Below are 72,089 nucleotides of genomic sequence, written 5' to 3'. Positions count from 1 at the left end.
AGGCACTTGTCTCACAGGCCCAGTGATATCAGTGGATAAAAGCTTACAAATTCTGCGTTATGATTGGTCTGCTCACAAAGTGACGTAGTTTTCAGCTATAAATGTACCAGCTATACTGTACTGCGATCGTCTGCTGACGCATGTGTTCATAGTGGTTTGTATGTGCAGTACATTGTGAAGTGGGATGCGAGGTCAAATGTACATCTGTTAGGATACCGTCAGGTGCTCAATCCTGGTATCTGGCGTTAGTCTCACGAGCATCGTGACGTCAGATGTTCCTTTTCCGCTTGTGCTCCTAAACTTTGGAACGCTTTACCTAATAACATCAGGCGCTGTAGTTCTCTTCCATTGTTTAAAAACTTGCTTAAAACTCATTTATTTAAATCCTCTTACACTTAGCTCGTTACATGTCTTGACAGTAGATTATTCATTGTATAATGTTGTATTATGTTCTACATTTCTTTTTTGTTGTATGTATTGTTTTTTGTTCTGCGCCTCGGAATAGGGTCTTGTACACTAGATAGATGGCGCATTATAAATGCATTATTATTATTATTATTATTATTATTATTATTATTATTATTATTATTAATATTATTATTATTATTATGTTCAGGCTACCCTCACACTCTTGTCTCTAATGTTTCTCCAGAGGTTTGTGAATGGCTTCAACCAACACAAGGACTATTTTTTACTTCCACCTGTCAAATCTTCGAAGTTCCCTGGCCAGGTTTTGTTACCTTTGGAACTTTCCGCCTCCTTCAAAGCTACCCTTTATTTCAACTGGCACAGCTATGTCAATTAGTCATGTCATTATTAATCTGAATGTTAAAATCCCATGAGGGGTCTTGACCTGGTCGGTCTATGCAACCTTCCCAGGAACATGGTCGTACCATTTCTTTGCACATTATAAACGTCTTAAACAACAAATTAAAAAAAATCCCCGTTAGACTGGAGAGAAAATTAGTTTCTGAAGAATGCCAAGTTAATTTGTAATTCCGCCCACATACCTCATTAGAATGTGAAATTGAACAAAAAGATGGCGTACCGAACTGGCAAGCTGTCTCATGAACAAAAAGCCGGTTATCTATTACCTGATTAAATGAATGATAGATGATGAATGTATTTTGTTGCCAAGTGGGAAGAAGTCTACAGGGGGGGGGGGGGGCAGAAGGCACACAAACAAAGCAAGGGAAAGAATTAGAAAGAGACAAGGGTTTGAGGCAAATGGGCTTGTTTTGGAAGCGCTATAAAGACAAAATACATAACCCCAAAACTATGTAATTAATATTTATTTTTTATAATAAGTGTTTCGTTATTTGGTCTTTAAAGACACAGGACATGTTTGGTATTTAATATTGTCAGAGAGAGTTGTGTATCCCCAACATGCATAACATTGTGCTCAATTGGTCATCAAAACTGGAGAGAATATAGAAAAAAACACCCTTCTTGCACAAATATTGTTGTGCTTTCAGATGCCCAATAAAATATTAAATATCTCAGGCCTGCAGTCTTTTAATATGTTTAATTAGTGAGAAATTACCTTTTTTTCAAAAAAAAAAACCCCGTTAACTTCAGAGGGAGCCGTTCCTCACAAAGCTTATAATGTCAACAGCTCTCCATTGCTCGTTACCAAGTAGGTTTTTATGCTAACATTATTTTGAGTAACTACCACTGGTGTCCAGTGCCAACATCCAATAAGTCGAACCGAACTCGCTCTCTCTGTTAGTCATATACACACCGCTGGCTTGTTGTTTGTACCCAATGCCTTGATTAAAAAAAGAGTACGCATTGTTGCTGTAAAGGTCTCTTGTATTGGTCGTCATCGAAAGTAGTGCTCTTCAATTACTCTATTTAATCAGAGATACCACATACGATAGCCTTATACTGTTTGGCAAACTAGACATCACAGACTACGGGCTTTGATAGATATATACAATTCCACAGCTTTGTTTATTCCTCCCAGAAACTTAATGCAGATAATAATATTGGTTTGGTTGGATGACGTCATCATTCACCCCAATAATCTAGTTTTCGAGACAAGAATGTCATTAATTAACCTGCCTTTGAAACGTGTGTTGACGTCATTTCTGATGACATGCGATCTCAGTTTTTCAGACGCAGTGTATGGTTCTATATTTAAAACGAGAACTCAGTATTCAGGAAAGATACCAAATCCAGGTATCCTCGGGCCTCCCCCTTACCCGCAGGTCCAGTGTAGACCTTAACGCAAATACTAGGTATACGCGCGCTCTCGGCGTGAAGTGAGGTGCATGCTGGTCTAGCTAGCTATCAAGTTTGACCACTAGCTAGACTATCTGCCCCTGGTTCGTATAGCTTTGACGTCGTTCCAGGGGGTCACCCGGGTCTGCCCAAAGTTCCCTGCTTGTGGAACGGGTCACTTGGGGGTGACCTGAGGTGCATGACGTCACCACGAGAGGGCGAGTGTGATCGTTCGATTAGCTCCTGTCTGGGGCTCACCCGAATGAACACCACGGGGTCGACCTGGGGAAGCCAATCGAACGAACCCATAACTAGACTTTTGAGACGCTGGGGGCAGCAGACAAAACGGTCTTTATGCGGCTGTGCGCAGGCGCGCGCATGCTCAGTTTTGCAAGCGTAGGTCTGAGCATGCGCAATATAGTTAAAACGACCATCTAAAGTCTCTCATTGCCCAATACACTTCCAGTGATTGTTTCCACAGAACTCGGGATAGTAGACCTACCGAATATATAGTGCTAACGCACATCAGATTGGTGTACGGGTATAAAATTAATGTCATTGTCCTGCTGCATCATTGGTAGAGACAGGATGTTTTTCATAGAGTTCATCAAATCTAAGTTTAAAAACTGTCATCTTAAAGATGTTTCTTCCAAAAGCCCCTGGTCATAAAAACAATTACTACAAAATAGTTTGATAAAATTCATTATCAAACAAACAACGTAAATCTGTTGCTTCCCCAGGAATAATCAACGGCAACCCCCCTAAAAAAAAACCCACAAAAAACACACGTATAAATACAACTAAACGCGAGGGGCACTAAACACTAAACACGAGGGGCTACATGGCATCAATTTTCCCATAAATTAATAATGTCAAACGGAAGACCCACTCAGGATGTATGTTAACCATTTAATGAGTTGAATCGATCGAAAACGCCTAACAGACGTCGCTAGTTATTTCCGCTGATGCTTAAATATATGTCGAAGAGCTGTGGCATAATTTGATTTGAGAGGAACCAGAAAACCTCAAGTGTGGCGCTGCCATGTTGTATTTCTCCTGTTAAAGACAGTGGACACTATTGGTAATTGCCAACGTCGTCTCACTTGCTGTATCTCAACATATGCATAAAAGAACAAACCTGTGAAAATTTGAGCTCAATCGGTCATCGAAGTTGCGAGATAATAATGGAAGAAAAAACACCCTTGTCACACGAAGTTGTGTGCTTTCTGATGCTTGGTTTCGAGACCTCAAATTCTAAATCTGATGTCTCGAAATCAAATTCGTGGAAAATAACTTCGTTCTCGAAAACTACTCCACTTCAGAGGGAGTCTTTTCTCAGTATGTTTTATACTATCAACTTCTCCCCATTACTCTTCACCAAGTAAGGTTTCATGCTAATAATTATTTTGAGTAATTACCAATAGTGTCCACTGCCTTTAAAGTCAATGTTACCAAAGAGTGGCTGGAAGGAAACATATTCTCGTACTTTAATTCTAAGTTTATAACCTATATTGCACAAACATCAACATACATAATTTGATTTGAGAGGACCTAACAAAACCTCGATCGCGGGGCGGCCATGTTGCATTTCTTTCAAATCAATATAACCAAAGAGAGGCTTGGATGAAAAATAGTACTGTCATATAGGAACTGTTAGTCTAAGTTTATTACCTATATTGCACAAACATAAAAATACAACTTGGTGAAAAAGGGAAACCTCGAACAGGCACGCTGGCCTACTAAATTGGGGCACTTGATCACACATCGGCAAAATAAAACAAAGCAACAAAGACAGCAGCAAAAATGCAAAAACAACATGAAGTATTTATGTATAGTAAAGAAGGTTAAACGGTTAATTAAAATTAAAACTTTAGTTTTAATATTGATGTCTCTAAAACAATTCCCCTTTGTCAGCTACTTTACTATGTCGCTTAATATCTTGCACAAGATAATCTAACGGGAGTATAAAAAAGAAAACATTGTCTTCGTGCAACTGGAAAAATGGCTCTAAATACGACGACCAAAATTAAAGCAGTACAATGTCTAGTTTAACAAATCGAAATTTCAAATACACCGCGTTACACTTGATCCTCCTGTAAGGATCCAAGGAGGACCATATCCCAAAAGCGAGATCAAGCATTTCTGTGCCGCGTTCACACTAGTGTGTGATCTCGCATTGATCTCGCATAGTTACCCGTTCAGCTGACGGCAAATGTTACTCTGCGAGGTCATTGATTGTGCTTGAATTGAAGGATCTGATCTCGATCTGCGTTCACATTTGTTTTTTAACCCCCTTTGCGGGGTCTGATCTCCCTTTGATCTCGCAATAGAGGGAGATAAAAAAAGGAGGATCTGATCTTGATCCTGATCGCGTTCACACTAGCCGGTGATCTCCCTTTGATCGCCCTTTCGAGATCAGATCCTCCTTTAGTCCTCCTAGCAAGATCCCGGTGTGAACGCGATGATAGGGGCACTAGGGGGGGGGGGGGTATCTCATTGTGTCCCCTTTTGTTATGCCACTGCGCACCGCTCTTGCCTTGTTGAAGATCCGCACCTTGAATATAAATGAAGTTCATTAGGAACATTCTTTACCTGACAACTGGTAATGAACGAAAATTCCACAAATCATCCCTACTATATCAACCCGGATTTTGTTTGTTCTTAAGAATTGCCATCCTCAAAAATGTTCCTGACGGTTTTTCTAAGGATCCTCTTTTTTGAACCGATTTCGAAGAAAAACAAATTCCCCATCGAAAAGAACTACGACAGTGGAACTGTTGATGTTCAGAAAACAACATTGCACCCGGATCTACCATACAGTAATGCTATGCTAAAGCAGCTACAACATACGAAGAACGACAGAAGTACTTTAAGACGAAGACCCATATTAACCTAATTCGTCGTGATATATGAGACAAAAAGTTTAAGAAAAGAGGACACGAAACGCCAGGGTGATATCACTACGTCAAACCGTATGGTTAGCAGAATCTAATTTGTGATATACTCTCAAATATCACATGTCGTGAACTGGTTTGAAATGGGTGTACGATTCCACCATCCCGTGTGTACCACTTGATTTCTCTGTGGGACCTTGAGCATGTATAGAGCATTATTCTCTCTCTCCTTCTCTCGACCGAGTCCATGTTGAGATTTGTCCATTCTTGTCTAGCCCTCATTAGGTTGGGAGGATCAGCTGGAAGCGCCCCGATGACAATATTGAATTTTAGAAATATACACACTATTTAGTATTAAAGGCAGTGGACACTATTATATTGGTAATTACTCAAAATAATTATTAGCATAAAAACCTACTTGGTTACGAGGAATGGTGAGCTGTTGATAGTATAAAACATTGTGAGAAACGGCTCCCTCTGAAAGGAAGTAGTTTTCGAGAAGGAAGTAATCATTTCCACGAGTTTGGTTTCGAGACCATGGATGTAGAATTTGAGGTCTCGAAATCAAGCATCTACTAAACAATCGTGTGGCAAGGGTGTTTTTTCTTTCATTATTATCTCGCAACTTTGATGACCGATTGAGCTCAAATTTTCACAGGTTTGTTATTTTATGCATATGTGGAGATACAGCAAGTGAGGAGACTAGTGTTTGACAATTATCAATAGTGTCCAGTGTCTTTAATAACGACATAGAACTACTGGACACCTAATAATTTGTCAAATACCATTTATTTTTTCTCACTGTGTGTATGCCAACATGTATGAAATAACAAATCTGATTTTGTTTTGACTCATTGGTCTTCGAAGTTGCAAGATAATAATATACCCTTTAAAAGACACAGAATAAAAGATACCCTTGTTGAACAGCTTTCAAATGTCTAAAAAAGGCTTCAGGCCTCACCTGAAGTCTATTAATATTTGAATAAGAAATTATACAACCTTCTCAAAAACTATACGTTTACTTCAGAGTCGTTTCTCTCCTCTCACGATGTCTTATACAATCAACAGCTCGTTGTTGCTCGTTGTCATCAGTTAGTGTTTATGCTATTTATACATGTTGAGTAATTACCAAACGTGTCCAGGCCTTTGTTCCGATGTGAACTCAGGTTTCATGTTAATTGAGAATATTTTAAATGAATTTTAGCAAAGATTACTTGTTGCCGTTTCCGTTCAAGTAACGGCAAGAGTAGGCATATCATAGACGAAACAGCACCAGCATTACAGTTCAGCCGCTGCATTAGTATGTAACAACATCAGCAACTATTTTGTAACAACAGCAGCAACTAGTGTTGTAACAAAATCAGCAACTGCACTGTAACAACATCAGTTAAACACTGAGTGGTGTAACAACATCAGCAACACTAGTACAGCAGCAACATTAGTGTTTTAACACACTAGTTGTGTAACAACAGCAGCAACACTGTAACAACAGTAGTAACACTAGTGCTGTAACGACATCAGCAACACTAGTACTTAAACAACATCAGCAACACTAGTACAGCAGCAACATTAGTATTGTAACACACTAGTTGTGTAACAACAGCAGCAACACTGTAACAACAGCAGTAACACTAGTACTGTAACGACATCAGCAACAATGTAACAAAAGCAGTAACACTAGTACTGTAACGACATCAGCAACACTGTAACAACAGCAGTAACACTAGTACTGTAACGACATCAGCAACACTGTAACAACAGCAGTAACACTAGTACTGTAACGACATCAGCAACACTGTAACAACAGCAGTAACACTAGTACTGTAACGACATCAGCAACACTGTAACAACAGCAGTAACACTAGTACTGTAACAACAGCAGCAACACTGTAACAACAGCAGTAACACTAGTACTGTAACGACATCAGCAACACTGTAACAACAGCAGTAACACTAGTACTGTAACGACATCAGCAACACTGTAACAACAGCAGTAACACTAGTACTGTAACGACATCAGCAACACTGTAACAACAGCAGTAACACTAGTACTGTAACGACATCAGCAACACTGTAACAACAGCAGTAACACTAGTACTGTAACGACATCAGCAACACTGTAACAACAGCAGTAACACTAGTACTGTAACGACATCAGCAACACTGTAACAACAGCAGTAACACTAGTACTGTAACGACATCAGCAACACTGTAACAACAGCAGTAACACTAGTACTGTAACGACATCAGCAACACTAGTACTTAAACAACATCAGCAACACTAGTACAGCAGCAACATTAGTATTGTAACACACTAGTTGTGTAACAACAGCAGCAACACTGTAACAACAGCAGTAACACTAGTACTGTAACGACATCAGCAACACTGTAACAACAGCAGTAACATTAGTACTGTAACGACATCAACAACACTAGTACTTAAACAACAACAGCAACACTAGTTTTGTGACAACATCATTCAGCAACACTAGCATTGTAACGTCAGCAGCAACACTCGAAGTGTAACAACAGCAGCAGCTCTAGCTGTAACAACAGCAGCAACACTGTATAACAGCAGTAACACTGTGAGAACAGCATTAACATTATTATTGTAACAAAAGTTTGTAATTACAATGTATTATCAAAATAGCACCAGCACAGATTTAGCATCTGCTGTATGTTTCAACAGCAACAACACTATAACAACGGCATCATAACAACAGCAACTGTGTCAATAACCAAAGCAACAGTAACTGCAGCAGCCTTCAGCAACAATACCAACAACAACAACATGATGTACAAACACACACTCAAGGTTTGTGGGGTACAGTTTGAATACTAAACGCCAATTGGAGCCAGGAGAAGCTTACAGATACTATCAATGAAATAATAGCTTCATGCAGGCAACAGGATGGTACTACCAAATTGTACATTTTATCAATGAACTGGATTCATGATTGGATTAGGGCAACCCGTACGTCTTATAATCCACGCCTGGAAAAAATTGTGAATAACAAATCTAGGTTTGCGACTCTGCAAGGTGGCAAACCCTGTACAAATACACACCTTATTATATGCTTGACCGTAACATTTCTGCATGCAAACGAATTACGGGGCACGTGCGTGTTGCGGCGTGCACCGTCTCCAGGGACCCGGTGTTTGCTTACAACAGACGGTCAACTTGGCTGACTGAACACGCTAAGAAAACACACTCTGGACACAAAATCACCGAGGTAATGTTTGACTAGGATTTCCCCAAGACTGTTTGATACACATCTAGAAGGACTCTGTGGAGAGATAATCCATAATTGAGCACACCCTCGCCGCGTTATCGTTTGCATTTAAAAGAGACCCTCGAAGGAAAAGTCTAAGTAATTTATAAACAAAGAAAGGTAGAAAGAAAAAAGTAACAAATAATGAGTACAAAAAAGTAAATAAATAAATAAATAAATTAATTAAATCCCCCAAATTAATTGAACAATATAGTTGAGAAGAAAAAAAAAGTGAGTGAAAAATAAATAAACAACTTTACATAAAATGTAATAAATTTAAAGTTCATATAGATAAATATTCCACAAATGAAATTATATAAATAAACAATAATTCAGTAAAAAGGACCAAAATATTTGAAAAGCCTATGACTCGTACACCTGTATATATTTACATTTAAACAACAAATAAATTATAGAAAATTAGAGCAGAAAACCATACACATCAGGTCTAAAAACAGATAAAGTAAAGACAAACATGCAAAAACAGAACTAACTATAACAAGGAAACACATATATAGCGTAAAAATAAATGTCTCAAAACAAAATAAATAACTATTAATATAAAAAAAAAAACACAGGGATCATTTCAAAAATCAAAATTAAACAAATGTGAAACTAAATATATTTATTTAGTTTCACTTTTTCTAATTTTAAACAGGAAAAAAACAAAACTAAAAACAGCACATGATGTTCAGCAGGAAGTCTAGTGTATTTGATGATTTAGAATAAAATTCAAGTTTATAAAAGACCAAGCTAGGGCAAGGAACTCCCTGTGGGTGCTTGTATCTGTGAGGCGCTCAGAGATTAACCAGCTTTATAAAAAAGAGTGACTAAAATTCATTAAATATGACAAGATAAAATTACCAGAGTGGGAAAAAACAAAGCAGGTTCAAAAGTCCTCTGTTCGAACCATTAATTTTCATCTACTTGTAGCCGCAGGGTGTACACGTAGTACACTGGAACGCATTAAAGGGACACGTTGCCTTGGATTGGGCGAGTTAGTCTATTAAAAGATTTTGAAACTGTTTATTATGAAAAGCTTATGGTTAGAAAGATGTTTTAAAAGTAGAATATAGCGATCCACACAAATGTGCCTCGAAATTGCGTGGTTTTCCTTTTACTTTGCGAACAAACACGGTCGGCCATTTTGTGGGGTCAAAAACTTGACTCCACAAATAGCATGCCGTGTTAGTTCAATACGTATAAGAAATGCCTTGTAATTTCGAGGCAAATTTGTATGGATCATTATATTCTACTTTTAAAACATCTTTTTAACCGTATGCATTTTATAACAAACGTTCTTCATAGACCAACTCGCCCGATCCAGGGCAACAAGCCCCTTTAAGTATGAAAAGAGCAGTTGTGATATCAGCTTGTGTCGCCGTTAAATCGAGGTATTGTCAGGGGACATGTAGCGGTGTGAGCGGTGCGGGGATCGAGGTTGAGGCGTTGTCGAAATCATTCAGTGTGAAATGGACGGCAAGCCCGTGAAAAAGCCACTTGTTGATTGCGACGCCTTTACCTCTTCGCTCCCCCTCACTTACTCCATCTTACTTGTTTTGTTATGCCTTCAGAAACCCTGTATATAGTGATGAACATTTTGGGCGCGAAAACAAGAATTGTAATCATGCGTTGTCTGTTAATGGGTTCCAGAGAATTAATCTGTGTAGATGTTTCTCAGTATTTGTTCTTGCTTTTCATTCACATTGACTCGATGGTACCTAGGTGTAGGTGCTTGGTGCTTTGGGAAATAACTCCTTCTAACTATCTTTATTGGAATAACAAACCACACTAGAATCAAAACGTAGTTTCACCAATGCGTAGTGAAATTAAAGATACGATACTGTAAAACATATGCTTTTAGGGTTCGAAGAAAACCTTAAACCAGTGCACACTATCTTAAAATAATTAAAATGTCCACATCACTCCTTTATGAATTCATGTGGTGATGCCCTTGACGTAAGCAAACTTCCTGCATCCGTTACAGCGCAAATTCTTTGCTCTCCGTAAGCAGAGCCATGGAACTGGGCCTTGCAGATCAATCTTGCCATTGTAGACGCAGTTTTTGGTATCTCATGTGAATCGAGGTTTATTTTACGCTGCAAATCTTTATGTTGAACTCACAGCCATAAACCAATGAGGAATAGCACCTTTAAACCAATCTCGTACTAATGAAAGAAAATATTTGTATTCACACTTAATATAAGTCTGGGATTAAGTGGGCGTACGGGGGCTTAGGGAAACTAACACCATACACATGAACGTCAGGCAATGACAAATAAAAAACTCCTGCATATAGACACCTTTATCCTATATTTTCGCTGAAATTTCCCACAATTTCATGTGTATACTTTGTACAATTTCCTTTATAAAGTCAAGTCTTGATCAGCCATGAACAATTGAGGAACCTTTCACACACGGTACCGGAAGGCAGTTGTAAATATGAAGCTTTTAAGTACACAACGAGAAAAGCAACTGTCCATTGACATTTTCACATGATTTAACTTGCACCTCCTCTCATCTGAAGCATAATTTCCGTAGCCACTTCTACTCGAATATCTGTTATAGGACTGTCTTATCTTTGAGCCTGGATTTTAAAGGGACAAGCTCCTTAGAGACAAGGTAATGTACTTTTTTCCATCTTCTTCTTTGTGTTTTCTATGAGCAGATAGAGAGCTTTGAGAGTTTTTACGGACTAAGATCATGGGAGCTTCTTCCAGTACACGCGTGCGACGGGCCAGTAGTGACCTGACGCAGGGACGCCGTCGGCCGCCATTGCGTTCCTCTTCGGGGACTTTCTTAAAGACAGGTAGGCATTTCCCCTAACGAGTAATCTCTTGGGGAACACTAAGGCTGCAAATGTTAAAGACAGTGCCTGCCCCTTGTAGTGGATAATTTGTGTACTTTAAGGAATATGTGTACTTCTAAAGGCATTGGACACCGTTGGTAAGAAAACCACTCTTGCTGCACAATTTCTGTGTGCTTCAGATGCCTTATAAAACGATTCAGGCCTGAAGTTTAATTGTCTGAGTGAGAAATGACTTCTTTCTCAGAAACTACATGGAGCCGTTTCTCACAAAGTGCTCTATCACCGTGGCCCAATTTCATAACGCCTGTAAGCATAACACTTTGCTAAGCATTATTTTCTGCTTAACAGCTTTACGAAACTGTGCCCTGAAGGGGAAAGAAATTATGATAAAACATTGTTTCTCAAGGATGCAAGTGCCGTGACCGAAAGTCGAACCCCACACTCAGCTGATCAAAAACACAAGAGCTTGAGCCCGGTGCTCTTAACCTCTTGGCATACACGCCACATGCGCACAACTGTCATTATTTTTTTTGGGAAAGATGTAGTTATAAAAAGAACAAAACTTTTCAAGAAAAAAGTCGATAACTTAAAGGAACACGTTGCCTGGGATCGGACGAGTTGGTCTTGGAAAAGCGTTTGAAACCGTTTGTTATGTATTCGTATGGTCACAGAAAGATCCTCACAAGTATCACTCGAAATTGCACGGTTTTCCTTTTACATCGCGAACTAACACGGTCGGCCATTTTATGGAGTCAAAACTTTGACTCCTCAAAATATCCGACCGTGTTTCTTCCCGACGTAACAGGAAAACCCTGCAATTTCGAGGCATGTTTGCATGGATCATTATATTCTACTTTTAAATTATCTATCTAACCATTTGCATTCATAACAAACGGCTTCAAACGCTTTTCAAAGACCAACTCGTCCGATCCATGGCAACGTGCTCCTTTAATCTTTTTTAGGCAGCCATAAACCATCTCCCAGCTGATATTCATGTTTTCAGTTTTCCTCTTTCCAATGATGACTGTCATAATATTGTTTTGACTTTTCTAAGTGCCTGCTGGCACACTGCAGGTGAACCCCGTAGGCTGCCTACGTGTAGACCGTTCATTTCAAGCTAAATACGCCAGCACTCCACTGAACATCCCGAACCTAATAATGCTATACGTTAATTAGAAACGACACTTAGATATTGTGTCACGACCGCCCAAGCCGTCGGGAACGGGTTTCCAATTTTCCAGAGCAAAAACAAAGGCTTTGAAACCGAGTGATTCAATTAATTTGGTGGCCGATATAATGGCACAGATAAAGAGATAGTGCACCGCTGGTTTTGCAGAATTTAAGTAAATATTGTTTATGATAAAAGCATGCATTTACGAAATTAGCAAGTGCAAACTGGACTGACAGAGACGTTTCGGGAAGGTATACGTTTGATAATCACACTTAAATTAGTGGCAAAACAAACTTTTGTTTTGAAGCATACAACATCTTTTGATAGTAAAACGCCTTTTGAGAAACATTTCACTTTGAAGTAATTTGGTTGTGTAAAAAGATATCAGTTTTTGAACCCAACAATTGAATCTGAGAAGCGCTACTGTCAGCGACGCTTCTCATGTAAATAAATATCACTATCGACCACTATCGTTGAAAGTCATTAAATCATTGATTTGGGAATATAAATTTCATTCCCTATGCCTTAGTTTTCAACAAAATACTCCACTCCAAACAAACCTTTGAACATCAAGAAATCAGGTCACCCCGTTTCAGTGAAACAACGAAAGCAGTTTGTGTTTTGTCAGGATTTGTGCACGTTCTATATACGTGCCCGAAGGAATACGCAATGCTTACTATGTCAATGGGTTTTTAAATGCCATTAGCTCTATTTAGACAGCATTTAAAAGCACTGGACACTTTTGGAAATTACTCAAAATAATTGTTAGCATAAAAACTTACTTGGTAACGAGCGATGGAGAAATGTTGGTTAGTATGAAACGGCTATGAGAAACGGCTCCCTCTGAAGTAACGCAACTTTTGAGAAAGAAGTAGTTTCTCACTAAAACATTTGAATTGAGTTCGAGACCTCAGCTGAGGTATCAAATTCAATCATCTGAAAGCACACAACTTGTGCGACTAGGGTGTTTTTCCTTCAATTATGATCTCTCGCAACTTCGACGACCAATTAAGCTCAAATTTTCACAGGTTTGTTATTTCATGTATATGTTGAGATACACCAAGTGAAAAGGCTGGTCTTTGACAATTACCATAAGGTGTCCAGTGCCTTTAAGATGGAAAGGATTCTCTTGAGGATTATCAATGAAATGAACTATAAATTGCAATGATGTTACATGCCAAAACGATGTTTTTGTGGTTTTGGTTGATACTATAGCTATCATTTATTTTACAGGATAAAAATATCAAGATAAAAATATCAGTGAACTTTCAGAATGAAACCAATGTTAGGTTTTCTTTCTAGATAATTACCACTCCTGTGGTAGCCCAACTGGACTATTCCCTGTGAATACAGTACGGTCCCTATACAAACAAACATGGCCAGCTGAGGTTGATGACATAGAATATCATGATGATACAATGTAGTCAGCCCTGAAATCTTGAGTGGCATCGAGATTCGTGAGGAAATCCCGAGCTTTGGAAAAACAGCTGGCCTGTCACTACACTTGACAATAAACTCTAAGACTACATCAGGGTAACAATGTCTGTACATGTGAAACTGACATTTTGCATACTGAATACGAATCAACTATAACAAAAACCAAACTGGGAACCTTATAGTGTCGTAGCATTGTGTCCGTGTCCGCCATATATTTAAAAAGTCTTGTGTTGTTTTCGACAAGGCACAGCAGTGGCTCAAAAAGTCATGTTTTCTACCATTGTGTACTAAATTCATAATCCAGTTGCTTTATTTTGTGTTCTTCACAAAATTAAATCACTATCAAAAGTTGACAAGAAGCTGCAGGTATTAGGTCAACAAGTTCGAATAACTATTTGGCCCACAGAAATGGGCACAGCCGTTAAAAGTGAACACACTTATCTTATACCCGAGGAAGACACAAACATGTCATTTCATTATAGGCCTTTACTCTTGAAAGTCAGCAAGAGAAAAACAAGCTTAGGTAAGTGAAAATAGTCAGTGGCGTGTACGTTGCACAATGTACATAACCCAGTGTAAACATGGAGTATACAAAATGACTCGAGACCTTACTCATTTAAAAGAGTAAACAGTATAATAGGCCCTAATATATTACAAAGGAATCTAAAACTGCAGTGAAAAGAAAAACAAAAGATGGCAAGTCAAAGAAATAATTGGTTGTTGCGTCGTCAAACAACGCAAGACGACGCACGGAATCCAGTCGTAGCCGCACCGTAGCCGCTCATTCGAGCTGCTTGTGATTACAGCCACTGACTCTTGTGCACAAGAAAAACAAGTCAATTGTGTAGGTCCAGCCTCGTTCCCGTGCATGAAATTCCCAAACAGCTGCGTGAGGTCTCAACCGTTCCTTCAACCAAAATAACGATTATATCAGATTCCATATGCCTTAAGATCCTTAATTAAGATCCTTAATTAGTATTAACAACATGTCTGTGTCCAATTTCATAGCGCTGCTAAGCGGCCGGTTTTGTGCTTACTGTGCAATTTCTATTTCATAGCGCTGCTAACCGTAAGCACACGAAAAGGCATGCTAACCTTCCGGTGCTTACCGCACGAAAATAAATGACGTCAAAATGCAAATCCACGGTAAACACGCAACATTGCCGCCCAATTTTTCTGCTAACCTGTGAAATACGCTTGCACCTTAGCAAATTTTTCTGCGACAGTTAGCACGAAAATTTGCTTACCGTTAAGCAGCGCTATGAAATTGGGCCCTGGTGGCAAAGTTACGATATGATTCGAAAATGGCGGCTATCGTGGAAGCCATCTTGGCTTTCGGAAAGAGCTAAAGTGGGATTTGTTGAGACTTTTATGTCATTCACGGCACACAGACCTATCCTGACCAAATCAGCTTGCTCTGAGCCTTATTCGACGAGGTAAAGTTAATTCTCTCGGCCCATATACAATCTTGTAGTGAAATGAGCCTTAATTTGTTTCCCCATTTACTCTTTGGTATAGAGAGTGCGATGCTGACACCATGGCACACGGCTCCAAACTCCCCGACCAGTCACCGAGGCTCCCCTCGGTCGGTCCGCTCCTCCTTCGGCAAGATCCCGGAGAATGACTACATCATCGTCGGCAACAACACAGAAGGAGGGAGACACCAGCGATCGGGTAGCTGGACCTTACTGGGGAAGCTAGGGCGTCGAAAGAGGGCCAGTACGATGTCCTCTCTCGGAAGCAACTCAACAACAGAAGGCTTAGGCATAGACTCGGACATCTGTGGAGATAGAAAACAGGATCGATCTGGTCTTACGCTTGAACAAAATGGCGGCGAACTTGAAGACGTCGTTTTGCAGGTACCGGTAAAACAGAAGTTAGAGAATGGTTACCACGGAGACAATAACTCAGATGACGTTTTCTTGGACGTCGAAGTACCAGGGAAGAACGATTCTGTTGAAGATACACGTAATGGTTCAACCGATGCCGTTTTACACAACAGTCAGAAAAAGCATAATGATCGGAATGGTGTAATGGTTGAAAAAGCAGTACAGACCGAACAGGTGGAGATAAGGGAACAGATTGACTTCAGAGATCGCCGTGGAAGCATCGTGCAATGTGACCATTGTAAACGGCGCTGTTTCTGCTACAGGAACGACCCGTATGATTCCAACTCCTCAACCCAGTCCCTGAGGCTGAGTGCCGACGAGAAGAGCAAGAGACGGCGCAGGAGATGGTCCCCACTCATTAAGAAACGACAGTTGATGTTGAATCAACCAGCTTCGATGAGCCAGTCGGCAACTAATGTTTGCCACTATGAGAGAGCCAATCCATCCCTCCCGATGCATCCTCATCCAGACAGCGCGCATTGTGATTCATCAGTCTGGATGCAGCCCTCCTCATCGTCCTCACCGAAGCGGTGGCACATCAAGTACCGTCAAAACAGACGTCGACGCCGTACGTTCTCCGAGGATAAGGTCGACGAACACGAGTCTCCAACCAGCTCGCAGTGCGGTAACACAAACAGCGACCCCAGTCTCTGCTCGCAGAGGTCCTTATGTAATATCGAGGACCACAGAACGTCAGATAATCTAAGACGTGCCGGGCTGTACAACCTTTGCCTCCAGAAAACCCAAAGTCCTCTGGTGAAGAGTTCGTCTTGTAGCCCTACCGTCCCTCTCAGAAGACAGACCTGGTCGGAAAAGAGTCGCCACTCACGGCCCCTGCAATATGAGGGACATAAGAAGAACAAAGGCTTCCTACACATGCTGCGAAATTTACGCAGTTCTTGCAGCGAAACTGATATCTCAATGGAGCATCGAAGATCTGTGGATAGCGAAGGGTACGTGGACCCGTTCTACATTACCAGAAACTTTAGCCGTCTGAACTTGAAACGACTCTCGCTGTCCCATCCGAATCTCAACTGTACCGTGAAGGGGAATACCACGCCACCTAGCGGCATAAAGGGCAAAGTCTCGGCAGCTGTAGGGCGCCTGGAGAGAGCTCTGACAGGGAAGGTGTACATCGGTCGGACGTACTCTCTCGAATCCCAGCAATCTACCAGCAACGGATGGAATAGTGATCTACCAGGCAGCCCTACAGACTCGGACGCCGTGGGCTATTCATACAGCAGAGACATGGATGCCGAGAATGGTTACATGACTTTTGACCCGGAACTGAACCCTCCTATAGGACCTCGACGGATCCTCTCCAGCTCCTGTTCTTCAGCGCCTTCGAGTCCTGGGTTTCATGAAGGCCCGGTGGCGTGTTTTGATGACGTTACGAACAGCAATGCCTGTGAAAACGACAGCATCTACGAGAGCCTTGAAAACTATCTACCGAAAACGAAGAGGAACGTGAGAGCCCTCAAGAGCTTGCCATCCTCAGATTGTGAGACGCCACCCGAGGTAAGACGGTGATGTTTTCGTTGAGTTTTTAATGAAAGTAGTTTAACCACGTTTAGTTACCGTTGCTAATTAAAGTCACCTGGAAATAGATTTTTTTTCCCCCTTTAAACATAAGAGTATATGCTTACGAACAATAAAACAATTTTTTTAGTAATTGTTTGTCACGATTTATATGTTGAAAAAATATATAAAGTTGTTTGGGGGGCTGACTCCGCCTACCCCTTTTGTGACGTCAATCGAGGCAGACTTTGCCTGCAATGCGTATAGTAAACACACGTGCATAGTACATGTACGTCCAAGTCGTGAGTTGGTACGTTTCAAGAAGTGTTTTTCTGCATTCAGCAGCAATACACCTGGTCGGCATTGCCGGAAAAACCCCCCAAAAATCTTTTTTTGAAACGTACAAACTCACGACTTGGTCCGTACATGTACTTTGCAATTGTGTTTACTCTACGCATTACAGGCAAAGTCTGCCTCGATTGACGTCACGAACAGCGCCCTCTCGGGTCGGGGTCTACTCTTAAATTTGTAAATAACATAAAAACCGATTTTTTAAAACCTTAGTTAACTGTTTATTCACATTCCACTCATCAAAACACATATATAAGTGACAAAAGCTTTATTTTGAAAAAATACCACTTCCAGTTACATTCTGTCAATAGTTTGGGGTGATGCGAAATTTTTGAACGCTAGGGGGCAGCAGACTTACCAGGTTAACTTCCATTGTTCACGTAGTGTTGAGCATGCGCACATTACCGAGTACAATGGATTTTAATATCCGGTAAGTCTGCTGCCACCCAGCGTCCAAAAAGTCATCCATTTCACTCCACCCATAAGCAACCATACAAAACTTGAAAACTTTGATTGAACCTCTTTGGTACAAAAACAGCCAAGACGATGGCATCTAGTCGGCGTTGTAGGGAAATCTGTTCCCGGGGCTTCTGTCCCATACATTTGGCACACTTACTTTGAAGGAGGTTGATTCAAAAGAGCGCGCTATCAAAAACAAGTGTGTACACAGTTAGCCACATGGGGAAAGAATCTCCGGGGGACAGAATCTCCTGCCACACCAGCCTCATTACGAGATGGTGTCCCTTAAGCAAACCACGGCTTTGGCTCCAACCGGCTCATCTGGTTCCGTCCGCCTGTTTCCGGTTCCAGCTTTGAACCAAAACCACACGTCAATAACTTACTAAGCTAAAGCTAGATCTGCAGCCGTGGATTCGAAACGGACTTCTTTTGGTATTTCAAAACTTTGATCTACTTTGGTTCGTTCTTCGTTGTCAGGTACCTCCAAGGCCTGCATTACACCGACTGAGATACAGAGAACGTATGCTACGGAGAAAGATTCCTTTACCGCCCATCCCAATAGCAAACAGTTCCAGCAACTTCGACAACAGTCTTGCCTTATCTGATATCACCTGTGCCAGTTCAGCGGGGAACTTAAACAGCGCACTTCATTTATACAAGACAACTTGCCGTCGGAACAATTTTATCTTTGGGCACAGTTCCTCTTGCGGCACCCTCCCGTCTTTCCAAAGGGATTCCTCGGAAGAAGACTCTGTGTTTGAAGGACAGTTGGAACAAAGTCAGACACAGACGGAACATACAAATCGGAACACGGGAATGTTTAAGGCGGGAACAGCTAGAGGTATGAATGATGGAAATGGTAATCATCATGAAAACTGCAATGAACAACATGGCGCATCCTCGAACATTAGCAATGGTATTTAATCATGTATATTTTAAGGAACGTGGTTGCCTCTCTGTCTATAGTTTCTGTAATAATACCTACGTGCTTTCTGCGCAGTTTCAAGCAGTCTTTGCGCATTCATTTGTTTCTTTGTAATTCAATTGCCCTTTTGTGGTCGGTCGTTCAGCTCAGAAAATGTTTCCGGTTCAGTCACGATTGAAAAAAAAAATCGCTGGCAATGCATAATATCGTCAGTGAGTGTTGTCTGATGTTTCGCTAAGCGCGACTTGTTCACTGGAAACAATTTCCGAATGGGAAAAGCTACGTGACGAAATGCAGTCTTTTTAACTAAAAGGGTGGGGGAGGTGGCATGGAAACAGCGGGGAGAACGAGTTGAGGTTTGATAAAATAAACCGAAGACATGAGAATGAATTCCTGTCGTTGTTATGCTTCCATCACAATGTTCTTGAACATAGCGTAAAATAATGGGCGTATTCATAAAAAGTATAGTAGCAACTGCTTTTTCTAGGCTTTTGCTTTAATACATCTTCATACACAAAAATAAGCAGTCGCTGCGAGCATGCAGAAGCTTCTAGTTTTAAGAAAAAGCAAATGCTTGTTTCTTGCCAGCAAATGCCACCTTGCTTCTGCTGATGAGCTTTTGCTTGTGCTCGGTGCCTGTGCTTATAAGCAATTGCTAGTTTGTATGATGGCGGCCCTATGTAAGTATAAGCACTCCCTCTTTCCCTCTCGCTGATGATTTGTTTTTGTTCACAAAGGGGTCAAATTATCTCGGTCATATTCCGAACTAATACCCCAACCAGCTCTTCCAAGAAGTCTGCACTTCCGTTTCTTGTTCATAAACACCGTGGATATCTTTTTTTTTATCAACTCAAGTTTGTGAACCTTGTCTGAAATAGCCATGGCATCTAAATTTTGGAATTTTATCAGCTGTAAAAAGATACCCTTTGGATCAAGTTTTCATCATACAGAGTGAAACGGCCCTGCGTTGGTCGAGAGAAAATGTTGCACGAATGACGTTGATTAATTCGAATTTTGTCTTTTTTTCTTGCTGATAAAATAATGTTGACTAAAGGATTCTGCACGATTTTTTTGTTCGAGTGGAATGTTGTATGCAGCGTCACTGATTCGGAATCTGAGTTTGCAAACTGCATATAATAAAGCTGCACTGAGTCACTGATTAAGACACTGAACCATAACTTGCTTCTCTTCATCCAGGTGTACAAATGAGAGACCCGCGAATATTGAGGTATTGAATTTGATCAATCGGTAAGGGCGCATTAGGTTGTATACTCCCCAGGGATGTGAAACAGCTTACTGGATTGTGAAATCAATACATGGTTTGGGACCGAACGACCTGGCCCACTTATGAGCAAACAAGGACAATGCAGTAATATGCTGCGTTATAAGAGACGTCGGTATCAGCGTAATATATAGATTGTTATATTACAAGAGAACGCTGAACTGTTATGGGGGCGTGACTCGGTGTTGGAAACTTGGGGGTTGGGGTTGGAAAGGATGAATAGATTGAGTCTTTGTGAAGTTCTCAAGAAATGATAATGTATCTTTGATGCCTGTTTTACACATCTGGTGGTCAATTCATACGAGTCGGGTTCGTTCCTGTTTAACAAAACGCTCGCACCCCTGTAATATAATATAGGTTTTCCCGGCCAATTAGAGCAAAAACTCACTCAATTTCATTACCACGAATTCAAAGTCACACATTGTCCACTCAGACTAGGGTTTTTTTTTGCTGTGTATGCATATGGATTATTCACAAAGCACATCAAACAGTGTGATGATTTATTTTACAAAAATTGGGACAGGAAACTGTTGAGAGTTGAAGGGTGAAGAATGAGTTGTATCTCAAAATATGAGCGTGTGAGAGCATTGCGGTAACGCCATGTGAAAAAATGTGTGATGTCACTGCGTGATTTGTATTTCATATTGAAAGTGTATTTGAGTAATAAAATATGTGAGTAAGATTCGCTTAACTATAAAAGCAAAAACCCTATCTGGGTCTTTCAAGTTTGGTCCATCGACGACTCAACCAAGTTACGATTAACGTCTTGAAAAACGACATACGATACACAATGCAAGCCTTTGAGCATTTTCGAAACTATGGCTTATAACAGCTACCTGTAACTGTTTGAAATCCAACACAGAACGTGTACGTTCTCAAAATTAGTGACGGAGCCCCAAGACGGAGCTGAGACCCAAACATGGTAGTTACGTTTGGGACTTTGGGGGACATGGTGCAGAATCAGCTTAATATTTCTTCAATCAAACACGGCTGTTAATAATTTACTGTCATCCCACGTATACTTTCTTCCTCAATGATCTACCTATTTTATGCAAATTCTCATCAAAGCCTGTTCGGCATCTGGACGAGGGTTTGTTTGGTACTTCATTAATGGTCGTTGCGAAAGCACAAAATGACATAACCGCTGCGTCGTCCGATGCAAAAACACACACCCTCCCACGCACACCTTTGAAAGTCTCACCTAAACATTGGGTTTGGTTTAGACAATAATGGTCGCTAAAGAAAAACATAAATTGATAAATTATTCATTGTATGATGTGTTTCTTGAGAACTAGACTGACTCATCCAAAAACTAGCTATGTAATATACATTTAAAATGTCGTGGGACTGTATACACACGGCCACCGATGCCACCAGAGGCAGGGCTCCTCACCCGTACAGAATCCCCAATGAACGGCAGGCAAGCCATGTGGAGCGAACCGAAAGCTCGCACAAGAATGCTTCAGTAAGATTCACTAATCCGTTAAATGTGTTATTTCATTTGGCGCGAATCATGCGAAAAGTTCCGATGCATGAATGACCTGCGCTCAGTAATTACCCACGAAAATCTGTTAAGAACTTGTTCGTTTGTGAATACATGCAAGTCATACAACAATTCTATACATTACGTGCGTTTATCCGAACAAACATCGAAACAGGTTTTTTTGAAAATCCACCAAATGAGACAATGGAGGATGACATCAAACGATTATGTGGGCCAAGTTCAATTCTATAGTCGTTTGATTACACACGGATAACTACATAAGCTGTCTTAAAAACAGGAACTCTCAAGGACCTTTCATCCAAGGACCTTACGGCATGCCTAACCGTAAAGAGGTTCAAAGGCAAGTAATAAATGCCTCCCCACGGTACAACACGTTTACCATGTCTACAGATACTATTAGCGCGATTGTGTTTACGGCGCGTGACTCCAAGCTGGGATAGGGAGATACTCCTCCACACACACACTGCCTCCTCACATGCAGTGAGGTCTATATTGCTCTCTCATTACTACCCGTAGTGGAAACAATTACGAATTCGTCTTACCTAATTTTTTTTATGGTTGTGTTACAACAAGTCAAGTTCAATGTATGATTCGTTTTGTTATTATTCCGTTCCTGAATTTTAATTTAATTTGTCTTTTTTGAAATAGACCTACAATACTATGGACTTTGCCTTATACAAAAGAGGAACCAAAAACATTACAACTAAGATAAAAAGAAACAAAATAAACATTTACAGAGTTATACAGGAATGTTTCTTGGTCCTTGATTTTTTTTTGGAAATATTTATTCAAGTACAAGGAGTGACCTACATGTACACATGGTGCAGCAAATGGTTTATAGAGACATATCAGGCTAGTCAGTTTACACAATACAAAATACGCAGTAGTAAAAAATAAGCTGATTGATCAATCACTCGGTTTTTATTCTACCCAACCCAATTTGAACCACCGTTTGAAAAGCAAAATATCCCAAAAGGTCAATTCTGTACCAACCTAATGGGATGCCGAGATAAAAATGTTAATAGGATTGGCTTGAGAGTAAACTTATCTTGTATCCCAAGACCACTGCACCCATTAAATCCATCCAAATCCTTTGGGATTCCTCGTCTTCATTATAATATGAAGCTGTTACTTGATACACGTGGTAGGCCAACAATGTTTGCTCTGCTTTCTCAACAAAATAGACCTCTCTATATCGCAACGTCAAAGCCCGATTTTTTGTGTGTGAAAACTACGGAGAGCCAGTCAATGATGTCCACAGTTTGTAAATGCTACATAAATGGTCAAAGGTAGTTTTGAATGTGTTGAAAACAAGACAACCAATCATGGGAGGTATTTTATATAGCTGAAAATTTGAAAAAAAGAAATCAGTTTGGTCAGAACATCTTTTGACATGACTGAATGTTACTAACATTCGGCGGTCCATGCCAACCAGCGCGGTTTGTTTATCAAAGTTCTATAGTCAGGGCCTACAGCATCCATTTTGCTTTGCTATCATTCAAAACCAATGCAGTGCTGTGTCCGGATGAAGGAGTTGTTGCTGTGTGTTGCTAACCGCAACAACAAGAAAGGCAGGGTAACCTTTCGGCACTTTACACGAACATGAATGCCGTCAAAATGCAAATCCATCATGGTGAACGTGCAAGATGGCCGCCCAAGGTTCTTGCTAACCTGTGAAATACGCTTACACCGTATAAGCCAAATGTTTCTACTACAGTAAGCACGAAAATTTGCTTACCGTTAAGCATGACAGCTCTATGAAGTTGTGCCCTGGTGGACACACCACTGTGACACTATTAGGTTTGGGTAAAATAGTCTGTACATACGCAAACCAGTCAGTGCATTGTTATTCTAGCTACAACCACTATTTGAAGGCTGATTCGGCCGCAGCCGGGTAAGAACAAACTGGGTGTTAAGGGAAAGTCTGGTACTCAGTATACAGGATTCATTTATACATACCAGGGAAATTAAGGAACAAGACATCTTGGTATGACATCGTTTCAAAAGGTGATTGTGGGAAGGCCTTATAAAAATCAGTATGAAAAAAAGAAAGCAAAAATGAGAGTTTTATACGGGATTGGTAATGATAAAAACTAGCATTGCTAAATTTCAGGCTGAAAGCACATTCCGCATGTTGTGCTGCATTATTGGAAAAAGTCAGGTCAGGTCTATTGATACATAATCCCCTAAAACCTTGACTGATATCCACCAAAATCAGGTATTAACAGTGAGTAGAACAAAACAGCCAATTACAGGTCTTAAACCAGACATTTTGACAGAATGTTGTAGTGCCACTACTCCTCCTTCTGTTCAATCCCTCCACCAGCTCAAAAGCAGCGAACTGCTCCGCAACCAATGAACATGCATGTCATGTTTGCCCATTGCCGCCCGCGTGGATCCATGTACGGAGAAAAACAAACAGTGGACAATCCGTGCAGCCGTACATGGTTTCCTTGTATCAACTAGCGAGATTTGTCATTCTGTTTGCGGTGGCATTTTTATAGATTTGATCACCGAATGACATTTGGAATACAAGAGGGAACAATGTTGTTGCTTTGAAAAAACCCAGAAACCCCTGGGGAAGAACGGGGGATGCAAATAAGTTGAAGGGACTTCCCCCATCATCTATTCAACCTAATAGTCATATACTGGCTCACGATGAGCTACAACACAAAATCACGAATAAAACAGCCGTTGAATGATGCAACCACTTATTACAAACAAGTTGTGTCTCACTTTATTCAAGGTTTCTCGTGACCTAATTCGGATTGTACTCAACAGAATTGTAAATTTAACCAGTGTTTTTGTTAGGAACTGCCGCCTGATCAATAAATAATACGATGTGGCTTCTAATCCGTGTAGTTAGCCAAGGCATGGAGAGTGTGTAACTTGAATAGACAAATATTGTCTGAATCCAATAAACGAAAACCGAAGGCCGTTTACAAAATGAGAGTACTTGATATAACAAAGGCTACAAATTATGGTGGGAATTGTTTCACCCCATCAGAAGAGGCAGTTCTACTGAAGTTCCTCGATGGCTGTTTTTTGTGATCTGAAAGGGGTGTGGTGGTGGGGGGGGGGGTGCAAACTTGCAATATGCTTGTTTCTCTTGGTTGGCACACGTATTGCTCCATGGTAGGGGTATTTTGTTTTCAAGATCATGAAGCAAGATGGAAAAACAATCTACAAAGAAAAGTCCCGAGAAAACTAGGTTCGGTTATAACTACACATATTTTTGATTTTCTGTCAACTCAATGATACGAGAAAGAAAGTGAAAGAGAGAGAAAAAAAGAAGTCAGAATTGTACAGAAGCAACGCCCACACAAAGTGCGCAACTCTCCTGTGTTGAACAATCGTGGACATTGGGAGCCCACGTGCAATGTTTGAAACAAACAACATTTCGCGCTGGTCTCAAGTGTGTATAATATGGTCTAATGGGCCCATTTTCATTAAGCTGCTAAGCAAAAAAAAAAATGCTTAGTATGAAATTTCTTCCTTGATAAAAACATGATTAACAACTAAATTTCCAGTTGTTACATATTGCTTGTTACTGGTATACAGCTGTTGCTTCCATATCCTGAAAACCACGTGGGAAATTTGGTTGGTAATCCTGTTTTTATCAAGGCAAAAATTTCATGCTAAGCAAATTGTTGTGCTTTAGCAGCTCTATGAAATTGGGTCCTGTTCAGAGCCCAATTCTATGACAAGTTGTACTGGGACTGGGTATGGAAACATATATAGTCTTGGTGCAGTTGGAATACTGTGTGCTAGCCTATGAGAGGACAGAGCGTGTTGAGTGTGGAGGGTTATTTTTGTATATACAAGTGAGAAATGAAAACGAAGGAAGCGAGGTAAAAGAGGTGATCCTCATCACTACAGGTTGAAAATTAAGATGAAAGAGTTGAGGTATACTGATGGATAAAAATGAAAGAAAGAACAGGGATGATGATGGCTAAGGACGCGTATTGTCGCCACATGAACAAACACAAATCTCTATAAATCCAGACTTCGTGTACGCTACTAAAAAATTGTTTAGATTTTTAACACATTTTAAAGGCAGTGAACACTATTGGTAATTACTCCAAATAATTATTAGCATAAAACTTTACTTGGTAATGAGTAATGGGGAGATGTTAATGGTAAAAAACATTGGGAGAAACGGCTCCCTCTGAAGTGACATAGTTTTCGAGAAAGAAGTATTTTTCCACGAATTTGATTTCGAGATCTCAAGTTTAGAATTCGAGGTCTCGATATCAACCATCTAAAAGCACACAACTTCGTGTGACAAGGGTGTTTTTTCTGTCATTATTATCTCGCAACTTCGACGACCGATTGAGCTCAAATTTTCACAGGTTTGTTATTTTATGTATGTGTTGAGATAAACAAAGTGAGAAGACTGGTCTTTGACAATTACCAATAGTTTCCACTGGCTTTAAAATTAACCACGAAAAAAGGGCTGATCCCTTGAGTCTTAAACTCCTTGATCAAATACCATGGACACACAACCAACGAAACAAACAAGATACAAGAAATCTACAGGAAATTTTTGTTTCCTACTACCCGGGGCAAAACGAAGTCTACGGGTCTAACCCCCATGTGTTTTACCCTCTCGTTCGGTAGCGATACGCCGCAGGGGGTGTTCTGATTTTAAGACTGATTGTAATTGCAATGCAAATACAAGAGTAACTTGAAACTGTACCCAAGTGTACTCCTTTCCTCTTACCCCCTGTTTTTTACTTTAGGGTGGGGGGAGTTTGTACATACTAATATTCATAATGATATTTTGTATGTATTATGTATGGCGGTTAAGCACTGACTAAAACTAAGAAATTTAACGAATTGAAATTCATAATATATATTTAATAAGTAAAAATTGTTCATAATGTGAATTAAAGTGCTTTTTGCAACAGTATAAATAACTAGTACCGGGATGTGTTATTTTGGTGTCATACCCCTCTGGATGCATGGTGCAACATTGCAACAAAATTATTACAGAAATGTAATGGTTAAGGAAAAACAGTTCCCTGTCTGTCAGCAAATGGATGGGAGACCATTCCATGTATTGCCATGATATTGGGTGAATAACACTAATTTCTGCAAACACAATATTATTATACATTGGTATAATTTTAACGGCTTATGGTGTTAATTTTGGTTCTATCTTCGGTATCTGTGACAAAACACTTGGAGTCAAATTTTTTTACACCCCAGTTTGTGTTGTCTTGATATTGGCGACTTGCATTTTGTTAGTATGAGAGCCGATATCCCAACACAAATTACTGGAGAATAGATGTTTGTTTCACACAAACATCTGGCTCAAAACTGCGCAGTCCCTCCAAGTTAGACTTAAATCAAGTCCCGTTCTTGTGAGAGAGGTCCCTAAGGATATCCGCCGTCAAAATGTAGATATAGTGGTCTCGAGAATGGGACACGGCACGGCACAGGTTGGGGAGTTTTCTGATAATTAGGCGATGGGACTGAACAAACGGGATTGTGACTTGAGTCACGTCTATTCGAATCTGCCGCCAAACCAGTCGATGTTGTGCGCCCTCTACCGAGTACAAAACTGCATCACCAAAATACAGGATACCCATCCACTCACGACTTATTCCTAGTTATAAAGGGACAACATTAGAAGCTTCAGTTGGGAGTAAACATTATTTAGTAAATTGTCAAAAAAGAAGCACGCTTTAGACATGTTTTTCCAATTTGACAAAAGCTTTATAGCATTTACCACGACTATAGTCCACTAAATCTCAAAGTTGTTACAATATTCACATTAAAGGCACTGGACACCTTGGGTAATGTCAAAGACCAGTATTCTCAATTGGTGTATAAAATAACAACATTTGCATTTATTAACAAACCTGTGAGAACTTGGACCTAATTGGTCATCGAAGTTGCAAGAGAATAATAAAATAAAGTAAAACACACTTTTCGTGTGCTTTCAGATCAGATGCTTTATAAAGGCTTCAGAACTGAAGTCTTTTAATATCCGAGTGAGAAATAACCTCTTTCTACGTTACTTCAGAGGGAGCCGTTTCTCACAGAGTTTTATAATTAATTGTTTGCAGTAATTACCAAATACTGTCCAGTTCCTTTAACAGGTACGGTTATGCATCTGTGGTATTTTCTCTTGTCCTGGAAATGAAGCCCCTTGAACCTCCCAGGTGTTACATTACAGAGGATTTATACATCCAAATCCTCTATACATCCAAATGAAAACAGAACCAGAGTACTGTAGTTGTATCTGCTTCTGTTTGGTTCAAATCTAGAGACTGATAGGGGTTAAAGGCAATGGACACTAATGGTAATTACTCAAAATAATTATTAGCGTAAAACCTTTCTTGGTGACGAGTAATGGGGAGAGGTTTATGGTATAAAACATTGTGAGAAATGGCTCCCTCTGAAGTGACGTAGTTTTCGAGAAAGAAATAATTTTCTACGAATTTGATTTCGAGACCTCAAGTTTAGAACTTGAGGTCTCGAAATCAACTATCTAAACGCACACAACTTCGTGTGACAAGGGTATTTTTTCTTTTATTATCTCGCAAGTTCGTTGACCGATTGAGTCCAAATTCTCACAGGTTTGTTATTTTATGCATATGTTGAGATACACCAACTATGAAGGCTAGTCAATTACCAATAGTGTACACTGCCTTTAAACATTTCAAAGGACAGACACAGCATGCCCATTAAGAAGCTAGGCTAGGGTAGTGAGCCTATACATTCCCTTGTTCCAGAAATAAATCCACCTAAACCTTCTGGGTGTAATTTTCACAGGATTTATCGACTCTCTACATGTACATCACATTTCTGTTGAGTAGTTGCCTCCTAAACCTGGGCTTTCTCCTTGGTCTATAGTAGTCTTGGTGCCAGACGTTTCTCTTTTCCCTTTCACGCACACCGCGGCCAATTCACCAACAGCGCTCCGGGGCGGTGAGTGGACGAAGTCAGGTGAGTCCGTGCAGGCGCTGTCGGTGAATTTGCCGCGGTGTGCGTGAAATTTCACGAAAAGGGAAACGAGAAACGTCTTGCACCAAGACTAGGTCTATAGAGGATGATTCTACTACATTGAAAAACCCATTGATGCTACATTTTGAACATAACATTTAGGTTAAAGGCACTGGACACTATTGGTAATTACTCAAAATAATTGTAAGCCAAAATACTTGCTTGGTAACGAGCAAGGGGAGAGCTGTTGATAATATAATACCTTGTGAAAAAACGGCTCCCTCGAAGAAATGTAGTTTTTGAGAAAGAAGGAATTTGTCACTCTAGTTAATTAAATAGTTGATTAAAAAAAAATCATGACTGAAGCCCTTTTTAGGCATCAGAAAACACACAAATTTGTGCAACAAGGATGTTTTTCTTACATTATTCTCTTGCAACTTCGTTGACCAGATGAGTCCAAATGTTCACAGATTTGTTATTTGACACATAATGTGATGTGATACCAAGTGACAATAATAGCCTTTGACAATAACCAAAGGTGTCAAGTGCCTTTAATGTCAACATCTTCCCTTTAAATAAAATTACAACATGACTGATTTCATACAAAATCAACGATTTATTATTACACCTAAGCTTCCCAAAGCCAGTCTATTGGCATACTTTGGCAAGAAATCATAAATAAATGAATTTGTAACTTATACGAAATACTTTCTGTATAAATGTACATGTTGCTTTATAAATTATGAAGAAACAAAAAGACTACACCATTATATAAAACATGCTCTTCAAATAATCAGATATACTGTACATAAAGTAATTTGGTACTTTTCAAAGACTTGTGGTGGATTATCAAAATAATAATAATATGAACACTTATAGTGCGCGGGTATCCATCACATTGGTTTTGAGGGCCTCTTTGAACTTATTAATAGAGGACATGATACGGATATCAAGAGGAAGATTATTCCAAAGTAAAAGAACAGCATGAGAAAAAGCCCTGTCACCCAAATTGTTGTGGGTTTGGGGAACAGCCAGTAACAATGAAGTGGATGATCTAAGACATCTGGAAGGATTGTAACGGGTAATCATTTCACATTTCGGATACTCCCCCCCCCACCCCCAACTCATGTCATCGGTGTTGCTGAGACTTGACGAGACAGTACATCTAGCTCCTTTCATCCTTTCACACACAACGGGTAAGTTTGTAAAGGCAGTGGACACTATTGGTGAACTTACTCAAAACAGTTGTGAGCATAAAAACTTACTTGCTAGCGAGCAATGGAGAGCTGTTAAGAGTATAAATCATTGTGAGAAACGACTATCTCTGAAGTAACGTATTTTTTCCCACAAAAATATTTGAATTGATTTTGAGACCTTAGCGGAGGTCACAAAATCAAGCATCTGAAAGTACACAACTTGTATGACAAGGGTGTTTTTTCTTCCATTATCTCGCAACTTCGACGACCAACTGAGCTCATTTTTTTACAGGTCTGTTATTTTATGCATTTGTTGAGATACACCAATGGAGAAGACTGTTTCTTTGACAATTACCAAAGGTGTCCAATACCTTTAAGTAAAGGTACCCATGCCTTTAAGTAAAGGTACATTAAGTGAGACAAATTTCAAACAAGCACTTTGTTAGAGTTCAGCCAGATGTAGCCAATGCTACTTCTGATTTCCTGACCACAAATAAATATGACAATGTATTATTAATATAACAGTGTAATGTACAATGTGTCACAGGGACAGACAAGATGGGCTGTAAGGCAGTTAACGAATCAAGTGACCTAACATTTGAAAAATAAACAAGTTCATGATGGTAAAGAAATAAAAGTTGATACAATTTTATGGGAAGTTGGACAATGTTTAAGTACAGTATTGAATGTGTTCAGGGACTGAAATTACACCCAGGCCGCGACCTTCCAGTTCCCTTGAAGTGCCCCTTGTAAAATGAAAATGGCCCTGCCCTTGTTCAAAGATAAATTCCAGGCCTGTATGTTTACATCACACCCCAGACAGCTTCTCTACTCCTATTGGTGGAGAGCGCGTCACGTGGGGGTGTTTAAACCTTTTATAATGACCAGCTGGAGCTGTTTATAACAAGCTGGCTTCCGCGTGTCGACGTGCAAGATTATCACGCGGAACTATAGTAACAGGGCGTAATCTAAGCGTGCACGCGTAATCTAAGCGTGCGCGCGTACAAACAACCCATGCGCATCAAACGGATTCTTCACAAAGTTTTATTTTAAATATTTCTAACCTCGTATTTTCAATTGTTAAAGTGCCTATAATTGTATTTTTTAACAAAAGGGCATTTAAGAATGGGAATAAAAGAGTAGTGACTCGTCCTTAAGCGTCCGTTAAAACCTTGCAGTGTCGTTATCGTGCGTTACCTTCCGGCGTTTATCACACGGCTGCCAACCCTGCAGCTTTAAACGACCGTTGAAGAACTCGTTTCCAACCTTTTATTCCCTTATTAATTTAGAATAAGATACAAAAGAATTCTTAAATATCAAGACCTGAGAAGTGTTTTAGTTTTGGCTGAAAATAAAATCCCTCCTACTGTCTGACCATTTAATAACGTTCTCTGTGGTATTAAATGCATCGTAACAGACATGCAACTTTCTCATTGCAAAAGAGGAAATGGCCCATCACACTTGTACAGTGTTTTCTATGGCATTTCTTTAAAAAGCAAAAGAGGGAAAGTTGCAACCCAATAAAACATGAGGCAAACATTACACAGTACATGTACTTCTGTGCAAAGTTGTGCCACACTACACAAGCAATACATTTCAAATGGTTCATCAAGTGGTTGGTCAAGTCACATGAAAATGTGACCAACACTACAGGGTTATGCTACAACTTGTGTTTGTGTCAATAATGTTTTTGTACAATTTCAAATCAAGTACATGTACATGACTTTGAGTATAGGGCCCAATTTCATAAAGTCTGTAAGCACAAAAGTTTGCTTAGCATGAAATTTCTTCCTTGATAAAAACAGGATTAACCAACCAAATTTCCACGTGATTTTCAGGAGAAGCAAACAGCAGCAAAATGCCAGGAACAAGCAATATGCCACAAATGTTGGTAATCTTGTTTTTATCAAGGAAGCAATTTTATGCTAAGCAAAGTATGTCTTGCTAGGTGAGTGCGAGCACGAGTTTTACAACACCGCAATTTTCATTCAAACAAAACCTCTACTGAGATCAGTGACAAATACTTGGCAGCCTACAAGCCAAGTGACGTTTGAAGCTTTGCATGGTGCGGATAATAAGAATAAACAATAAATAATAGTAAACTTGCGGGTACAGCCATGCAAGTAATATTTGTTGTGGGAGTGTTGGCTCCGAAAAGAGCCGATTTGATTTCAAAGTTTCGAACAGTATATACTCTGCCCATCTTCAGGAGAAAAGTTGAAGCGTCAAGACCCAACCGGCTCTTTTTAGAGCCAATAATAATAATAATAATAACCGTATTTATAACGCGCCTTTTGCCAAAGGATACAAAGCGCCAGGTATTATTACTGCAAGGAGTTGGCCAAGTTTGAGATATAAGACCTAATCCTTTAGCACCATGTAATGGTTTACAAGGTGCTGTGGCGCAATATGCTGCCAATCCAGCCAGGAACACCGGGGTGGACCCCTTCTCTTTTCGATAAGTGCACTGGGTTCTTTTACATGCGTTTACACAACACATGGGACCAACGGCTTTTAGTCCCATCCGAAGGACGAAGCAATGGTTGTGTGTCTTGCTTAAGGACACAAGTGTCACGGCTGGGGATTCGAACCCACACTCTGCTGATCAGAAGCACCAGAGTTTGAATTCGGTGCTCTTAACCGCTCGGCCACGACACTCCCTCAACAGAGATATACTACATTGTTGTACCCACAGTTCATTCTTATAACCTTCATGTAAAAGCTATTGGATATACTTCTCTTCACTACGTCATACGGCAAAGTTTTGAAGGGCAAACAGTGCCTTCATAGCATCCGTATTGTTTGCATCATTTACTTTTCTCTTTCTATTCTGTGGAATACCCGAATAATCATCTCCTTCATTCATTCTCTGTTCCTCATCCTCAGTGTGGGGAAATAAAGATGATGGCCTGTCGTCAGCTTTCCTCTTCTTTCCTCTCGCCCGGACCACATGGTCATTGTTTCTCGTTCCACCTATATTTCCAGGAACCACACCAACACTGTTCATTGCTGGGTTTTGCACACCACAATGACCAGATGTCGATGGTGCTTGATCTCCACTATATTGGTCTTTGCTGCTATGGGTCTTGCTTCTACCAACTTCAACTACAGACTGATCTTGCACCAATCCTACAGATGCTCTCTGACTTTCCAATGTTACATCAGTGTTTTTATGGCTGGATTGATCTGCAAGTTCTTTCGCAACAGGTCCATGCCCTCCACGTGTCTCTCTATTTTTCTTCACCGGTTTTGGTTTACTAGGCATCTCAAAACAGGACTCTCTATCCCCACCCCGTATACAAATCGTTCCTTTGATTCGAGTGGATGAGAGAAGCCCCGGCCAGAGGAACATCGAGAGAAAGCGCCTCTGCAAGAGCTGGTAAGAGTCCGTTTTCTTCAAAGATGAAAGGTGCTCTTCGACTAACTCCTGAGGGGATGTAGCCTTTGCAGGACCTTCAGAGTCATTTGTGCTTGAGTTAGTTGGAGCAACATCATTAAGTTGTAACTGGGATTCAGAGGTAACACTCTCTTGTTGGTTGTTAGATGACCCTGGTTCTGCATGCAGGAGGGTGGTTGGGGGTACAACAGTTTCTCTCATTTTGTCCTGAGCAGTTTTCCTGCCTTCAAGGTAGCCACTGAAATGTATCGTCTGTTTCCCATCAGCTTTGGCTGATTTCATTAACCGCTCTTCTAGTTCTGACATGAACTTGTCTCTTCTTTCCTCCAAGTTCTTGCGGTCAAGAAGGAGCGATTTCAGACCTTGGATGGTTGCAACGTTTGGGGGGAGGAGGGAGATGTCTTTCGTATGCAACTTTCTCTTCCTGATGGGTGGTGGATCTACTTTGTCAGCCTCTGTTGATGTTTCTTCACTTTGTTCCTTGGACTGCTTCCTGAGTTTCTTCAAGTTGGCACGTTTCCTTTTCAATTTAGCTCGGCGTCGCTTGTCCTTCTTGGACTTCTTTTTCTTCTTCTTTTCATGTGAACTAGGCAAGGGCGTCAAGATATGGCCAGTGACATCGCCAAGATTACCCTTCTGCAAGGACTTGAACTGATCCGAGGTGATGACTAGTTTGGTTCCGTTGGGTAAAGATAGACTCTTTAAATTTGCTTTTGCCAAGTCACTTGTGTTATGTACCACTGACGAGGACTGCTGGGCATCAAACTGCTTTGATGCTGATTCAGAATGGACAGGTGCCGCATTTGATTGCTGTTTGGGCTGTGATTCATGAGAGTTAGCCAAGGCTGTATGTGGATTCCTTTTATGAGGCCTGGTAATGTGCTGCTGTTGTGGGGCAAGGGACCCAACATTTTGGAGGGCAGGTGACAGACTCATGGTTGATGGTATGGTGCAACGTTGAATCTGTGGGGTACGAGGTTCAAACAAGGGCAATGATTGAGGGAGGGTACCACTGTTCATACGAGTCTCTTGACTTGCTGGTGTATTCACACCTGTTCCAGAAGAAGTCATCATTCGTGAAAGTGCCTTTAAAGTGTTTGCTGCACTTAAAGGGTCATGCGATGGTGATGCAGTAGGAGGAGGTAAATGCAGTTGTGTATTCCCAGATGTAATGGGAGTTGGAGCGCCAGCTGGATGAGAGCCAGTTGGAGGGGCAGCTGGATGAGGGCCCAACTGGTTGTGTTGTTGGGCTGCTCCTGAAAGAAGGCTTTGCTGATAGCTAGGAGTCCCTTGACTCTGTGTAACAGGAGAGGGTGACATCACTTTGGATTGGCTACTTATCAATCCTTCAGGCAATTTGTGCACTACACCTGAAGGCGCACGTAATGGAGATAACAACATTTGTCCTGTTTGTTTGTCACGAAACATCACAAACTTTTCCGAGGCAGCGCCTGGTGTGCCAAGTGCAGTGTTTGAGACCTGTGCCAAATTCCTAACTGGTATAAGACTTCCTTGACGATGAACGGTACTAGAGGCAGCTCCAGAAAGTAAACTTGTATGTTGGCTTTGGTTCTGACCAGCATTTGTTCTCCCTGCCAATGCCAAGTTTTGGTTGAAACCAGACTGAACATGAGTTGGACTGCCAGTACCTCCCACTGTAAAATGGCGCGGCAGACCGAATTGATTTCTGGGACTGCTCAGGAGTGGAGTCCAGTAAGAGCTGGTTTTGGTCACGTTATCTGAAGAACTTGATACCGTTTTTCTAAGTTTGCCTCGCTGCAGTTCTAACTTCTGACGTACACTCAGTGATCTCCCTTTTGGACGCCGTGGACTGCTTTTGTTGGTCTTGTCATCCTTTGATGCCTTTTCTGTCTGAGAAACATTATGACTCGATGTTTTTGTGCTAGTTTTATGTGATTTTGTGCCACTTGTTACTTTTTGGGGGTTACTAGTTTCTGCCCGCAGGCCACTGGCTACTACTTGTGAGACATTGGCAACTGCCTGGGGACTACTGGCTACTGATGGTGGGACACTGGCTACCTCTTGCGGATCACTTGCTACTGCTTTTGGGACACTGGTCAAAGCTCCAGGACCACTAGCTACTGCAGGAGGGACACTGGTCACTGATTGGGGGTCACTAGCTACTGCTTGTTGGACACTAGTTACTTCTTGAGGGTCACTGGCAATTACTTGTGGGACACTGGCTTCCTCTTGCAGGCCACTGTCTGCTCTTTGTGGGACACTGGTAACTGCCAGAGGGTCACTAGTTACTTCTTGAGGGTCACTGGTCACTGATTGATGGTCACTGGCTACTGCTTGTGGGAGACTGGTCGACGCTTGTGCGTCACTGGCTATTGCTGGATGGTAAATGGCTTCCTCTTGAAGGCCACTGGCTACTGCTTGTGGAACACTGGTTATTGTTCTAGGACCACTGGATCCTGCTTGTGTGACATTGGTCATTGTTCCAGGACAACTGGCTACTGGTGGAGGGACACTAGTCATTGTTCCAGGGCCACTGGCTACTGCTGGAGGGACATTGGCTACCTCTTGAGAGCCACTGGCTACTACTTGTTGAACACAGGTCACCATTTCAGGACCATTGGATCCTGCAGGTGGGACAATGTTCACTGATTGAGGGTCACTGGCTAATGTTTGTGGGACATTGGTCACTGCTGGAGGGTCACTAACTACTGCTTGAAAGTTACCAGCTACTGTCTGCAGGTCATTGGCATGTACTTGAGGTCCACTGGCTACTGCTTGAGGGAAAGTTGCTAAAGCTGGTAGGTAACTGACTAGCTTCTGATGGCCACTAGTCCCAGCCTGAAGGCCCCTATTTTGTGAAAGAGAGCCACCTGTAACTACTCGATAAGAGCCACTGGTTGTACCTAAAGGGGCAGCGATTAATGATGGTTGGCCCATTATCATCGTTTGCTGGCCAATTCTCACAACTTGATGGCCAGTGTTCATTCCGAAAGGAAAGTTGTGCACAGGAAAACGGCTGGTTGCCATTGCCGAGGTGCCAGCTCTCAATACTTGAGGGCCAACTACTGGCAAACCACCCGCTATTGATTGTGGGCCATAGGTAAGTCCTTGCAGGCCACTGATCACTCCTTGATGGCCGAGGGTTACTGGTTGAGTAGAAGCTGTCACTGTTCGACACCCCCTTGTTGTTTCAACACTCCAGCCACCAGAGGCTGATTGAGTGCATCTGGTCGATGCCGTCGAGTCACTGGTCACTCCTGGGGTATTATGAGTGCCTGCTTTTTGACAGGCAGTGTCTGCTTCACCCGATGTCCCTTGGGTAGTTGGGATGACTGGCAGAGTCTCCTCAGATATTGCATTTGCCCCTGAAGGTACTTCTAAAGAGAATCTCACCTTTGTACTTGCATACTCAATATCAACGTCAAGCACCTATTACGAAAACAAAGCAAACCAAAGACATTTACCACAAATTGCACTGACGCAATGAAACGCAAGGATAATGTGTACAATGTAGTGACTGCCTTAAGCATGCATGATATCTGGTCGTTGAAAAAAAAAGGAACATTTTATCGAGTACAAAGGCTGGAATACTAGGACTGTTTTGTTGAAAAATGGCAACAGACATAGCAATTTTTAATTGAAAAAACAATAGTTGATATACATCCACATTCCATATTGAATCGGTATCGCACAGCAATTTTGAGCACAGAAAATGTCCTCTAGTACAAATGAATGCCTGGTATTCCTGCTATTTCGTCATGTCTTTACTCACAACACTGCTGAATAAATCGTATTGTTGGAGACCAATCACAAGTGGTGTAATCAACATTGCTTTTTGGCTGTTCAAGGTTTTTGCTTGTTAGCACTTTCCTGCCGTAACTGAATTTGTATTCTTTTTATTTACCTTGAGCAGAAGCTTGAACATCATTTTCTGATCATCAGGACTCAGCTTCTCTTGCCTGGTTCGCTTTTGCACTGAATTAAAAAAATTCAATCAAATAAGTGTGAATAAACAAATAAAATGAAGTTAAAAACAATTTCCCAAAACTTTCTTCTGGTGAAAAATATATGACTGAATATTTGAACCAAAATGAACTGGCAAACCATTTAAATAGCATTATTATAAAGCGAGGCAGCCATTTTGAAAAGAAGAAAAAAGGGCTTCCCCCTTTATATATTATATTAGAGAGGCACACACTATAGACCTTTTTCTTGCCCGTACAATCCTTATTTGTTACCAGCAGATTCAAACAAATTTTCTGAGTTTATTGTTCAAGCTAACAAAGCTTTTCATGAAAGGCAAAAAATACCTTTATACTGTCCAATCATTAAAAACCCATTTAAATGTATCAAGCAAACCAGATAACATGCCTAATGAATGTCAACATTTGAAGTTTCTGCTCCCAATATTTGTTCAAGGAAAACAGAGCCTCAGCATTGAACCCTAGGCCTAATTTCAAACAGCTGCTTAAGCAGAAAATATTGCTTAACATTTTTCTGTGGAGCACAAACTAAGCAGGGCCCAATTTCATGGCTCTGCCTACCGACGAATTCTGCGCTTATGATCACCATTCCCCTCTTACGTGCAAGCGCCGAGTTTCTGCGCTAGCCCTGTAAGCGTAGAATGCCTAGTAACATGGAGAAGCATGCACAGAAGCCAAAATTCCCTGCTAACTTGTGAAATACTCTTGCAGTAAGCATAGAATTCCCTGCTTTCATAAGCCCCGAATCTGTGCTTATGGTTAGCAGAGCCATGGAAAATGGGCCCATGATACCAGTTACATTTTTCACATGTAAAATGGTATTTTAGCTGGTAGCTTTTATCTGGTAAGCATAATTTTGTTGCGCTAAGCAAATTTTGTTTGTGCTCAAATGCACTGGACTTTTACTGGTCATTATTCAAAATAGTTGTTAGCACAAAAAATTACTTAGTAACAAGCAATGGAGAGCTGTTGATAGTATAAAACATTGTGAGAAATGGCTCCCTCTGAGAAAGAAGTAAAAAGAAGTAAACATTTAAGAAAGAAGTAAAAAGAAGTAAACATTTTGAGACCTCAAGTTTAGGTCTCAAATTCAAGCATCTGAAAGCACACAACTTGTGCGACAAGGTTTTTTCTCTTCTATTATTCTCTCGCAACTTTGACGACCAACTGAGTTCAAATTTTCACATGTTTGTTATTTTGTGCATATGTTGAGATACACCAAGTGAGAAGACTAGTCTTTGACAATAACCAAAGCTGTCCATTGCCTTTAGGCAGCGCTATCTATAAAATTCGGCCCTGCTCTGCACTTACTGCCTATTTGTCGGCTGCTTTGACGTCCACACCCCTTTCCTCGACATATCCACATAGGATTCACTGCCTCTACAAGCGCCACATCAAGTTCAGAACAAGGCTTCCGTCCTGAGCCCTTCTTTATCTTAACCCCTTCCTTGTGTTTGAGTCTTTCCATCCACATTGGTAGGCCCATACCCTCTGGGTCGTATTTAGCGGAAGGAAGTCCATCTGGAACGTGAGCTCTTTTTGAGGCAGCATCTCTGTCATTTAATTTTTGTTGCCATCCTGAAAGATGGTTTGAAACGGTGTTCATTTGGTTCCTTTGCTCGATTGACCCTGTACTTGAGCCAGCGGCGTTGTTAGTTTCTATTCCATCTTCATCTTCTTCGTTTCTTGCATCGTACGGATCAACTTCCAGTTCTTGCTCAAGTTCTTTCCTCTGTGCTAAGAATTTTTGTCTTGCCGTCATGTATTGCTGATCCCCATAACAATCGTCAGGATCATCAAGATCATCAAAATCATTAAGACCATCTAGATCTTCCTCCTCCTCCTCCTCCTCCTCTTCACTCTCCTCTTCCTCCTCATCAGAGGACTCAACTTTCCGTCTCCTTTTCCTCTTTTTGGCAGCTAATTTTCTTTTCTTGGCTTTTGCTGCTTCTCTTGCCAGCCTTCTTGCTATTGCTTCTTCCTTCTCTCGCTAAAATAAAGAAAGATGCAAAACATTATAATGATTAATTATAAAAACAATAATGATAATAATGTGTATTTGTTATGCACTTTTCACTTTCCACTGGGCGTTGCACCTAAGACACAACATGCAACACTGTAGTTGCACAAGAAATAGCGAACAGAAAAAAAGCAAAACAAAAGTAAAACAAAAATATACGTACACGCAGAGGCCTTACATGCCAGAGTTAGCCCTATACAGGACTATTCCTCTGTACACAGATTAATAAGGCCCGCTTCTGGGGCGGAAAATTTTCAAAGCTTCATAACTCAAATCTTACCTGCAACGAGCCACTAATTTCAACAGATTCACATTCCATGGCGGCATACATTTTTCTGCGGTGGGTTTTGGTCCTCATATATTCCTCACAAAACCATCATTTGTGTGAAATAATGTAGCTCCCAACGTTAAAAAAATTCCCGTTTTGATCGTTTTCTCACAGTGCTGTGTTGCCATGCGTACGCGTATACATTCGCGAACAGACGCATGATGCAAGACGCAAGATTCTTGTTCACCGTATCTTGACTGCACAGCCTTAACACGCAACCACAACGCAAGATTTGCGCGTCGTGCGTTTTGTCTTGCGTAAACACGGCAGACTGTGAGAATACAAACAAAAATTTGAATTTCTTAACGTTGGGAGCTGCATTATTTCATGAAAATGACAGATTTGTGAAAAAAATATGACAACCAAAACCCACCGCAGAAAAATATATGCTGCCATGGAATGTGAATCTGTTGAAACAAGTGGCTTGTTGCAGGTAAGATTTGAGTTATGAAGCTGTGAAAATTACGGCCCGAGAAATGTACCCTGATGTCCAGGACGTCACTGGCTAATGCCAGAGTGTTCTATTTACTGTTGGATTGAGGTAGTCTATCGAGCCAAAATTGACCAATGGCACAAAACAATACGTTCAAATTGTTTGTGTACATTTTTTTCTTTTAACAAATGCAATTATTTTTCAACTGTTTTCCTTCACACACCCACCAACAATTTTGAGAAGAAGTTACATTTTAAAACATTGGTTATTCTAAATGGCTATTTGAAGGCACTCAACACCTTTGTCAACTATGTTAACTGTCAAAGGCCAGTACTCTCACTTGGTGCATCTCAACATATGCATAAAATAACAAATCTGTGAAATTTGTTGACTCAATTGGTCATCAAAGTTGCAAGAGAATAATAAAAGAAAAAAATACCCTTGTTGCGGAAATTTGTGTGCTTTTCAGATGCCTAATAAAAGGCCCCATGCTTGAAATCTTTAAATATTTGAGTGACAAATTACCTCTTTCTCAAATACTACCTTACCTCAAAGGGAGCTGTTTTTTCACAATGTTCTATACCATCACCGGCTCTTCATTGCTCGTTACCAAGTAATTTTTTATGTTAACAATCAATTTGAGTAGTTACCAATAGTGTCCAGTGCTTTAAAAGAAGCATATTATTTACCTTTTTCATTGGTACAAACACCAGTAGTTTATCAGCTAGCTGGCTACCAAGCAGATCGACTTCATTCCCACCCTCAATATTGCTGTCGGATTCACATTTATTGTTTCTCCATGTCATGTACGAGATAACCTATGAATTAAAGTAGGGTCAAGAACCAATCATTTTGTTAAGTGTATGTACGATACTTTTCCCATACAGTTCCAACTCATTAGAAACCAGGGCTACGAGGAGCAACTTACATTTACTGGTCACTGAAAACATTATTTTTTAATCAGTAAATCTCGCCTGGCTTGGCCTGCACGTTCTAGTCAAAAAGAGACTGCCTTTTCGCGGGACTTTCTTGGCTAAATGATGCAGGCTTTGCCTCGTCGTGGATTCCTTGGTTTTTGATTGCATTTCCTTTGTTGCTATTCCTTTCATTCACTGAGAGCTTTGCAACCTTAGGAAAAGGCGCTATACGAATGTTATTATTTTTTAAAATTTATTTGTTTAACGGCAGATACTATCCCTCATAGGCACCGAAGGCGATTGTCTCCATGCCCCTTAGGCATTGCCTTGGTGCCCTTGGAGGTGCCCAGCAGAAATTTACAATTTCCTCATAGGAAATGCATTGTGGTGCCCTTGCCCTTTCAAAGACGTTGTTCAAGATTGTTACAGCTTTGTGCACTTTCTAGTAGAGCGTTGTCCCTTTTGGAATCAATTTGGTTTTGGTCAACAATATGGAACTTTTGAAGGTCAATTCTTTCTATAAGTGCCGATTTTGCTGTTTGTTAGTGTTCTGAATAATAATATTAATAATAACAACTAGCTATTATACAGCGGATTTACAATCAAATATCAATGGCTCTATATTACTGCCCTGGTCATTGGGCCAATAAGATTCCTTTAATCTTTCTCAGCTCCCTCAGGGAGAGTATACAGCCCTGGACTGTTATGACGCTTCAGACACAATATCAACCTCTAACCCTCGCAAGTACCCTTTGGTACCGTTGGGTGAAGAGAACAAATTTTAGTTTAAAAAAAGTGTCTTGCTCAAGGACACAAGTTTTATAACCGGGAGTCAAACCATCACCCGATGACTAAACCACCAATACTTTGATGCTCTAAACAGCTCAGCCATGACACCCTAGATAGAACCCTATAAATGTTTGTGTAAAACAATCACCAAGAAATCAGCACAAAACACAAATCACTACATTATAAGTGACTGACTATTCTCCCTTGGTCAACAAAAAATTTAAATAAAATACACACAAATATATCAAAGTTGTCCTACCAGGTTTTTGAAGCGTTGCAGGAGATGGTAAGATGTTCTCGCCTTTTCATCTGGATTCTTCTGCAGAACTTCTGCTATCTTTGACCAGTTACCTGAAAGGAAAAAAAAAGGTTACAAAAATGTAGACTCTAAATAATCTACGATCTATTAAAGACACTGGACACTATTGGAAGTTGTCAAAGACTACTCTTCTCATTTGGTGTATCTCAACAGATGAATAAAATAACAAACCTGAGAAAATTTGAACTCAATTGGTCGTCGAAGAAGTTTGTGGAAAATGATTTCTTTCACGGAAACTATGGCACTTCAGAGGGAGCCGTTGCTCACAATTTTTTATACCATCAACCTCTCCCATTACTCGTCACCAAGTAAGGTTTTATGCTAATAATTATTCTGAGTAATTACCAATAATGTCCACTGCCTTTAAGCTACATCCTTTAAAGGGATATGAACCCACTGTTTGTTTCAATCACATAGAGTTGGAGATACATGTACCATTAAACTAACATGAAAAAAACACATTGCAATAGGTCGTAGCACTTTTGAGATATTGCCGAAAAAATGGAGCGGAAGAATAATCTGCAATTAAAATAAAAAATCTGAGAAACATTACTGTCAGAAATGCTTCTCAGATTCAAACTTTGGGTGATAAAAAGTGATAACCACATTACTATGAAGTTAAAAGTTTCTACAAATGCACTACTCTATGGAAAGCTGCTCTACTTCTTACCAAGTAAAAGAAGTCTTGTCAAAATTCATCCTGGACAGACTGCTGGATGAGGCTCATCCAATGTCAGTTTGTTGTCAGACGGACCATGGGATAGGAGTTCCATTGAGACAATGTTTCACACGCTGAACAGTATCTTTCCGTCCGATACACACTGCCCAAGGCATGCCACCAAGCCATCGCTGTTTCACTGGCTTATTAAACACTTATATCAACAAACCTGTGGTTTGTGGTTTGGAGTGAGTCTGGTCTGACTGTTTGGAAGTCACTGAAGTTTGCTGGAGTTTTTAACCAGTTGATTTTTGCAATAGACAAAAGTTACTAGCCCAATTCTTGTAAACCGTTGCTGTGTCCCCTTCCTCCATTCTTAAATTTGATAGGTTACCAAATAATTAAACTAATGTAATGAAAGTATCAAATGAAAACTTATTGATGAAAGTATCCATCAATGGCCAACGTCTCATGAAAACTGTATGCTAATCACAGCCATCTGTTTAACATACAGGAAATTCCCTTTAAATTCATGCGCTAAAAAGTACCTTTGAGTTCCATATGAATCATAAAACCTGCCCTGGGGACCCCCTGCTACTTTCCAGTACAGGTAGATAGCAATCTAAACACTATGTGGTTTAGATCTCTGGTGAAGGCCGGTCACTGAGGGCATCTGTGAGCTCGTCCTATAGCCCATCCGATAAGGTAATCACTACAAGGGAATTCAACATGGGACGAGAAACCTTGTCCTGGACCAGCGCTGTCCGATGGCTGTCCAGGATGAATTTTGACAAAGTCCCTAAGATTATGATTTCCATTAAATATCAGATTCAACGTATACAGACCCTTCAATGCACTGATCTACTACGACTCATCGGTCATGAAACAAACTAAGGATAAAACTGTATAATTGGCAACTCCAAGCCAACTCTTTTAAAGAAACTGGACACTATTGGTAATTGTCAAAGACTAGTCTTCACCGTTGGTGTATCTCAACATATGCATCAAAAATAACAAACCTGTGAAAATTTGAGATCAACTGGTCTTCGGAGTAGCGAGATATTAATGTTTTAAAGTTTTGTGCTTTCAGATGCTTGATTTCGAGATCTCAAATTCTAAATCTGAGGTCTTGAAATCAAATTAGTGGAAAATTACTTCTTTCTCAAAAACTACGTCACTTCAGAAGGAACTGTTTCTCACAGTGTTTTATACTATCAACCTCTCCCCATTACTCGTAATCAAGAAAGGTTTTATGCTAATAATTATTTTGAGTAATTACCGAGTGTCCACTGTCTTTAACTTTGTATTATTTTGAGCACAAAAGGAACTTCAGTTTCTTACCCACTCCTTGTTCTTTGACCTTCTGTAAGAATTCCATTGTTTCTTCGTAGTCCCAATGCCCCAACTTGATAGATGGTGACAAGACAGTCATCCATCTGTTGAAAATAATACCAATAAAACATATTTATGGTTCCTTTTACCACTTTAAAGGTTGGAGTATTATGTGGCAAAGAAATGATGACATACACAATAGAGGCCTTGTATGGTTGAGCTGGTACGTTATGAGGTATGGTGTAGGGCTGGGCCAATAATTTGAATATCCGTTTATTGGCGAATAGGTTTTCCGTTCCGTAACAGCAAATGCCTCTTTTTTTCTTTAACGGGATATCTGCAAGGGGCGCGAATACTTATTTATAAACCAGATAGTCCTGTAATTGCAGCCAAGTAACCGGATATTCCTATTGTCCACAATCGTCGGGGCAACAACTGATAGGAATGTTTTGTCTGAATCCTTATGAAACTTCTATTAAAAAAAAAACACCATAAAACAGCATAAATTAATTATTTAACTATGCTCACCCCTGTGAAGAGTTAAAACAATGACATTTCTGACGTAATGTGTTCAAAGATTACAAAAGTTTTTTTTCACGTACAGTCAATAACGATCCGACAAAAGAAAAAGCAAATCGCCATCTTTAAATTAGATCCGGTTATTTTTATGAATGAACCGAGTGACACTGTCTAAAACTAATATCAATCCGCCCATAAGATCTCATTCACAAACAAACAGCGCCCTCTAGTGGCAGTATTTTTTAAAAAAATAGCGCCCTCTCGGGAAAAAATATTTGAATATCATGTTAATTTCAATAGGATAGTTGGCCAGCGGTTTATCGAATACCAAATTTCACTATTCGCCCAGCACTAATATGGTGGGCACATTACTAGGGCACTATTTGGTTTGGAAGTTATTTGTCTGTGTCGAATGGTGCACTCCTATAGCATTTACCAGTTCCAAAAAAAAGGCTCACTGATCTCTTTTCTGAAAAGAGACGCTGGTCGCTATTTACAAATCTATTATTATGCACTGGCCATACTTTAAAGGCAATGGACACCTTTTGTTATTGTCACAGCACAGTCTTCTCACTTGGTGTATCACAACATATGCTCAAAATAACTAATCTGTGATTGGACATCGAAGTTGCAAGGGAATAATGGAAGAAAAAACACCCTTGTCGCACAAGTTGTGTGCTTTGAAGTTGTGTGCTTTGAATTCGAGACCTCAGCCTCAGTTGACCTCAAGTGGAATGTCGCCCAGGAGCCTTGCAGGTGGAATGGGCCCCAGGTACCAACACGATCCCCCAAGTAGAATGTCGCCCAGGAGCCTTGCAGGTGGACTGGGCCCCAAGTACCAACACAATCCCAGCTGCATCCCCCCAACTATTTTGAGATTTTCCTCCAACATCCTGAACATCCAAAACTGACACATGTATCTTCTGGCCTATGGGTTACAATGCAAGTAATTTGGGAGATACATATTCATAACCAGAAAGATAGTTGAGACCAATTAGAACTCACTCCGCGGTAGTGAAGTTTATAACGAGAAGTCTCCTTAATCCACTTAGGCTGAGTTTCTACTTTCCATCCAGGTAGGGCCACTGATTTTCCGCGATCGCGGAAAACGGACGGAATTCGCGGAATCCGCCCTTTGAAACGGAAAACGGGATTTCAGAAAATTTGATTTTTTTTTTTTTTTTTTTTTTTTCTTGACGCCAAAACTATTGAAATTGCATTTTTTATTAAGATTCTTTTTGTTAAACTAAAAAGGCATCAGAAATCAGACCATTAAAAAGTACGAGATCGTAACCATGGATCATTCTGTTCTACTTCACACCATCCTCAATGTTTACACACATGATGTACACACGTTGTTAACATGGTTAAGCGAAGGGCATTATTCGCGGCACGTTTTAAAATTTTTTTGTTCACCCAAATTGCATTTTCTCCCTCTCTTTTACCAACAATAATACACAAACTAGCTTACCTATGATCTATAAGAAAACATACAATGTTTTTTCATCTCGGAAAGGTCTAAAATAAAACCGTAAACTGTCAACATTCTGTCGCCAAAGCGAAAACAAAATGGCTGACATTTTGTTTGTGGATGGAGAATGGTCACGTCCATAGACTTGTTCCCAAGTCTTTGATCATGCTGAAACAGCGCCCTCTTGTGGATACACTCCTGTCATTAGCCTACAATGTGGCTGATGCAGAGAATCAACTGCAGTTTTAGACTTGGAATCAAGTCTATCACATCATGTGCATTGATACTGCAGTCACAGTGCAACCTTTTTAGAACAGCAGTATACAAAATAATCCACAATTATAAAAAAAAGTATTTTTTTGAAATTTGTCAGTTCAAATGAACATTTTACGAAGTCAACAGTGCAACTTATCTCAAATTGATTTTTATAAGTGTGCCCCTGGGTATTAAACAACCTTTTATCTAATTAAAAAAACATGAAACGGAATTTTTTGTGCCTGAAACGGAATTCATGTTTTTGCCAAACGGAATTTGCACTTTTCTGAAACGGAAAATCAGTGGCCCTATCCAGGTAGTAGTTAATAAGCACGACAGTTCTTATAAAAACTGAGAAGTCTCCCGAATTCAGAAAATCTACTTCCCGGGAGTAGAATATAAAGTAGGACAAGTTCTCAAAATCTCCTAATCTACCTGACGAGTAGATACACACATGGTGTGACCACAAACTATATATTCAGGAAAGAGAGTAATAACTATTTTGCTACATACCGATGTCTGATCTGAAACTGCGTACGTCCGCCCATAAGCTCAGCCAACCGGGCCCAGTTCTTTGCTCCATATGTATTGATCAACTTCTTCAATTTCTATAAAAAATGAAAATAATATCGGAACAAAATACTTACTAATATTAAGTAAAATTCTCCAATAACTTACATATTACCGAATGCTAACCCTTTCCTTTCCACAGGCAACTGCATGTTATCCAGCAGATAGCAATCTAACACCCGCTCCAAACAGGCGCGCCAGAGTTGGACTGAACCAAATAAATAAGGAGTGACCCTAGGTCGAACCAAATAACTTTTTGTTTCAGACAGGCGAACTTAAAGACAGTGGACACTATTAGTGATTGTCAAAGACCAGTCTTCTCACTTGGTGTATATCAACATATGCATAAAATAACAAACATGTGAAGATTTGAGCTCGATTGGTCGTCTGAGTTGCGAGATAACTGTGAAAGAAAAAACACCCTTGTCACACGAAGTTGTGTGCTTTTAGATGCTTGATTTCAAGACCTCAAATTCTAAACTCAAAGTCTCGAAATCAAATTCGCGGAAAATTACTTCTTTCTCAAACACTATGCCACTTCAGAGGGAGCCGTTTTATACCATCAACCTCTCCCCATAACTCATCACCAAGTAAGGTTTTATGCTAATAATTATTTTGAGTAATTACCAATAGTATCCACTGCCTTTAACATTTCATTTACATTGGCTCGGCTCATGACAAGTTTGATGTAGGCAACCAAGGCAATCCAGAGTCATTCCGACCAACTGCAACAACAGTCGATCTCTCGCCAGTTGCTCCTAACTGTTTCACAGGTCTAACTTTTCATGTACCTAAATCAGAATTTGGTTCGGCGCGAGTCTGGAGCACCTGTCTAAAACGAGTGAGATTTTCTGAGGTTTGTAACCAAATGTAACCCCAGGCACTGTGAATCTCACAGGGTTTTACCAAATCCAATTTCTAAACAAGCTGACTTAAAGCCATTATACCCTTTCGGTACAGGGGAAAAAAAAAAGTTCACAGATTTACAAATAATTTACAGGGTTTACAGAAGGTAATGGTGAAAGACTTCTCTTGAAATACTGTTCCATGAAATGCTTTACTTTTTGAGAAAACATTAAAACAATATAAATTCTCGTTAGCGAGAATTACGGATTTATTTTAAACACATGTCATGACACGGCAAAACGAGAATGGGTTTTCCCGTTATTTTCTCCCGACTCCGATGACCGATTGAACCTAAATTCTCACAGGTTTGTTATTTTATATATTAGTTGTGATACACGAAGTGTGGGACTTGGACAATACTGTTTACCGAAAGTGTATAATGGCTTTAAAAAAAAGTTCACAGATTTACAAATAACTTTGTAAAAGACTTCTCTTGAAAGATTATTCCATGAAATGCTTTACTTTTTGAGAAAACATTAAAACAATTATCAATTCTCGATATCGAGAATTACGGACTTATAGTAAACACATGTCATGACACGGCGAAGTGTGCGGAAACAAGGGTGGGTTTTCCTGTTATTTTCTCCCGACCAATCTTATGACCAATTGAGCCTAAGTTTTCACAGGTTTGTTATTTTATAAATAAGTTGTAAAACACAAAGCGTGGGCCTTTGGACAATACTGTTTACCGGAAGTGTCCAATGGTTTTAATAGCGGGTAAAAAACCTTGTCCTGGACGGTCTTCATCACTGGTTATCTTGGACTAATTTTGACGAGGTCCCTGAGTTCTGCATGTTACTGTCTGCTCCAAAGGGAAGTGGTTAAATCACAAACCCTAAAATCCAAGTTAAAGGATCATAACAATTGTTTTTTGCTAACCAAACATTTGGGGGGGGGGGGGGTTACATCAAAGTAGTGGAAAAACGATAATCATCGCGCATGACATTAATTTTTTTTTCTTTACATGCTAAAATAAAGTTTGTCTCACTGAGAGGGACTTTACTCATTTCTCAAAAACTACAGCACCTCAGAAAGTAATATTTAAAGGGAAGCTTTCCAATATCATTATCTTCAAACCAGGTAAGTTTAATGTTAATCTGTGGACAATTTGTTTTGTGTTAAAGAAAAAAAAAAAAAAAAAAAAATCCCAAACAGTGCTTTCTAATCTGCTTATCATCACCCCCCCTCTTTCTAAAGATCAAATCTAAATCTTACATCATCTTCTTCTTTAGTGAATTTTCCCGTCTTGATGGCTGGATCAACTCGTCTAATCCAACGGTATATCACTTGGACCTGGGTGTGTCCTTCCATGAAGTAAGCCACTGACAGAAAAACAAACAAAGCGGGACTTAAGGCCGAGTTATAGTCGGTCGCGCAATGGTCGCACGATGGTAGCGCAATGGTCGGGCTATGAAAGACACAGTTGTTAGAACTCAGCAATGAATATGAACTGTGTTTTTTAGGATCACACGTCACGATTTCCATCACGTGACCGACTATAAACGTGCCTTGAGGCTGTATCCAAACTGGCGACTACAGCTACGGCTGTTACTAACGCTGTTGCTAAGGATGTCTTATACTTCAACGCATGACTGCAGCTGTAGCCACCAACTCGAAAAGCAGCCTAAGACAAAAACAATTCAACTGGGAGACTTTGAAACACTCGGTGGCAGCAGAGATAACAGGGCCCAATTTCATAGTCTGCTTAAAGGCAGTGGATACTATTGGTAATTACTCAAAATAATTATTAGCATAAAACCTTACTTGGTACTGAGTAATGGGGAGAGGTTGATGGTATAAAACATTGTGAGAAACGGCTCCCTTTGAAGTGCCATAGTTTTTGAGAAAGAAGTAATTTTCCACGAATTTGATTTTGAGACCTCAGATTTAGAACTTGAGGTCTCGAAATCAACCACCTGAAAGCACACAACTTGGTGTGACAAGGATATTTTCTTCTTTCACTATTATCTCCAAAGTTCGATGAACGATTGAGCTCAAATTTTCACAGGTTTGTTATTTTATGCATATAATTATTAAGATACACCAACTGTGAAGGCTAGTCTTTGACAATTACCAATAGTGTTTACTGCCTTTAACGGTAAGCACATTTTCAAGCTAACTGTTGCAAAACCCTGGTGTAAGCCTGTTTATTTCACAGGTTACCATGAAGTTTTGTGATAATTTTGCACGTTCACCTTTGGATTTGCATTGCGATGTCAATTTTGTTGTGTGCAGTAGGCACCAGAAAGTTAGCATTCCTTTTTGTGTGCTTCTGGTCAGCATCACTATGAAATTGAAATCGCATAGTCAGTACAAAGTTGGCTGATACCAAGCTCTATGAAATAGACCGTATTGAAAATGACGTCACCATTGAAATATCTGCCCTACAAGATGGCGTTTGTGCGCGTGTGCGTGGGTATGTGCATGGATGTCCCATAGAAATCAAACCGGGAATCCTGCGTGCTGCGTTGATGTACGCGCATACGATTTGACCTACAAGATGGCGGCTTTCAAAGCAAAAAAGGGGTTATTCAATACGGTCTATTGGGCCAGGTAATTTTCCGTAGTTCTGACCATCCAGACATTACTGAAAACAATAGATTTACTGAGTAAGTCAACTGAAAACTAGGATCTACGAATGTCTCACAGTGAACGAAATTGCTTCAGTAAGGGGAATGAAAAGATTAAGAAAGATATTTTACAGATACTAGGAATGCTTAATCCTCTGTAAAACTCAAAGCTAAATATGAATTAGTTAACTTCTGAGTGGACTTGGTCAGAGCTGCCAACATTTGTATCTTTCAATCAGGAAGACTTTGAGCAATAATCGGGGAAATATTTAGAGTTACATTCAACATGTCAAGGAAAACGTTTCCTCAATCAGGGAGATTTTCAAATTGGTTCACCAGAACATTGAAAGATTGGTTTATTTTCAGAGAACTTTCTTCAGAATCACGGCGAGTTTGCAGTTCTGCTACAATGTGTTCATGACAGCATAGCCATCATGACAGCATAGCCATCATGACATCTCTACCAGTCATTCAAACAGGCATGTGAGTTACGACCCATGAAAAAAGAGGAAGAGAATACCAGGCTAAAAACAAAAAGAGGAAAAGATATCATTCCTATACTTTTGTACACAGAAAGTGAAAACAAAAAGAGGAAAAGATATCATTCCTATACTTTTGTACACAGAAAGTGAAAACAAAAAGAGGAAAAGATATCATTCCTATACTTTTGTACACAGAAAGTGAAAAACAAAAAGCGGAAAAGATATCATTCCTATACTTTTGTACACAGAAAGTGAAAAACAAAAAGCGGAAAAGATATCATTCCTATACTTTTGTACACAGAAAGTGAAAAACAAAAAGAGGAAAAGATATCATTCCTATACTTTTGTACACAGAAAGTGAAAACAAAAGAGGAAAAGATATCATTCCTATACTTTTGTACACAGAAAGTGAAAAAAAAGAGGAAAAGATATCATTCCTATACTTTTGTACACAGAAAGTGAAAAAAAAAAGAGGAAAATCAAAACCAAAATAGGGGAAATCAGCTGAAAAGAGGAAGTCTCACATGCCTGTTCAAAACAGCTCAGTTTATTCAAGACTTGCTGCTGTCACTGAAACCGGATATAAACCAATCTTTGAGCAGGAGCACCTACATTTGAATGCATTTGCATCATGTCCAATTTTCTTACCTTTTGGGAAAGGGATGTATTTTCCAACTTGAAGGCGCTCGGCCAACTCTACAAGTATGGTGTCCTCTTGGTCAGTAAAAGTCCTTCACAAAAGTACAAAACAAGACAATAAAAGCACTGGACACCTTTGGTAATTGTCAACGATCAGTCTTCTCACGTTGTGTATTTCAACATATGCAAAATAACAAACCTGTGAAAATTTGAACTCAATTGGTCGTCGAAGTTGCGAGATAATAATGGAAGAAAAAACACCCCCGTCACACCCAAGTTGTGTGCTTTCAGATGCTTGATTTCGAAACCTCAAAATCAAATTCTGAGGTCTTGAAATCAAATTCAAATATTAAAGTGGAAAATTACTTCTCTCTCGAAAACTACATTACTTCAGAGGAAGTCGCTTCTCACAATGCTTTATACTAACTGCTCTCCATTGATCGTTAACATGAAAGTCTTTATGCTAACAGTGATTACCAATAGTGTCCAGTGCCTTTAAGCAGGATTTCAACTGGAGATTGAAAATAATAAATTTAAGAAAAAATAAATGTCTTTAAAATATTTCAAGACCAGTCTATTTTGAGTGCTGTTTAAACTTTACGCACACATTTTTTGTGGTTTTTACTGCATTTTATTTCAGTAACCAAACTTACGGTTTAACAAAATTCTTGTCTTGCAGCTGGAATACACGTAAGCATTGGAGAGCAGTTCTTCCAGTCTGAAAATATAAAAGATGAACATTTTGGAAACTATTGGTAATTACTCAAAATAATTGTTAGCATAAAAACTAACTTGGTAACAAGCAATGGAGAGCTGTTGATGTCGACTAGATTTTGAGGTCTCGAAATCAAGCATCTGAAAGCACACAATTTTGTGTGACAAGGGTGTTTCGTCTTCACATTGAGCTCAAATTTTCAGAGGTTTGTTATTTTATGCATATGTTGATACACTAAGTGAGAAGACTGGTCTTTGACAATTACTAATAGTGTCCACAATACTCTAGCCACAATTTGCTTTTCTTACCAACTCTTATGGTTACCAGCCAATATGATACGTTATACAATTTGAGAATGGTTTTCTGCAAATTTCTGCTCAGCTGAAAATTCAAATCCTGCCTCGGACCAGAGCCTCGCATATTAATTGGGGTTTTAGTCAAGATTCAAATAAAAATGTTTTTCTTCATTATTTGGGTGCCTTTTCCTATATAAATAATAATACTAATAATAATTGTGGCTTCTTATATAGCGCACATGTCCATCACTCAGTGACGCTCCTGGCGCTGTAACATGCAGTATTTCCTGCAAGATGTGGGACTACTTTTGAATTATGAGACCCAATTTTGATAGCACCATGTACTGGTTTACAAGGTGCTGTGGCGCAATTAGCTGCGAAGGGACCAGGGGCCGATTTCACCAACGTCTATGTTTGCGATCATCGCTAACACACTTGCGATGAGATCGCAAACCTCAAATCCATCGCAATTGCGATGTCGCTAATTCTGCGTTTCACTAAACTCATCGCAATTGCAATGACGTTAAAAGGGAAATAAAGTTTTTGTACGAGGCTAAAAGTAGTGACCTTTGACATCCCGCAACAAAATCGTCGGTCGTCGCTCGAAATGAAATGGCATTGTGCAGTTTATATGTAAATCGTTGTCATGTTGGTGCATACAAACTATTGTGGACGATGTTTAGGCATTCATTTACAAAGGGTTAAAGCATTTATAGGCCTATGGCCTCTATTAAAATTTTAGATTTTAATAAACAGTTTTCGTAAATCTGTTGTAACGGTGGGATTGATGAAAATACTGACATATCTGTCTAATAATACTAAGCTTCACACTGTCAATTTGCCAATACATTACACATTTTTTCTAAAAATGATGGTTAAAATAATCGAACCCATATAGTATCTCCCTTTTACCGATATTAAGGGGCTCTTTGCTGCAGTTCGTCGCTGATAGTTGTCATCGGCAATCTGAGTCTACCAGGTAAAAGACCGCAAGACTAAAATAATGTAGCGCCACTCATTTTACTCTAAATCACGGACAACTTATACGTAAAAATGTACACCGCTATAGCTATAAGCACAGAATGGCGCAATATATCATAAGTTTGCGATGAACTTTTACTTTGCGACCACTAACATGTCATCGCAAGATTGTCATCGCTTAATAAAACTTTGCGACGAGTATATTCATTGTTAAGTTTTAGTGAAATCGTCAGCTAAAAATCCATCGCTAAGTTGCGATGGATTTTAGATTTAGCGATCGATTTTGGCGTTTGCGATGACCAAAACGCGTTAGTGAAATCGACCCCAGGAACACCGGGCCAAACCTTTCTTTTTGATAAGTGCACTCAAGGTTCTTGTTCATACAGGCGTTACACAACACATGGAACTACTGGTTTTATGTCCCACTTGAAGGACGAAGTAATGGTTAAGTGTCTTGCTGAAGGACAAAGGTGTCATGACTGGGACTCAAACTCACACACTGCTGATCAGAAACACCAGAGTTTGAATCGCTAGGCCATGACAGGATCCTACAAATTGTTTTTTATTTACCCCTAGTTCTTCAGCAATGGCCTCCCAGTTCTTATTTTCATGTTTAGAAGCGATAAGCATCAGATCTGCCTTCTCTTTTGCTGTCCATTTCTTGCGACTGATGGATGGATGGAGTAAGTTCTGCCACTGCAGTTGGCATTCCTTTGCTGAACGTTCTGCGTCAAGCTAGTCAACAAAAACAAAAACAGGGATGCAAACAAAACATTTTTCATTTCATTTTAAGACATTCATTTCCAATCCAACAGACAAATCTGTACTGAAGGAATTGGAAAGGGGGGGGTATAACCAGAAAAGCATTAGGCTAGCATGCCTGACAAACAAAAACACACTGCATTCAGACAGCACTAAGTAATACCCAATGCCATTTATCATCGGTTGTGAAGAGGTCAAATCAGCCGCGACCCCATTACTCATCCAATTAACTGTCGTATTCATTGGTCACCGTGTTTATTTATACGTAACGATCACAGAGGTCAATGGGTCATCTGTTGTGAGATAAACCAGATGTGGTCTTTTCTACTCTGTCCACACAAAGTGTTAAAAGATAATTTGGGTCAAGGGTCACACCTATTAAAAAAGAAAAACTTACGTGAACATTAGCAGTTGTATCCCAATCTATTTCTCTAAAACGGTCTCCAAGCAGCTCTTCTATTGGGATGGACCTATGAAATAGAATAAAGGATGATTAGCCTACAGCAAGGGGAAGTAGCGCTTTTGGCCGAGCTTCCGATGGGTGATGCCCAAGCCTACATCTGCATGGACTGTAAAGGGGGTATTCCTGCTCCAGCCCTAGGAGTAGGTGGCAAGGGCCCCTGGAGGTGCGCGATCACCATACTATATTAGCTCACCCCACATGACCGTGTTTCAGCCAACCAAAATACAGAACAAGCATGAGGTGCGTTATAAAATGGATTAATAGACTACCACCATTGTTTTTCACTGTAAATGGCAAGGACAAAGCAAGTCCAAGATTCCAGCACGAGAGGCAGCATTCAGCTTGAAGTTTTCATACTTTATTCATTTCACTCACTCGGTTTTGACCAGTTCCTTCTTATTGATTGCGAGTTCTTCGTAGACCTTCTCCAACACCTCTGGGACACTCAGCTGTTCCATCTTCATCTCTAAGATTTCTATACGATTTAGGATTGGCTGCATAGCTCGTTTCTGACCTTCCGTCCTGACGGCTTCCAGCAATTTCTCCCACTGATTGTCATTCCCTTAAAGGCAAACCAGACAAGAGCCAGTCTTACTGTATATAGCGCACGTATCTACCAAACAAAGGTACTCAAGGCGCTTAGTATACAAACTTTCAGAAAGATAGGTTATTGCAATGATGAATTTTGAGCCCTAATTATGTAGCACCTATAAGGGTTTACAAGGTGCTACGGCGCATACAGCAGACACAGCCAGGAACACCGAGGTGAACTCCTTCTCTTTTCGGTAGTTGCAATGGGTTCTTTTTTTTTAATAGCGTCCTCTAGCGGCGAAAAAAACTATTTGAATATCCCGTTAATTTCGGATAGTTGGCCAGCGGTATCCGAATATAAAAATTTCACTATTCGCCCAGCACTACTATTGGTAATTGTCACAGACCAGTCTTCTCAAGTGGTGTATCTCAACATATGCATACAATAACAAACTTGTAAAAATTCGAGCTCAATTTGTCGTCAAAGTTGCGAGATATTAATGGAAGAAAATAATGCCCTCGTCGCACAAGTTGTGTGCTAACAGATGCTTTATTTCGAAACCTCAGCTGAGGTGCCAAAATCAATTCGAATATTTTAGTGAGAAATTACTTATTTTTAAAGAGGTACATGTACCTGTTTCTTACAACGTTTTTTTACTATCATGTATGCTAAACAAGTGTTTGATTATTATTCACAGCTCTCCCTTGCAGGGTACCTTATTATGCTAATAATTATTTAGAGTAAATACCAATAGTGTCAAGTGGCTTTAACTATTCTGCCAGTTTTCCTTTTCTTTTATGAGAAACTTACATCTTTTTTGCTTCATCACAAATGGACCCGGTCGATCACCAGACATCCTCTGCTTAGTGTCCTCATTCTTTGGGGGCTTCTGTCATAAAAAATTGAAGAAACATGTCCTTGAAGATCACATCAAACATCTTTTAACTCCATTAAAGCCAGTGGACACTATTGGTAATTGTCAAAGACCAGTCTTCTCACTTGCTGTATCTCAACATATGCATAAAATAACAAACCTGGGACAATTTGAGGTCGATTGGTCGTCGGAGTTGCGAGATAACTATGAAAGAAAAAAACACCCTTGTCACACGAAGTTGTGTGCTTTCAGATGCTTGATTTCGGGAACTCAAATTCTAAACTTGAGGTCTCAAAATCAAATTCGTGGAAAATTACTTCTTTCTCGAAAACTATGTCACTTCAGAGGGAGCCGTTTCTCACAATGTTTTATACTACCAACCTCTCCCCATTACTCATTACCAAGTACGGTTTTATGCTAATAATTATTTTGAGTAATTACCAACAGTGTCCACTGCCTTAAAAGCTATTAGACTGTGGTCTCTGTTAAAGGGTCTGTCTGGGGACTTTTTTAGGACAAAAAACACAATGTCATTAGATTTTCATTCAACTCACACGGTTTGAACATAACGATGGTAGAAAGCTTCCATGATCATACTAGTTTTTTTTATCTCAGTGATCATGAGATAAAAATGATAGCATGTAAAAACGTTTTTTACGTGACATTGTTTTACTCATTTCTCAAAAACTACAGCACCTCAGAAACTAATCTTTTAGCGTACGCTTTCACCTATCATTATCTTCAAACGTAAGTTTCATCTTAATCGTGGACATTGTGTTTTGTGTTAGCAAAAGTACCCAAATACTTTAACCATAAGAAATGGTAACTATTAAAGGTACACTAGTAAAGAACTTGTAAACAGACTTACTTTTCCTGAACTGTCTTGTAGTAGCTCCATATAATCTCTGAAGAGGCCCATGATGGACAGGTCAATATTTCTCTCTTCTCGATTACTTGGATTCTTCGCAACTTGAACCTTGGCAAACAAATTGAGTAACAATATTGTTAAATTGATGATGTCTTATAGTAAGTAAACAAAAAATTGTCTTGTTTGTTCTTGATCATTGTTGGTTTGTCTAGGCAACTACTTTCATTGATAGCAGTTTGTGCATTGAACCTTCTTGAATACACCTTTCCTTTCAGCAACATTTTTCCTACCTGGAGTGGTATCTTCCACAAGACGTCAACATAATTATCGGCTCAATACACAAGCTTGCTCAGGGACCCATAACCTTATAAGCTCTGCCCTATTAAGGGGACCCTCCACAGTTTCATGAATGTCCATGCTTATTCTTCATTTGCTTTATCTTATTAAACACCTATTTATCTCCTAACTTCCAATTTACATTGCCCTGTTTTTATCATTATCATTATTATTATTATTTATTCTGCATAAAACACATACAAAATATAAACATAATCAAAACAAAAACCAGGGACATATGCCTGGAATTAAAAAAGTTTACCAAAATACTGTAATGCGAAGGCCTTAATTCCCATATCCCTGATCATAAATTAAAAATCTATAATTGTTTACAATAAATCTATAATAGACATGAGTAAAACTGCAAAATATCCCCCCCCCCACCTCTGACCAAGCAAATAAGAAACGTAACCAGCAAAAATTTAACAAAAAAGAAACGTTAATTTTGATTGTGATTTTGATACTGTGGAAATAAACTGATTGATTGAAACAGAGTGACAGTACTTTTTTAAATATTGCATGAAGGAGTCCAGGATATATATTTTTTTTCTGCAATGGTTCGAGACCTTAATACCCTTGACTCCTTCACGTGTTATGCAACGGAGGAGTCCAACCTGGGATAGGGTGGAGGGAAACTCACTTGCTCATTTTGATTTCTCTCTAGTTCCTCGTCAACTCTGATTAACAATTCCTGGAGATTCCTCTGGCTTTCTTGGTTGATGAGTAGCAAGCTCTCTAGGGAACACTCCTCTGATGTGCTCGGTTGATTTGGTTGAGTGGTCTCTGAATAGTGCTGGTCAATATGTTCATTGGTCTCAACTAATCCATCATCAATGAAAACTATAACAGAAAACGGAAAATCTGCTTTGTGGTGAAGCTACAAAATATTCTTGGAATGGGCAGAGAAGGACCTTACCATTTATTTAAGTATTAAATTTTGATTAAACTTGTTCAAATCTTATTACCGATTATAGTTTGAAGTTTTCCATCTTTGATTTGAAATTTGAAATATTTAAAATTTAGAAATCCACCAATAAATCATCAAAAAATAACGGAAAACAAATTATAAGCACATCAGTCATAATCCCCCCTTTGTATAAATGGAATCGCCCATTTTTACAAAATGGCCCACTTGATTCGGACTAGACCATTGAGTAATACAGGGTACAACTTCTTTGAGAGGAGCATACTTTAACGTTTACGTGCATGCTATTTTGCACAAAATCAGGAAAAACAAATTATAAAATCATTAATATATCCTCGTTAATGATTATCAAATCTCAGTCAATGCCAAATTTCTTCCGTGCGTAAGCCCACAAAACGGCATGTCAACTTGCCGACCCCGCGAGAAAACATTTTTTCTCGTCAAATTTTGCCGCGGTTAACTTTTTCCGCAAGCTGCACCGTCCTAGCGCAATAGCGTGTTTCAACACCATGAACATTTTTTAATAAATCTGGTACGTAAAATCCAAAAACCGACACCAAAACATTAGTAGCCTACCCCTTCTATCCAAACTTAACAACCGAATGTGGACAAGGTTAATCATAAAAACTTACCGAACTTCAGTTGGCTGTATTTTGAGATCGAAAGGTGCTCCGTCTTTGATTTTTTCTCCTGATCGTGTGCGTGATTCGGAACTTAGAAAGTGTGGTGAGTATCGAGCAAAGAAGCCCCATCACGTAACCAGGCAATAACGATTACTACGCCTATGCGTTTTCGCGGTGCGCATCGGGGGTCAATGCACGACGGGCCACGGTCATAACTTCTTACCACAAAGGGGCTTCGGAAATAGCGCCACCATCGGCGGTTCGCGTGAAACTGCCTAATTAAGGTCGTGTTCATAGAATTTGTGTCATGATTTTCGAAAGGGGTAAAAATTAAGCAAATCTGTTGACTAGCCGTCGAAATTATACGTGTTTGACCATTTCGCCCTGCACAGATTGGGTTAGCTTCGTAAGGAGGGTTACGTTATCGCAACTACATGAGAATGAGAGGCACATAAAATGGTAAACAATAATCTTGCATATTGTATCCCCCCTGCGGTGTAATGGAATCGTTCAAGTACGTCGAAAGACAACATGGCGGATATTTCCGTTCGTTACTAAATTCGGGTTAAAAAATGATATGAAATAATAGGGATAACTTTCCGTATGGCGCCACCACTTTTTCACTCATTTTTACAAAAAGGGATATCTCATTGAGGTAAATTAGATACTATCTTATTTCATATCGAATGAAAAAGTGGTGGCGCCAGACGGAAACTTTTCCAATAATATAGTATCTAATTTACCTTAAAAAACAATGAGATATCCCTTTTTGTAAAAATGAGTGAAAAGGTGGTGGCGCCAGCATACGGAAAGTTATCCTTTTTATCAAATAATGTATTCTTTAATTCACAATGAATGACAAAGTTGTGGCTGGATGGATTCTGCTGAGTCAACCAACGTAAACGTGAACGCACTGCCACTTTATCAGCAAAGTTAGAAGGGGTACAACGTAGGGCAAGCAGAATGTGTTTGAAGCAACGGCGAGGTGACATGCCTTATGAGGAACGGTTAAAAACACTCAACTGGATGAGCCTTCCTTACAGGAGGCAGCAGCACATCATTGTTTTCACCATTAAGTCTTTGTTTGGACTTATTGACTGTGATGCCATAAAGTGTAACACTATAATCAACACCCGCCATTTAGACTTGACCACATTTCACCACCACTATGCCAGAACTCAAGCTCTTAAGTACACGCCAATTCATTCATTTCCTCGGTTATGGAGCAACTTGCCGTCATACTTAAAAGACTCACTTATCCTGGATACTTTGAATGTTTTTTGTAACAAATTATCTATTTACTATCATGACCTTCAATCCCAACAAACCTACTAGTTTTTTGTTTGTTTTTGTTTTTGTTTTTAGATCCGTTTATTTTCCTTTCATCTTGTTTATATTGGTTTTTATTTGTTTATTTATTTATTTATTTATTTATTTATTTATTTATTTATTTATTTATTTATTTATTTATTTATTTATTTATTTATTTATTACTTTATTTATTAATTGATTGTTTGATTGTTTGATATATTTATCTATTTATATTTATTTATTTATATTTATTAATCCATTATTTATTTCTTTGGATATATTTATGTTGAAAAGAGCTCATTTCCGTTGCGTGTGTTGTTATTTTATTTTTTGTTATTTATTCATTTACTGATTCACCTATTTGTTTAGCCATATATTGAATTTTCGTTGTTGTTTTGTTGTTTTTATTGCTTTATTCATATTTAATCATCTGTTTATTGATGTAAGAGTTTAAGTGGAAAAGGTGATTGCTTGATTAACTTTTTCATTGATTGACCTATTTTTTGTTAAATCCATCCCTTTATTGAATTATTTGTTGCTTTATCTCTTTTTTACAGGTACTTTTCTAATTATTTATTCATTCATTTGTTAATACTTTTTATTTATTTGTTTTAATTAACTATTTATTTGTTTATTTATTTATTTGCTATTTGCTTGTCTAATTTCTGGTTTTGGGTTGTTATTTTAATTTGTGCTTTGTGTAAACAGATTATTTATATTAGTATTTATTTCAAATTATTATTATTTTCCAAAGAGAGTATTTTATATAGTGTGTTTGCTTCCCTATGTGACTGGATTAACAGGCTTTCGAGCTACAGTGTTTAATTATACTTTTGTTGATCCTGGCCATCACATTAGGGTTGTTTTATAATTTCCTGTGCCCTTATTGTTTTTCTTGCTTTGTATTTACTTTTGTACATGTACTTATAATTATCTATTTTGACATACTGTCTGCTTTTATTTGTAATTGTTTATTGGCCAAATAAAGAATAAGAATAAGAATAAGAACACAGAACTTCTCCGAAATCCAACCAGAGATTTGACATGTCGGAAATAGACGTAATAACGTAAGTGCCGTACCTATCGAGTGGTCGTCGTCGGCTGCCTTCGTCGTGTCATCTATTTCAAGTTCCCAATCACTGTCGTCTCCTTCGTCTTCACCTTGGCCGAGGACCTCGTTTATCTGAAGAATATCATGTTGCAATTGTTCGTTCTCTGTGTCACTCTCACTCTCCATTTTCAGTTGTGAATTTTTACCTCATTTTTGCTTAGCGTGTGAACTTTGTTTCAAAACAACATTACGTTTGTCAAACGATTCCGTTGGTGCGCGCTAAACGTTGTTCGTACACACACGTGGGTGGGGGAAGTGGGAACCAGTTACGCTGAAAAAATACCTCATTTTCATAACAGCGCCCTCATGTGAAAAGGCTGCCTTTCAACCAATGGGATCCATCGTGCAACTTCAGCGGGAAAATTAATCTGTTATAAAGTATCAAAGTACCCCCATTACGAATTAATAGTTGCAAGTATACAAGGGAAACTAGTTGGGTGAAGTTTAAAACTTTGGGTTTAACAACGAATTGACAAGAACAGGATCAACCAACGACCTCCGAAATGCGGCCTCTTGTTATCGGGCGGTTCGGGGTGCGCTCTTGCGTTCATTATGTGTAGGCGCACACAGTGATGATTAGCAAAAATAATGTCCGAACCTTTCATTATGTATTATTAAAATAAAAATGTAACCATGCACACTGTCACACCCTCTGCCACACCCGCTACCATAGCCACTGCCAATCTCACTGCCACACCCATTTTTACACACCCATTGTCACCCACACTATTACACCAAATTACTGTCATCCACTAACACACCCGCTGCCACAACCACTACCACGCCCACTGCCACACCCACTGCCACACCCACTGCCACACCCCTGCCACACCAATTTACCCAAACAACACCTCATCCACTGTCCCTACTACACAATCTTTAATCAAAAGGGGAAGTTTTAGGGACACAATAGGCATACAGGGGGCAGCAGAGAGCTTATCCAGGTAAATCAATCGTTCTTTGGAACAAAATGATCCCTGATGCGTTGACAAAGTAATCCAGCAGGGCCAATCGAATTTCTGCCTAGATATAATATTGAGAGAGGTTGCGACAACTTTCAATTAGAAGCTATTTTCAATCCCCCCCCCCCCAACTAACCCTAACCCTAGCTAACCCTACCAACCCCATCCCCTTTATAATAGCCCATGTCGACGATACACTGTATATGTGGTGGGGGACAACCGCACTAGCTTGTGTTAGTAGGAAAAAAGTAGCGCTAAGTTAAACTGGGTAGTCATTAGTCAAGTCAATGGCAATCTGTTATCGTCGTCGTCGTCTTTTGAGTCATGGCTGACTCTTTGTGACCCTGGTTATGAAGGAGTTCCACTTCTGTCTGTCCAGTGCAGATCGAAATGCATCGTTTATTGATAAGCCCGTGCGTTCTTTGATTTCGTCTGTAAAACAAAGTTTTTGACGGCCACGTCGGCGACTACCTGCAACACATCCTTGCATAAAGATCTTCTCAAGGTTGTCCCCCTCTCTTCTGGATATGTGACCAAAGTATTGGAGGTTCTTTCTGTAAATTTTTGAGGACAAGGTGGGTCTATCTTCTCTTATCAGGTTCCTAACCAATGCGTTGGTTTTGTGTTCTTGCCATGATATTCTCAGCATTCTCCTCCACTCACCACATCTCGAAAGCGTTGATCCTGTTCCTGTCTGCTTTTCCCACAGCCCATGTTTCAGACCCACAGGTGGCCATTGGGAAGACGAGAGCGTTCATGGGTCGGATTTTAGTAGTTCTGGAGATCCATCTTAGACCATGGGATGGGTATTGAAAAGGGGCCTATTTTGGGGGTTTCGTGGTCCCCATCTCCGGACCGCATGAAGTTTGACGCACAAGGGTTTTCAATGGTACTGGATCCGAATTTAGTTGTCGTGAACAGACCAATTTTTGGGTCATTTTAGGTCCAAAAACCGTATTTTTTGATAACGTCTGTATACACTGGGACTATTTACCAATCGTTCACGGCAGTGCAAGAACCTTTTCCAAGTGTTTAATGTGAACGATGTAAATTTTCCCTTTTCTGTCCGATTAACATGCAAATTAGGCCTACAACAAAAACCCATGATTTTGTTTTTCGTTGCTACGACGTGCGTGTATTAAATTGTTATTATCACACGCGCGGCCGAGTTAGATGTGGGACGCAGACGCACTATTTTGTTCGTATTCCACTCGCGCTTGTGTGATAACAGTACTTATAATTTTGTCGAACGAGCCTGTAAATCGGCATCCTTTTATTCAGGGGTTTGAAGAAATACTCTGTATGTTATAATGGTACAGTGTGGGAACGAAACACGATAATGGTTCGAATGACGTCACCCACATCGCAGGCTTCCGAGGATTTTTAGATCACTATTTATTAGGTGTTCGGCTTTTAGCCGAAAACCTATTGTTATTGTTAAGTTTTTTTTTTTTTTTTTTTTTTTTTCTCCGTCTTCTTCTTCTGCCTGAACGTTCTCCGCCAATTTTGAGAAAAACTGAAACTTGTATGAACTTGAAACTTCTCATGAACATCAACCTCGGTGAGTAGACGGCACCGCAACTTTTTTGGAATGGTGACGTCATTGATGACGTCATTACGTTAAATAAACGTGAAATAAACCTTAAATAATTAGAAAAATCATATCTTCAAAACCAAAAGAGCTACGTTCAAGATTCTTTTTTTACATAAAACCTCTTATAAAGATCTACAAATGCGGTGCACAACGTGACCCCATTTGACCTTTACTTCCGGTCGAAACCGGAAGTTAAAGTAACAAATCATGTTATTTTGGGCTCTAGAGCCTAAGTGAATAAAAATATGAAAAAATGTTCAATGCATAAAATTATTTTAAACTCAAGAGCATTCTAAAAATATAATGTGTGACGTCATAGCTACGTCACAACGAAAATGGTACACGAGGTCGAAAAAAAAATTATTTTGCTATCTCAAAAAATACAGCATGTACGGACTTGAAACTTACCACGTACTTAGACCAAAGCGTGTATATGACAAAGAACAAAATTTGGAATGATGACGTCATCGATGACGTCATTATATTAAATTGAAGTTTTTTATTAAAATACTCATATCTCCAGAATCAGATATGCTACATACGTGATCTTTACACCATATGAAAGGTCATGAAGTATTAAACAAATCTTACACAGGGTGTGACCCCATTTGACCTTTACTTCCGGTCGAAACCGGAAGTAGTAGTTTGTTTTATAAAAAATCGTATCTGAATAATATTATTTTGTGTATTAATATAATAACTTAATTTTAAGGCCCTTCGACGATTCTACAAATGTTTACAATGTGTGACCTCATTTGACCTTCATTTCCGGTCGAACCCGGAAGTATAAGTTTGTACATACAAAATTGTGTATCTTATTAATGAAACGTGGTACATTAATAATCATTACATCAATTTTGAGCTCTCTGGCAATTCTATATGTTTTGCACAAAGTGTGACCCCATTTGACCTTTAAATCCTGTCAAACCGGAAGCTGAAGTTTAATATGACAAACCTTCATTTCTCCGTCTTCTTCTGCCTGAACGTTCTCCGCCAATTTTGAGAAAAACTGAAACTTGTATGAACTTGAAACTTCTCATGAACATCAACCTCGGTGAGTAGACGGCACCGCAACTTTTTTGGAATGGTGACGTCATTACGTTAAATAAACGTTAAATAAACCTTAAATAATTTGAAAAATCACTTTGTTTTCACAATAACACACAGCATAGCTCACTATCTCCCCAGTCAACTAAACTTAAAAAGTGATGGCTCGTTAATTCAGGCCAGAAATCCGAACACCTCGAATTTGTTATCAAACAAATTCTTATGTCTAGTTGTCGCTGTAATTGTTTCTTTTCAGGATTCGGTGCAGGATTTTCGCCAAGCAACAGCAAGTAATGGATTTTCTGTATTATACTTCATACCTACATACAAAAATTGGTGGTCCAAAAGTGGGGGCTACGGTTTTGAACAATTCTAGCGATCATCCCATGGTCTATCTGTCCTTCGTCAGTCAAGGAGATGTTTGATGTTCCTGGCCATCGAGGCGCCTTCCATCTTTTATAAAGCATGATTAATTCCCCTGCACAGTCTGTTGGCTTGTAAAGAATGTCAACGCCAATGATGATGGAATTAGTTTTTACCAATAACTGTATGAGCAGTGAGCCAGATAAAAGCCTTGAAAAACTATCGTGTTCGTTTTATCACCGCATTCAAACTCTGGTGTTTCTGATCTGCAGAGTGTGGGTTCGAATCCCCAGCCGTGACACTTGTGTCCTTCAGCATGACACACTAACTTAACCATTACTTCGTCCTTCGGATGGGACGTTAGCCGTCGGTCCCATTTGTTATGTAACGCATGTAAAATAACCCAGTGCACTTATCGAAAAGACAAGGGGATCGCCCCGGTGTTCCTGATCCGATCGGCAGCAAGTGCCACAGCACCTTGTAAGGCATTACATGGTGCTATCAGAATTAGGTCTCATAATTTAAACGTAGTCCCACATCTGGCACGAAATACTGTATATTACAGCGCCAGGATGAGCGTCACTGGGTGACGGATATGTGCGCTTTATAAGAAGTTACAACTATTATTATTATAAACAAAATACAAGGAGGAGATGTATGTATTGCATTTTTTTTATTACCATGTTTTTACTTCACAGGCCTACAGGGTGTGTTTTGTGTATCAAACACCAATGGGAACTTTTTGGGACGTTATAACATTGCAACGGGACAATCCGAGACATCCTGCGTCATCATTTATGTTCAACGAGCGTCACGGAAAAGACCAGACTTATGCCGCATCTGACTCAAGCGACTTCCGGCTAGGGATACGGCTAAAACAATATGCTGCATGCAATGATCGATGAGGTCGACTCACTTTAATTATAAAGCCACTTCCAAAGCCGTTGTTAGACCGTGTATGTTGCAGCTACAGCACGGATGGCTAGATCCGGATGACTGCGGCATGCGCGTTGGAAGGACGATCTTCAGCAATACCATTATACCAGTCGTAAAGCAATAGTCGTAGCCTTAGCTGGCAATCAGATATGGCCTAAAATACACTGTTATTGGAAATGTGCGCATGCTCAGTTTAGGGTCCAGTGTGTCTGCAGCACCCATTACTTTTTGGTTGTTATGGTTTGCATGTCCAGTAATCATGAATCAATTTTATATTTTATTTTAAAAAAAAAATCACCACGAAATGTCCACTGCACTATCATTCAACCAGTTTGGTATTGAACACACGTTATAAATATCTCGTGCTTTCTTATTATAGGATCATTTTCTCGACCAAGAATAATTCTGATCTTTTGGACGAATTCCTTTTTAGATTAATATTTTGAAACATCTACAATGAGTCAAGTCAATCTCGAACCATGAAGTGGGAAGTGTGTGCCCTTAATAATATTGTCAATAATGAAGTTGCCCTGCCCACCCTCTGCTGGATTATAAACGGCAACTTCGGCTACAATATAGCTATTGCTAGATCATGCATGTCTTCAACACTGGCAGACGCGCTAGCTTAGCTGTAGCTAGCTATAACCGAAGTCGCCGTTTTGGACACGGCCTAAAGCTAATCGAACGCACCCTGTATAACACACGAAGACATTGACTTCCAAAATGACGCAACTATAGATTATTGTTAATGATATCAGGTGAATCGGGTCAATAGCATAGATTATTCCTAGGTCTTGGGGATTATTTCTTGCGGCGTCCCCGGGCTCGTTTCTTATTCTTTTTCTGCTCCAGCAGATTTTGCCCTTCTTTCTTGATGTCTGCGTTGGTCATCATCTCCTCATTGTCTTGACTATCGTAGCCAAAGTCATCTACGAGAAAAAAACCCAGAAAATCAGCTTGACAGTCTAAGGGATAACCTCATGCATTGACGTCAGCCAGCCGCCATCTTAGAGAAACGAAGACGTCACGATCAAGAGCACACAGATTTGTATGCGCGAAGCACAGGTTTGGCCAATGAACGGCCGCTTTTTGACCTCCAGAGGTAAGGGTGCCCTACTGGTATTACATCATTCGCATAAGGTCTATAACAAAATTCTTTATCAATTTTCCTAATCATTTTTCATGGAGACAGTTTCTTAGACCTCGTAGTTGATTGTGACATTTTCAAAGGAAATAACAAAAGTGAGTGCATTTTGCAAATTACCAATGTGGTTATATTATCTTTGTCACATAGCGCCATCTTGTTTTGTTTGTAATTATTACAATCGATGCACCAAAGCTGAGGCTGAAGGAGGTATCTTCGGTCACTTAATGGTACACACAAGAATAATGTGTGCGTGGTAGATTTTGTAGATAAATATATGACAAGGATTTAAATTCAATTGTGACGTATTTCATACTCTGTTTTTGAAAATAATGATCATCATTTTCGTCTTCATCATTTCTGTATTTGTTATAATTTTCTGTCCGTATGTTCTTATCCTTGTTTATTATGCTTCTCTGTCCATCAGGCATGTCACTACAAGCCTCGGCTTCTAGATGATGCCTCCATACTTTATTAACAAATTCTCTGCCTTGTATTAAAGAACCTTGTTTATTGGTTACTTCTTTAAAAAAAATTGTTATAGCTTTGTACTGTTCTCAGATAAAGTATGGAACTAAATGTGAGTACGAATTGAATTGAATATGAGCTTTTATCAGAGGCGTGGTATGTGATCAATATCAATGCTGATATTGGTGGAGACTGGGTTCAAGACCGAGTAAGATGGTGATTAGCCTACAGTTTTAGAAATCATAAAGGCAATTTGAAAAGGGGTGGCTCGGCTCTTGTGTGTAAAGCGCTCACCTCTCACCAAGGTGACCCTGGTTCGATACCCGGCTAGGGCCATATGTGAGTTGAGTTGTGCGTTGGTTCTCTGCTGTGCCACGAGGGTTTTCCAGACTACCGGAAAAATCAAACACTTTCGATCTTGGCTGTATTCCGTGGTCATAATGGGTTGATGCGGCTGGCAGCTAAGTGCGCGCTTGCAAGCCTGCTTCTCGAACACGTTGTAGCCGCGTCCTTCGCAATTCAGCTCTTAGCTGCGAGTAAGGATGATTAGCCCCCCGAAATTATTATTATTTCGAAGTAGTTAATGTTTACCTGAATCATAAGAGTCTGGTTCGTCGAGTCGAACTCGTAAGTTTTCATTTGCAAGTCGGTTCTCCATGAAATCGTGAAACTGATGAGGGAATGAAATAAAGGTTTTTAAATAGTTCTGAGTTTGCTTTTTTAAGTACTCTTTTGTTTAAACTTACACTTTACGTCTTGAGTTTGCAATTTTTAGTCTTGTACATGAATATTGAAATGACTATATTTCTGTCTGTTTGCCAAAATTTTGCTTTCACAAGCGTCAAATCATTTGGTGAATAAAAAAGAAAAAACGTATTGTTATAATATTTGTATTGCCAGGAATACAATGGATATGTATAACGATCAGAGTTTTGCTCTTTTTTTTGCAAATAACTCTTTGCAGGTGTCACCTGTTTTTTTTCTTGGCAAGAATTATGAGCAGTGTTTACCAATAATAGGTTCATCAGTCAACCAACAGAAAACAAATAAAGTGGCAGAAAATAACTAAAGTGGCAGTAAAATATAGGTTTTTTCGGTCAAATTCGGCAAATCAGCAGTCAATTTCATAATCGTGCGTTCGAATTAAAGCTGTTTTGCCTCTCCATGCAGTTGTTACTGCGTTTCAAATTCAGAATCCGGCCATTCAATTTCGTTTTGCGTTGAGTCAAATTCCGTTAGCACTCTGTTCAATTCAGCATATCGTCATTCTTTTTCGTGATACACACGCCTCAAGAAGCGTCTGCAAATTTGAATGCTTCTTGGATGAGTTGTTAATTTGAATGACTATTTTGTGAAGTCGAATGACGCAACATTACATTTGGAATGAATAATCATAAAACGAAATCGAATGCCCCTTTTCAGGTGCATTCGATGTCGGGCGAAATAGAACAGCTTGGAGGTTAAATTGGCTGCTCACTTTCCGAAATTGACCGAGAAAACCTCTATTAAAGTGTCAGGAAATATAACGAAAGTGGCAGAAAATTTAGAAATTGGCAGAAAATAAAAAAAGTGGCAGAAAATTAAGAAAGTGTCAGAAAATGAAAAAAATGGCAGAAACTAATTTAAGAAAGTTTACTGAGGTGCTGTAGTTTTTTAGGAATGAGTAAAACAATGTCATGAAAATACGTTTGTAATGCTTAAAATAATTTTCGTCTCATTGGACGAAAATTATTTTCATGACATTGTTTTACTCATTTCCCAAAAACTACAGCACCTCAGCACGTAATATTTTCAGGGAAGCTTTCTACTATCATTATCTTCAAACTGTGTAAGTTTAGTGTATATCTGTGGACATTGTGTTTTTGTCCTACAAAAAGTCGTACACCCTTTAACAAGAGCTAAGATTGTACTTTCATGGTGAAAAATGTTGTAATCCTGTTAAAGTTCAACTGTTCAACAGAATGAAATACAACACAAGTCATAAACTTGTTAATTTGGCAAAGCTGGCCTAACCTACGTGACAGGCTGGGCGTACATTGTCTATAGCAACAACTGCTATGGGCTAGTAAACATTAACTCTCAACATGCCCTGTGGGCTTCTGTCAGAACATACAAAGGATCAACCGAGTCTTTACAGGAACACGTTGCCTTGGATCGGACGAGTTGCTCTATACAAAGCGTTTATAACCGTTTGTTATAAAATGCATGGTTGGAAAGGTGTTTTAAAAGTAGAATACAATGATCCACACAAACATGCCTCGAATTGCGTGGTTTTCCTTTTACTTTGCGAAACTAACCCGGCGGCCATTATGCGGGTCAAAAATTTGACTCTCATAAATGGCCCGACCGTGTTAGTCGACGAGGTAAAAGGAAAACCGTGTAATTTCGACGCATGTTTGTGTGGATCATTGTATTCTACTTTTACAACATCTTTCTACCCATATGCATTTGATTAAAAACGGTTCCAAACGCTTTCCAAAGACCAACTCGACTGATCCAAGGCAACGTGTTCCTTTACGTTATTCACAGCTGCTTTCATTCAGTACAAATTTGTTCTGTAAAAGTAAATACCAGGAACAATTTGTTATGTTTTACCTTATTATGAGGCTGTATAAATTATTGTAAACAAACTTTGCAACATTATTTGCTTATCATTTTCAGATGTGAATGACAAACTGTTTAGTATTTAAATGTGGACTATAATTAATCAGGACAGCAATTTAACTGGGGTCCCTTGCTGAACTTAGCATTGTTGTAATGCAAGCGAACTTGACAGTAGACAAAATAATTGTTGTCCTTTCTTAAGCCCCTTTCACACGAGAGCAATTTAGCAAGGGTCCCTTGCTAAATGTAGCATGGTTGTAGGATTTTACAAAATGCACCTCGTGTGAAAGGACAAATAATTTCTCTTGTGTGAAAGGGGTTTATAAAACTTGGAGGCAATAGAAGCCAACAGTTCACTAGGTGACAGATGACTATAGCCCGTGCAGGTGGGCTACTTTACAAACAGTAAAGGTACAAGGCCTGGTATACATGATGTCCTAACGCACTTTTGTAAAAAGTTAACAAGCAAATACGAAATTACTAATCTCCATAGTGACATGTCTGTAAGCTCAGCGCACCCTTGTCAACCTTATCGGGGTCTCAATCCAAAGTAAATAATGATCGCTTGCTGTTGAATATAGCTGGGACGCTGTGTAACTGATCGTTGTGTGAATTTCCATCAATTAATGGACATCATAGCTTTATTGACTGTGGAAACTTGTGAAAATATGCAGGGATTGGATAAAGACATCCTCAGTATTCAAACTACCTTAATTCAAAGTTTAGATAACTGCTTAAACTGAGCATGTTTCCTGGACATTGAATTACAATTACATGGAAAATGCTGATATTTGAGTACCCATAGTTCTGGGTGGTGGAATTAGAGTAAGATTTTGGTGTCTTGTATTTTTGATACATACAATTATAGACCTTTGTATGTATCTTCAAAGCTAACACAGTGGTGGGCAAACTATGGGGGCAGTTAAAGCAAAAAGGTACATGAATTTATCACCAACAAAGTATGACAAGAAACTTAAGCACAGACAAGGTCAAAATTTACACATTTACTCTCAATAATTTATGTATGTCAATTTTTTGTTGTTGTAATATCTCAACTAGTTCTGTTGCTGCTTCTACAAATTAACTCCATATTAAATAATAAGCACTTAATTAATCAGTCATTTGTTGCTGTTAGAATCATTTTAATGCAAACTAACAAAAAATATTTCAGTCATCAGATTATTGAGTTCCAACTTCCACATTAAAATACATAATTAAACTATGTTGACTTTCTCTTTTTAATTTGTAAACCAACAATACAGAGTGGGCATGTTAATTGGATTATTTATTTACAGTACAACAATCAGTTCTTGTTTCTTATTTATCTTTTGGTTAAAAGCGAAAGTCATGTATAGCAAAATAATATATGTTCCTCGATTGTGCACCACACGCCAGTAGAACAATTTATAACTTATAAGTTGCGACAATCGTTACCATCCATCCTCTATCACAAACGACGGTCGACATATTATGGAGGATGAAGGGTTACGATTATCGCAACTACTAAAATACAAAGTTATTTCATTTTTCACTTACCCTTGCTGTTTTTTCTATCAGCTGCTATCGATGCAATACATCCCATCCTCATATCCAAATTGTCAATGTTCAATTCCGCTAAAAATAACTACATATTATTTGAACTGCTAATAATCAAAGAAGATAAAACAAGTTCAGCTTCGAAAAGTGTTGCGAAATAACTACTCGGATAGCGTGTCTACCG

The 72,089-nt window shown here is 39.5% G+C and overlaps 2 protein-coding genes across 2 annotated transcripts; one reads left to right on the top strand and one right to left on the bottom strand.

Moving 5' to 3' along the window:
- Positions 1–16,496: 16,496 nt before the first annotated feature.
- Positions 16,497–18,947, top strand: LOC117303343. Its single transcript, XM_033787510.1, has 2 exons — positions 16,497–17,213; positions 18,501–18,947. The coding sequence occupies exons 1-2, from the start codon at positions 16,572–16,574 to the stop codon at positions 18,945–18,947; spliced, it is 1,089 nt and encodes a 362-aa protein (XP_033643401.1). The 5' UTR covers positions 16,497–16,571.
- Positions 18,948–32,473: 13,526 nt separating this feature from the next.
- LOC117302985 lies at positions 32,474–61,474 on the bottom strand. The gene is made up of 17 exons (XM_033786997.1): positions 61,221–61,474; positions 57,922–58,121; positions 56,946–57,053; positions 56,014–56,092; positions 55,047–55,233; positions 54,606–54,678; positions 54,017–54,181; positions 52,108–52,172; positions 51,464–51,546; positions 48,979–49,085; positions 46,801–46,895; positions 44,052–44,146; positions 41,993–42,084; positions 40,717–40,845; positions 38,558–39,236; positions 37,168–37,238; positions 32,474–36,692 (listed from the first exon to the last, which is right to left on the bottom strand). The coding sequence occupies exons 1-17, from the start codon at positions 61,375–61,377 to the stop codon at positions 32,634–32,636; spliced, it is 6,444 nt and encodes a 2,147-aa protein (XP_033642888.1). The 5' UTR covers positions 61,378–61,474; the 3' UTR covers positions 32,474–32,633.
- Between the last annotated feature and the right edge of the window lie 10,615 nt (positions 61,475–72,089).

Source organism: Asterias rubens, chromosome 19 (genome assembly GCF_902459465.1).
Source record: "Asterias rubens chromosome 19, eAstRub1.3, whole genome shotgun sequence".
Classification (NCBI taxonomy): domain Eukaryota; kingdom Metazoa; phylum Echinodermata; class Asteroidea; order Forcipulatida; family Asteriidae; genus Asterias; species Asterias rubens.
Note: the sequence above shows the minus strand (reverse complement) of the source record. Positions and strands in the feature narration are given on the sequence as shown.

What these genes read in the sequence shown, in the direction of transcription:
- LOC117303343 (XM_033787510.1), top strand. Translation starts at nt 16,572, where the DNA reads ATGCTGCGAAATTTACGCAGTTCTTGCAGCGAAACTGATATCTCAATG. An exon ending in ATTGTGAGACGCCACCCGAG is followed by an intron (nt 17,214 to 18,500) that starts GTAAGACGGTGA and finishes CTTCGTTGTCAG; the next exon opens with GTACCTCCAAGGCCTGCATT.
- LOC117302985 (XM_033786997.1), bottom strand. Translation starts at nt 61,377, where the DNA reads ATGGAGAGTGAGAGTGACACAGAGAACGAACAATTGCAACATGATATT. An exon ending in ATACAACTGCTAATGTTCAC is followed by an intron (nt 54,182 to 54,605) that starts GTAAGTTTTTCT and finishes TTTGTTGACTAG; the next exon opens with CTTGACGCAGAACGTTCAGC. An exon ending in TGTTTGTACCAATGAAAAAG is followed by an intron (nt 39,237 to 40,716) that starts GTAAATAATATG and finishes TCTTTATTTTAG; the next exon opens with CGAGAGAAGGAAGAAGCAAT.